The 72,089-nt window shown below is 34.8% G+C and overlaps 1 protein-coding gene across 2 annotated transcripts; it reads right to left on the minus strand.

The window, feature by feature from the left end:
* Positions 1-7,729: 7,729 nt before the first annotated feature.
* DNAJC10 (DnaJ heat shock protein family (Hsp40) member C10) lies at positions 7,730-58,776 on the minus strand. 2 transcript variants are annotated; one of them, XM_045559675.1, is made up of 23 exons: positions 58,208-58,776; positions 57,017-57,366; positions 55,158-55,320; positions 53,155-53,205; positions 43,857-43,939; positions 43,466-43,597; positions 42,795-42,888; positions 41,669-41,746; positions 39,949-39,992; positions 35,888-36,025; positions 32,297-32,386; positions 31,026-31,139; positions 29,037-29,151; positions 24,629-24,756; positions 23,862-23,978; positions 20,274-20,375; positions 18,786-18,941; positions 17,805-17,938; positions 16,761-16,814; positions 16,385-16,532; positions 12,994-13,113; positions 10,224-10,328; positions 7,730-8,304 (listed from the first exon to the last, which is right to left on the minus strand). In XM_045559675.1, exons 2-23 carry the CDS (start codon positions 57,218-57,220, stop codon positions 8,293-8,295), a joined length of 2,382 nt encoding a protein of 793 aa, XP_045415631.1. In that variant the 5' UTR covers positions 57,221-57,366; positions 58,208-58,776; the 3' UTR covers positions 7,730-8,292. The 2 variants fall into 2 exon arrangements, with proteins under 2 accessions (XP_045415631.1, XP_045415632.1); XM_045559676.1 differs by lacking the exons at positions 53,155-53,205; positions 55,158-55,320; positions 57,017-57,366; positions 58,208-58,776 and adding an exon at positions 44,731-44,749.
* Positions 58,777-72,089: the final 13,313 nt, after the last annotated feature.

The raw sequence follows: 72,089 nt of genomic DNA on the forward strand, positions 1-72,089 counted from the left end.
TCTTGAACCACCACTGCACTGTACATTTGTTAGCAGTTCCTGGGCCAAATGCATTGTTGACGTTGCGCGTTGTCTCTGCTGCTTTACAACCCATTTTGAACTCAAATAAGAAAATTGCTCAAATTTGCTTTTTGTCTAGTCTAAAATAAATATAAAATAAGTAGAAAGTAATGTCATTAACAAAAAAACATAAAGTGAGAAATGTGCATTAAAATGATGTATAACACAGCCACATGTAAGAATGTATTACAATATCCAATGGCAAATTTCAACAATATTAAAACTGCAATCACTTTTGCACCAACCTAATGCTAAGCGTAATTTTTCAACTTAAAGACACCTAACTCGTAAGATCATTCTTTGCCTATTAAATCTCATCATATAACTATACCTTCATTCCTATACCTATTTTGACTAAATTGTATCTCTTTGGTTTGCTCAACTGGTTTGAAGTTAAAACTCCTGATCAATTATGTGAGCTTTCAGCAGTGGTCTTGCACAGAAAGACCTAAATCTAGGATCTGTGGCTTTGGCAGGCACATTTTTGTCCTAACTGACGAACTGTTCGGTAATAGATGATAGGTTTGTCTGAAATTTTTGAGGACGAGAGCTTATAAACTATTCAGAATCAAAACACCAGGAGAATAGTAGATAGAGAAAATGGGCCCACATTATTTCCTCCCACAATTTCCAGACCCTTAAGAGGCCACGATGCCTAATGGGTGATGTGTACCTTGCTTGAACCTCAATCAATCTAGGGAGATTGCCAGTAGCTGAAAGAAATGGTAACACCCAGGACTGTGGACCATCTCTGGTGTTCACACGACCAGCAGAGCTGCCGTGGATTTGGATGTAAGACTTGCAGGAAATGCTAGGGATTAGGCTCAGTGAATCTGGTCTCTGGCTGATCCCAGCAGTATTTTTCTCAACAAATGAGAGATTTTTCAAGATAACTTCGTTTAGAATTGAACTTTACCATGTATATCAACTACCACCCCAGTTGTTTTGCAAAAGGGGAAAGTGATCAGTACCAAATTACCAAACAGACCTGCAAACTGGTGTCTGTCACAAAGCTCCTACTTACTCTGACCCCTTCACCCCATTTCCATTGGGGACTTTCCTCTTCTGAGTTGAGCAGCACTTTCTCATCATAGTTGCCTTAGTCTGTTCAGGCTGCTATAACAAAACACCACAAACTGGGGGGCTCATAAATAATTAGAAATTTATTTCTCACAGTTCCAGAGGCTGGGAAGTCTGAGATCAAGGTGATGGCAGATGCAGTGTCTGATGATGGCCTGTTTCCTGGGTCACAGATGGTGCTTTCTCTCTGTATCCTCACTAGGTGGAGGGGATGAGGTAGCTCTCTGGGGTCTCTTTAATAAGGGCAATAATCCCAATCAGGTGGGCTCTGCCCTCACGACCTAATCACCTCCAAAAGGTCCCACTCCCTAATACAAACACCTTGGGGATTAGGATTTCAATAGAAGAATTTGAGGAGGGAGGGGGATACAAACATTCAGACCATGGTAATAGCCCCTAAAAATATTCCCCAGACTACTGTGAAATCTGTTGAGGGAGAGAGGGGAGAGAGTGATACCAATAAGGAAAAATTCCCCTGAGAAGAGCAACTACTGATGGTTGACTATTTGAAGATGTTGTATCTGGCAAGGGCTAGGTGCTGCCGGCCACCTAGGGCTATTTTTTAGGAAACAGCAGAGGTCCCCTTAGGAAGATGGTGTACTCTGTCCCTTCAGGTAGATGCAGTTGATCTTCCTTGCAGGAGATGGTGAGGCCTCTGTGTCAGACACACCATCTAGACAATCTCTAGTCAATTCTTTCCATTTGAGAATTCAGTATTATGACCTCAGTGAGGGAACAGGATTATAATTTTCCAGTACTTTGAGAGATTGAGCCAATTTCATAGACTCTGTATGGTGAAATGGCTCTCAGATTTCAAGCTGAGAGGAAGTAATGAAAGGAAAATGAATTATACCCATTCTCTTCCAAAGTGGCCTTATGTAGTGCCAACCAATTCCATTTTTATCCTGTAACTTTCCCACCTCTAACTCAGTGAACTGATTTACTGGCAAACATGACTAAAAATTTGCCATTTGGAGTTCTGTGTACATTTCAATATTATCTTAGTTATAAAGACAATATTTTGGTTTTTTGAAATTAAGACTAAGTTATTAAAACTACTTATGGAACATTTCAAACAAAAAATAGTATAATCAACCCCTATGTATCCATTATTCAGCTTCAATACTTAGTGACATGGAGCCAATCTTGTTTCGTTTAACCACCACCTCTACTGACTGGGTTGTTACCTCCTCCCACCCCTTTTTCAGTTTTCCCCACATCCTCGTCACTCGATTATTGTAAAGCAAATCCCAGACATTGTTATTATTTAAAAAATACCATTAGCACACCTAAAAACAGAACAACCCCCCCAACAATTCTTAGTTAATATCAAATATTACATACTCCTTAAATTTTTTGAAATAAGTCAAATATTCTAATTTCCCCAATTGTTTCATACACACACACACACACACACACACACACACACACACACACACACACTTACTTTTGCAGTCCATTCAAATCAAGATGCAAATAAAGTCCACACACTGCATTTGTCTGATATGACTCAAAAGGCTTTTTCTTTTTCTCTGAATCTATAGGTTACCTTTCCTTCTATTTTTTTCTTGCCATTTTTTTTTCATTGAAGTCATGTCATTTATCCTACAAAATTTCCCACATTCTGATTTTTTTTTTTTGCCTGCACATGTATTTGCTGTTTTTAAAAAACACATTATCTCATTTTGTCTACATGACTACCTGATGGAGTAAGGGAGAGGAGGGACCTTTCCTACTTGGCAAATGAGTTAATCAGAGTACAGAGAGGTGAAGTTTAGAAAATTTTCCAAACTGAGTTAATAAGTAGATGACTACAGGAAACCCATTTCTTAGACCAAGAGCTCCTTTTACCTGGCCTCTTATTTAATAAACTACAGCAGTACTAAAAGCAGCAGAAAATGCTGAGGAGACTTGAATAAAAAAAAAAAATCATGCTATGATCAGTCCAATTTTATAAATGTCTTATGACTTCTTAAAAGTAAGCCATATATACTGTTATATAGGCACAGTTCTTCATGAATGGGAGTCTGCTGACCCTCAATATATGTATCTTTTCATGTCTACAGTAGAGTATGTGCCTACATAATTTTCATAAATTTATTCTTTCATACCATTCAGATATTTCTGTCTTATTACACAAGATTATAAGCTTTTGGATGCAAAATACAGTTTTAGTTTCTTGCAGTTTCTCACAGTCAAATGTATGTGACTGATATGATCTTTTCAGTGAAAAAACAAAGGTAAATTAAGCTGTGTTGATTCTTGTTTAGTACTAAGTTAGAAATGGCATTTTCTCAGAGTAATGAAATGTGTCTGCTTATTTTTCACTGCCATCTACTGGTGCCTTATGTTTCTGATTAAAAACTTTCTGGGAAGCCGATTATCAGAGGAACTTTTATAGAGAAAAAAGAAATGATGTCATAAAAATTCTTTGAGAAAGTTCCTTTCAAAGGAGTAGGTGCTACTTTGATAGGCAGAGCCACCTTGAGCATTGTAAGGACTACAAATTATAGATTATCAGCTATAATTTCTAAGGCATAAAATAATGAAATTACAATTCTTAATCAGCAATTCTTATCACAGATGAACTCTGGCAAATTAATTTTAAACAAATTCAATACAATACTTCTAGTTAATTATTAATTAAAATATACATTGTGCCTCTATGGGTCAATGTGCTAGGTTCTGCCAACACTGCAGGGAATAAGACAGACATGGCTGTTATCCTCAGAGACGGTGACTAAATGTGGATGAGGGGGAGAGATTGTTTATTTAGTTTTAAATTTTTTACAAAACACATCAACAAAATGAATTGTAAAATTTATGTAATGTAGTAAAATAGATTTTTCTTTTTGCATTTTGAATTTAAGTTAATATAAACTAAATTCCTAAGTCTCTTAATATGATGATTTAGATTATAGGCCTTTTCATGTATCATGTTATTGAGTCTTGACCTCTTTGGTGACTATTTGAGAGAATGAATTGCTAAGATATATATACAGGTATATATGTATACATATGACATATATGTATCACAGTATAGATGGCCTTTAAGTAATAGTCTGTTTTTGAATACTAAAACATGATATTGCTGTTCCAAGTTTTAAAAAATATAAACAAACACACATACCACATGTATAAACCATAAAAATTTTTTTCACTATGGTAACAGAACAGAAAGTAAAACAATATTTAAAAATCAAGAAAGCTATGTTAGAGACTAGTAAGGATAAATCTAAATTTTCTCAGAAACGGAGTAAAACTGGCACAGACTTTATTTAGCTTAATAATTTTCATAATTCAAGAAAGGAAGATGTTTTGTAAATTAAAGATTTTTCCTGAATAGACCAAAGCCAATAAATTGTTTTGTTACTCTCAATAGGCAGTGGCTCCATATATGTATATATTTTTTGCCTTAGTGCTATATATGTTTTACGTGATGACCTGAAACTGATAATTCAATGCATAGGTGGGGCTCTTTGCTGGTTAACTGGTTTCAGAACTGTTTTAGTTGGTGTTTTACCATTTGGTAATATAGTCAGTAAGAATTAGAGTTTTCTAAGTTTCTGAATTCATATTTTCTAAAAGCCAATTCCTATTTGTTCATTTTAAGATATTTTACTGCCTCAAATAAAATGTTTGAAATATTAGTTTAATGAAGAGTTCTCTATTAGTGGTTAATTGACAGAGACCAATTCTTCATGGAGGTTAAAAGACCTTTTTGAGGATGATTACCAACATTCAGGATTGCAGGCTACTAAGTAATGCACTCAAGTAACTAGTTAATGCAATCAAGTGTTTGATATATAGCATTTCTGGATTCACTACACGTGGGCCAGTTTGGCATCAGACTTTGGTTATAATTCTGGCTAGTTACCATTCATAAAATATATCCAGTTATTCATAAAGGGACTGGGTGACAGCACAAGAATCTAAGTGCATATCCAGTGTTAAAAAGTGACTCAAGTCCATGAATTACTAATGTTTTTATGTATGATCAATAACACGTTTATATTCAACCTGGTGGTTGGCTTAAGTTTGATTACTCTTACTGAAAACTTATTCAGTAGAATTTGGATGTAAATTTTCAGATTATGTATAAAGTAGAATATTAGAAAGGTTATTTAATCTTCAGAGTCAATTTTATCCTGTGGGTATCATTCTAGAAAACCTAGAATGTATTTTGTTAATTTAACCTTTGTGTTATTTATCAATCATAATGGAATGAATGTGCCTAACATAAGACATTTATCTGGTTTTGTTGGCAGATTTAAGAACTCAGACTAGACTAAATATTCAATAAAAATTGTTGAAATAATTCAATGCTATCTCTTTATTAGAAATTTTATTAAAACATCTTTGTAAATGTGTCCCATAGGAAACAATGTATTTTTTTAAACTATTACTTCCAAGAAAATTCCCACTTTGAGCATGGGCAGAAAATAACAAATCTAAAGAAAACTGAGAATACAAAGTTATTATGCAACCATTTCACTTTATTTATTTATTTCAGACAGGATCTTGCTCTGTCCCCTGGGCTAGAGTACACTGGCACAAGGAAAACTCACTGCAACCTTGAATTCCTGGGCTCCAGGCATCCTGCTTTCTCAGCCTCGTAGCTAGGACTACAGGTGTGTACTACCATGCCTGGCTAACTTTTTAAAATTTTTTGTAGAGATGGAGTCTTGCTATGTTGCCCAGGCTGGTTTCGAACTCCTGTGCTCAATTGATCCTCCTGCCTTGGCCTCCCAAAGTGCTGGGATTACAGGTATGAGCCACTGAGCCCAGCTTTCATTTTATTTTTCCTTTATCTTAATCATACACTTTTAAATAAAAAATACATGAAAGACCTAATTTAAATTTGAGAAATTAGGCAAGCACCATTAATGCCCAAAACACAAACTCTAAATATAGTCTCACACAGCCATATACTTTAAATGGACCTGATTTTCAAGGCTTGCTGCTGGATAAAATTGCACTGTGGTCTGCTAGAATTCATACCATATTACTACACAAGGTCAGCTGCACACAAAAATAGTGTTGCCGAGAGAAATGGTCCATTATACCTGGTGCTTATTACAGGTGCTCTACTGTATCAATGCAGCCACTGAAACCTAAATCTGCCAGCTGTTTTTGAAAGACCTAGTGACACTGATATGACTGCAGAAGAGAGCCTCCTCATCTATGTCACTTTCTGATGTTACTTACTATGACTCCCAGGGGACTCTGGCTGAAGAGCTGATTCCATGGTCACATAACTTAGGCCAAGTTACAGGACACATAGGATTTACTATTTTATTTGGTACCTAAAATGTCTCTTAACTAGTAAGTGTAGGAAACATAGGTAGTAATATAAGTACCTATAAATTTATTTATGAGTTCAGTGACAGAACTGTGAATTACACTTGGGAGATGCGGGTCCCACATCTTAGATTCCTTTTCTACACTCCTTATTGTCCAGTGCAATGGTATGCAAATAACTGGTACATTAATTTAGTAAATATTTACCAAGTAAGACTTCTTTAGACATTCCATTTTATAATTTTTGTAGATGAAACAAGCCAATTTTGAAGAATTTCTAGGCTTTAAAAATTTAATAAAAGAAAGGCTCTTGCCATTATCGATCATAATTCAGAAGTTGATGTTAAATTGAAGTTAATAACTGTTTATATGTGCCCAAATGTATAAAGCAGAATCCAAGCTAGAATTAAGAGTATATAATAGAGAAAAAGATGGCAGAGAATATGAAGAATAAGGTTAGAGTTGAAAATGAACAATGTCTATTTTATATAAATTATACATATTATAAAATAACATTTATGAGGAAATACTGGGGAGCAGGGTAAAGTGACATTTAAAAAAAAAAACCAACTCTCTTCCAAACACAATAAAGCATAATTCTAATAGGTTTTTGGAAAAATTGAAAGTGTTTTTATTCATTGTCCTCTTTTGATGGAGATTTTTACCATTCCACACACTGTATTATAACTAAACAACTACAAGTTAATCGCAATTTTGTTAGAATCACAAAATTTTTTTCTTGCCATTTTAAGAGATCCCAATCATAGATATGTATACTTGATTTTCTTATAAAAATAATTTCAGTTATTATGCCAATATTTATCTGAAAAAGACAGCCCTCTGACAGTAAACTAATAACTGGCATAACCACAGTGTCATTATGCGCTACGGTGAAACAAATGTGTAAAATTTTTCCTATTTGAATGAACAGATGGGACAGGAGTAAAAAACCAGAACTATATTAAAAAAAAACTATGTAAATATTAGAAACATACCTCAAAATCAACTATCAATCAGTGGGAAAATTTTTACAAAAGCAATTTCAGAAAATATATGAACACATAAATCTTTAAAATATAGAACTCTAAATACTTGATATATTTGGGATACTCTACAATGTTTAATTACTATAAATTTTTCTTTTTTCAGGTTTTTCTGGATGATATAGCTACCTACAGAATTTGTGCACTTACTCTTGCAAAAAAAAAAGTCTCAGTTGTGAAAAACTAAAACATTTCTTCAACTTTTAAAAAGGAAAGAAAAAATGAAGAAACTGTTCACTAAAATATAGCATTATAACAGGGTATGTTTATTTGATCACATCTTGTTTTGAAAATGCAATGTATGGTCAGAGACAGAATTTTTAGGAAAATAGGTAACTGAAAACCAAGTTACCTCTTTTCAGGCCAGCCACAAAACTTTAAGTAAAAAGTGCGCTTTATATATCTTTGACATTTACGTAGATAAAAGCAGAGCAGGCTCATGTCAGAGCCAGCAACCCAAAACATCATTTCTAGGGGTCTACAGTCTACAGCCCCGTGGCTTATTTTTGTGTGACCCTGAGTTAAGAATGGTTTTTATGTTTTTTAAAGGGTTGTTTTAAAAAAAAACACAAACAAAGAATAATATGTGACAAAGAACCATATAGGGTCTGCAAAGCTAAAAATATTTATGATCTGGCCCTTTACAGAAGTTTGCAGACCCTTTATACCATTCTGGCAGTACAATTAATTATAAATCCAAGATAATGTTCATTTATTTGCACCATGAATGTAGTAATATTCTAAAAAGGTATCTTCTGATGTCATTTGTCAGAATTGCTTTTTAAGTTTTTCTTCATCTTCAAAATCATCAAAGTTCATCCTACAATGATAATGTAAAGGTGATCAAAAGAGAAAGGAAATACAAGTTTATATTTTATTTTATCTTATTTTTAACAATACAAACTCACCAATACTTTTTCAACAATACTCAATATTTTTAATGGATCACTACCAGAAATATAGCTTACCTAACTATAACAATGGAAAAGAAAGAAAAGAATACTTCCTAGTTCTTATCTATCCACAGCGGATAGTACTAATTATAGGTTTGGTTTTTTTTTTTTTTTTTTGGTATAGCCAATCCTTACAGGCAACTAACTGTAGCTTTATATACTTTCAAAGTCATATTTGGCATGCTCTTCAACTGAATGTCAGTTATAATATTCTGGTTTATGATTAATGTTTATTTCAAATATTTAAGATTCTTGAAAACTAATACAGCAAAAACATGTTTGTTCAGTGAAACAAAAAAAATACAGATTCTTAACTATCTCCTTCCTTATTCTTTAGATTTGTATAAAATAGTCTCAAAGCTGGTTGTAAGGCTTCCTCTGTTGGGGCATGCAGTTCTGAACTGCGTTATAAGCAGAACCTGTATTCTAATATGGTGCTATAAAGCCTATTCCAGAGGCTGAACTGTTCTTTTGTCCTTCTTTCACCTCACTGGGAAAGAATCCAAGCTACCTCATATGTGATTGTATTAAATTCCATTTGGAAAGCACTCCAACAGTCATGGACTCTTTGGTCTGCCTTTAGCTATGCCCTAGAATAACAATGATTTAAAAAAGTAAAACTGCCTTCTGAAGAAACAGGAAAGAGACTGTACTGCTTCTTCACAGATTAAAAACCCAAAGAGGGGCCAAAATGAATACGGCTTTCAATACATCCTGACTGTACCAAGAACAAAAGAAAATTTGCTATCCAAAATGTGTTATAACAATTCAATAATTTTACATTTGAGCAGAATTTATGGCTATAGTGACTATTCTTTTTACAACTTTACTGAGATATTTCACATACCATAAAATTCTTACATTTAAGAGTTGTGCAACTATCATTACAACATTTTCCACACCTACAAAAGGAACTCCTTATTACTCCTTAGCAGTCACCCGTATTTCTGCTCTTTTCCACACCAGCCAACCACTAATCCATCTTCTGTCTCTATGGATTAGTCTAGTCTAATTTCACATCAATACAATTCACATAATATTGGGCCTTTTGTGACTGGCTTCATTCACTAAACGTATGTTTTTAAGGGTCACCCATGTTTTAGCATGCATCAGAACTTCATTCCTTTTTATAGTGGAAAAGGATTCCATTGTATGGACACACCACATTTTGTTTATCCATTCATCAGTTCATGGACATTTAGGTTTCCATTTTTCTTGCTGTTATGAAGGATACTACTGTGAACATTAGTGTATAATTTTGTGTGGACTAGAGTCACTAAGCATTTCAGTGTCTACAGGCTACATTTTGGTAGTCATATTTCCCAAAGTAGAAATTTTTAACTATCTTACTATGTTTTTTTTTTTTTTTTTGAGACAGAGTCTTGCTCTGTTGCCCGGGCTAGAGTGAGTGCCGTGGCATCAGCCTAGCTCACAGCAACCTCAGACTCCTGGGCTTAAGCGATCCTACTGCCTCAGCCTCTCGAGTAGCTGGGACTACAGGCATGTGCCACCATGCCCGGCTAATTTTTTGTATATATATTTTTAGTTGGCCAGATAATTTTTTCTATTTTTAGTAGAGACAGGGTCTCGCTCTTGCTCAGGCTGGTCTCGAACTCCTGAGCTCCAGCGATCCACCCGCCTCGGCCTCCCAGAGTGCTAGGATTACAGGCGTGAGCCACTGCGCCCGGCCCTTACTAGTTTTTTGAAGCTACATTTTCACCTATTGATACATGTAAAGTAAGAATAAATTCTGATAACTTCTGCCAAAGTCAGGCTTAGCCCTTACCTTATTTCTGTTTTCTTGCTTTTGGAGAGTTTCCAATTTTTCATATATTATGGCAGTAATTGCTTTTGCATCTCTGGCATTTATTTGCTCTTCCCCAAAATTTCTCTAAAATTAAGAACACTCTTGTTATTAATCAAAACATGACATTTCCACCTAAGAAATTTGATTATGCTTTAAAGTTCTTTTGTTCTGGAAATTTAAGTGTTTGAAATTCAAGTTTCTTCAAAGAAATAATGCTACAAAAGCACTGTTAGGCTATAATGTACCTAAAATAAATACTAGTGCTATGGGAATGTAAAACAATTCTTTGGCAAAAATACATTGCAGTCCTCTAGGAACATCTTTTCTTCTATAATTTAGATAATACAAAGCTTATGGAGTCAGCAATCATTCCACTCTAATGTAATCAATAACACTGACAAAACCATGACCAACAACAATAATGGAGAGCAATGTGTACCTCCTGGTTTTCATCTGCCCATGGCAGGAAGGTGGCTAAAAGCAGGGGAAGGAGCAGGTCAATATATCCAGGCCTGCTTATTTTGGATCGGGAACTCCTGGTTTCTTAATTCTGGTGTGAACTCCAACCCACATAGTATGTGCTAGAATTTTGCTTTTGTGTGTGACTGCCCATCTGGTTTACATTTCTGTCTACTCCCATCATTATTCTGCTTTGACCTTCCTGTCTGGCCTGGATTTCTGGATGACACCTCTGTTTGGACAGGTACATCTGGTCCTTAACTTTGTCCTCTGGACGCATGGTAACATCTTTCCAAACAGCTCTGTCTATGGTCCTGTTAATTCTGTGACTGCTCATCACACTGATACTCCTCCAATACCATTTTACCTGAATAAGACCCCTATTTATGTCACCAATTTCTCAACTCTTCTGAAAACTGGGGAAAATAGAGCTGTTGATGCCAAAGGAATGAAGACTCAGGATCTGGTATAGCTGCCTTACCTCTAGTGAGTTCTGCTTGCACCAGGCTGTTCTTAAGACAGAGACACCTTCTTGACAAATTAAGAACCTTCACTGAAAAATCCAGATGTGTAACAATTCTAGATTTCTGAAATTCATCACCTAATTTCTTTGGTTAGCTCTATTTCAAAATATATCTACCAATAAATATCAGATCTTAACCTGATATTCTCCCTCACAAAGCATAAAAATATTTGAAATTATTTATTTTGAACGTTTTATCAGAAAACATGAGTTCATGACAAATACTTGTTTAGTTGATAATAGTTTTTTCCCTCAAAGGAAGTAAGCTCATTACTTTGAAACTTACTCAGTAGTATAAAGCATTTTGAGTAGAAATACAGTAAGTAAACATTATTCCAGGCAGCAGTGTGTATTACAGGGTATTCTTAGTGATCTTAATAGTCACTATAATCTTTTGAGACAATATTGCTTTCACTGATTTTTTTTTTGTTCAGCTGGCCACATCACTGTTAAGACTAAATAATTGTCATCAACTGCATTCCAGGCAGAGTACCATCCATTTACTTAAGACCATTCAAGTCTGCTTTCATCATTTTAGGTTTTATTGGTCATTTATTATCATTTGTTTAGCTCTTCCATTCATGTACTTTTTCAGCTTTTACCTATTATAGTTAGGATATCTTTTCAAGTCTACTTTTAGATAGAAAATGACTATATTTTTTGGTTGGTCTTTGGCATTGAAAGGTCACTCACTCTTTCTAGGATCCTTACCAAACTGTACAATCTCCTCAGTCCCCCTTCACTTGCTCGTTTTTTCTTTTAATTGTTACAAGAAAAAATTAAATTAAAAAATGCCTGTTTTTTGCTTATTCATCATTGTCTTCTCAATCACTTTCTTACAAACTAATCAAGCATAAGAAAGTTAATGTTCAATTCTGTCTGCAAAAATACCAGTTCTTCTTGAAATCTCTTCGTACTCATTCTTTAAAATGATACCACAGTTATACTGTCAGAAAAGTCTTACTCTCTTACTTGGGAAGACAGCAAAGGTCAGGAGTATTTTCAGTTAGTAATTACACTGGCTGAACAACATAGCTTTTGTATCAATGATCATAAATAGAGGTTATCATCTCAATTTTGTTAAAACCCATTAGTAGATCTCTAGATTTTTTAATTTAAAAAACTAAGTGCCCCCCAAAAGTAATTATGACTGAACCAAGGCACTTATCTTTTGTCATCTAAACCCACTAATAAATAATCCTCAAGATAAATGCTCAAGTACTAAGGCTATGTCAAAGGCAAATTAATTTCAGAAGTACAGGTTGAGTATCCCTAATCCAAAAATCTGAAATGCTCCAAAATCCTCAACTTTTTGAGCACCAATATGTTCACTGGAGCATTTCGGATTTTCAAATTAGGAATGCTGAACAGGTAAGTTAATGCAAATGTTTCAAAATCTGAAAAATCCAAAATAGTGCTGGTCACAAACCTATGATATGTACTCATTCTATAAAAAGTAGGAAATACAAGACTTCACAAAGCAAATAATTACCTTGAATTCCACCACTCAAAGATAACCACTAATATTTTGTTATGCTTCTTTCTAGTAATTTCCATTAGTATAAAAATTTTAAGGCAACTGGGAGCTTATCAACTGTGAGACAGAAAAGCCTTTTAAGATCACTTGATATATAAGTAAAAAGAAACTCAAATCAGTAATATGCAATAATATAAAAGGAGAAACAGAAGAAAGCATTACTCAGACTGAAATCAACTTTTGAGCTTGGGGAGCTAAAGGAAGGAAGATAGAGGAAAGCCTGTACATACCTTTGTTCTTTCATAGAAATAAAATTTAACAGTTGGATAGGCTCTGATACCAGCTTTCTGGCATGTCTGGGAGTAAGCCTGACAGTCTACTTTTCCAGCTTTCACTTTTCCTTTAATCATCTGAAAAAAGAAAAATATGGTTTGTCATTTTCTCTTTGGCATAAACTATTTTGGCAATCACAAAGCAATACGATATAAAACATTTCAAATCTTATAAGGGATTTGTTAATTAAAAAAATTTGTTTTAATCCTTCCTATTTGAACGAGATTGTTTCCAAATTCTTCCTGGCCCTTTAAGCTCCTATTTACCCAGCACCACCTCTCTAATAGCAAATAAACTCTCCTTCACCTTATCAAGAGAACTGAGCAGCTTTACCCTGAACTACCCTCAACTTCTTCCTGCTATCCACACCTTGCCCATCATATCAAACATCTGTTTCTGTTTTTATCCTTTTTCCTTTCTCTGGTCTCAGGTGCTGTGGGAACATTCTTCGTCTTGCGGTGTCTGACTATTGTCCACCTCTGTTCTCCAGTCCCTCCCTGTTAGATCTCATACTCTTTTTCCAGTGAATATACACATGATCACAGAAGGATTTCTTCCTGGATTGCAATGGTTCCTCTAGCCACCAACCTGCTTCTCACTGTTTTTTTTCCTGAGCAGCAGTCTACTCTTTCATCACTTCTTCATCACCTACTTATTTGGCAACACATTTCAGTCTGGCTTTTGTTCTTACTGCTCCCTCCATAGAAACTGCTCTAAATTCAAGTGACCTCCATTTGAACAAACTGGATGGGCACCCGATGTTGCTGACCACTCCTTTCTCTTTTCTTTGTTGGCATTTTTTACTATTGGCTCTCCTGCCCTTCTGGCTCTTCCTTTTTGCAGCATGAGGACTTCTTCCTTTGCACTTAGCTGTCCCTCAAGTTATAATATCTAGTCAGAGTTCCTCCTTTGGTGAACAATCTTTTCACTGTGAATACTCTCCTAGGGTGATTTTATATATCTATATGCTGATATACCCTAATCTCCCTTTGATTGAATATTCTTGGCTTGCTTTGGGTGATTGTGTCTCATAAGCACCTCAAACACAGCATGTCTAAAATTAATCCTTTCTCCTTCACTTAGTCTTCCTCCTGTCCTATTCATTCAATTCAAGCCACAAACTAGGCTTATCCCAGACTCCTGTCTTCCTCATCTATCACAACCAAACCTTAAATCCTGTTTATTTTTATATCTTTTGTATCTGTCCCCTTTTTTCTGTCACTACTGTCCTAATCCTGGTTCAAGTTATCATCTCTCACCTCAGGACAATTAAAATATCTTTGCTGCCTCTAACCTGGTCCCAAAGGCAGGGTTCACTAATAGGCAGACTGTTAGGGCACCAACAAAGCTGCGTGCATAAGCATGTATGCAGATGGACACACTTATAATGAAGGTAAGAGAAATGTAGAGATATTATTTTAGTAAGTTTTTATGTAATTTATAAAATGTTTATATACTTGCTTATATTTTCATTACTCATGAGAGGATACCGTATTGTTTGTGGTGCTCAAACATCTTTCTCTGGCATGACTCTAACGTTCTTTCACCTATGTTCCAGTTTCATCTAATTGTACTATAACAATTATCCTGTTGTATTATACATATTTATTTGTACTTTATCTTTCTACTAGATTAAAATCTCATTAAAGATATGGAATGTCTGTCTTTTCATCTTTGTAGCCCTAGTACCTAGCATAATGCTTTTCACTTGTTGCTTAGGATTTGTTGAATTAATGATCTTTTTTATGTTTAAAAATTTCTACTAGCTATAAGATATAGCTGCATTATAAAGTTTATAACTAAGTTTTCAGTACATGAAGAATAGGGAATAAAATATTTTTTTAGAATTATTACAGGAAAAGAAAGCATAAGAAAAGATGAGAATAAGTTAGAAAGGACCTCTTATCTGAAGGACCAGTCAATAACTAAAATAATCTAAAACTAAAATATAGCATAGAGAAGCTTTGAAGTCCCTCTGCTAAAAAATTTCCATGGCTTGGGATACTAAACTTTTGTTTTGAACTGGTGCTGACTTTCTCATGCTAGTGAGTATTTTATACTGCCAATGGCAAGAGTTCCTTGAGTTATGTAGGCAAGGAAGCTATCAATCTGGATTAGATCATTATTAATAGGACTGTTATGAGAGAAAGAAGCACCAAAACTGGATTACACTGAGGGTATGTAATCAGTTTAATTTTACGTAAGTATTTAGGCACTGGGGATATAAAGACAAATAAGACATAGACCTTGCCCTCAAGAAGCTCATAGTCTTATGGAAGAGACAGCTATGTAAAGAAATAATTAATGTGCATTTTATCAGTACACTGATGGAGTATAAGTTATCACAGTGACACTGATTAACTGAGAAAGGTAGAGAGAATACAGAAGTGCCATCAGAACCAAGTTTTGTAGGAAGAAAAAATGATACAGATGACCAAGGTACAGGGCATTTTAGAGAGAGGGAGCAGCATGTAGATAAGGATACACTTAGAGAACCTGGAGTACTTCATTGTGCCTGGACTGTAAGGTGTGAGGTGGGTGACAGAGATAAAGCTTACATCAAAGACCTGATGTCAATGGATGCATATGAAGAAACTTGGTTAGTAAGCCAGGGAAGGCAATATTTTAGAGCACCAGACCAGTACTGAAAAAGGTAGATTGGCAGGATAAGACTACAGTTGACCCTTGAACAACATGGGCTCGACTTACGCAGGTCTACTTATACACAGATTTTTTTCTACCAACCAAGGACGAAAAATACAGTATTCATGAGATGTGAAACCTGCATATAAGGAGGGCCAACTTTTTGTATTCGAAGGTTCCACAGGGCCAGATGAGGGACTTATGTATACTGGATTTTGGTATACGCAGGGTGGTCCCGGAACCAATCCTGTGCATGTACTGAAGGACTTCTGTAGTTAAAAGGTAAACATAAATCTAGATAAGGTTTGACCAAAGAGGCTAGCAGTAGAGATGGATAGGAGATGACAGATTTGAAAGACATTTAGGAGACAGAACTGATAGGATCTAGTGATTGCCTGGAGGGCAGCAGAGTACTAGTGGTGGTGGGGAGGCGGAGGGGGAAGGAAATAGGAGACAAGAAGCAGAAGAGAGGTTTCTTGCTTTTATAGCTAGGTAGATGATGATGTCAACCAAAATAGAGATGTTAGCTAAAAGCTTTAATAAAGAAGGAAAAAATATACTACAAAGATTAGTCATAGAAAGAGAATAGTTTTTAAAATTCAGAGGAAACTTTTTAAGAAAAAAATTAAGAATTATATATTTATGTTTTATCTATTAAAACATGCAAGTAGCTACAACTTATTTAAGTAGATAGATAAGACTCACTCTAGCCAGGAGCTCAAACTCTGGAGCAAAATTTTGGCAAGGTCCACACCAAGGAGCATAGAAATCAATCACCCAGTGATTTTTTCCTTGTAAAACTTTTTCATTGAAAGTCTGAGGTGTTAGATCTATGGACACTTGAGGTAAAAATCTGTGGCAAGGGATCAAAATAATTTTTAATTATACAAAACCAAAGCAAACATCTAAAAGGTAATAATATTGTAAGACTCTCTAAGTTAAAAATGACTTCAAAGTACAGACCCATCTTGGTAAATATAACTCTTTACTAAGTAGTTTAGAACCTTAACCCACAGTAAACTTAACTGTTGACATAAAAGGTAAATAGCTTTGTACAATAGAACATATCTTAATTACTTACCCTAGACCCCAGATTCTTAGGGAATAAGCATCTCTATTCCAACCATTGTAACTACTGAAAGAATAAAAAATACATACATTGTAAACAGAATTTTCTATTATTGGATATATTCAGAAAATAATTTTGTAGTAATTTAAAAAATAATCAAAATATTGCAAAAAATTGCACTTCATCTAGCATCTCTCTTCTCAGATACACCTAGCTACAAATACTGGTTACATGGCTTCACAAATGTGTTTTTCTCTAGTCTTAACATCTTTTGGTGCTTCAGAAAGACTGGAATGTCCAGCTTCCTGATGGATATCTCCTGCAGACCTATGAGAACTGCAAAATTCAATGTATGAGGCTTTAGTTTTTGAATCTTTATTCAAGTTATTGTCCGTCAAATTCCCATCCACTTTTAAAGGCCCACATCAAAAGCTACCTCAAAAATGTAGCCTTCCATGTTTCCTCACAGTTGTGATCCTTTCCTCCTTTGAGACCTGTGGCTCATTTTTACTCCTTTAATAACATTCATCATATTCCATCTTACATTTATTTGAGTTTTTGACCTGAAATACCATGTGGTGGTGTAGAAACAGCACGGGCACTGAGACAAACCTGGGTTAAAAACCCCAACTTCAAATCTTAGCAGCTGTGATTTGGGAAAGTTATCTAAGGTCTGAGAATCAGAGTTTATGTCTCTATGATAGTAGGAAGGGTAATAATTCCTACTTCACAGAGTATATGTGAGGACTACTGGAGAGAATGTGAGTAAAATATCTAATACAGTACCTCAAATCAAGTAAGTACTTAATAAATGTAATAAATGTTGGTTCTTCCTCTCATCTTCTTGACTAGACTGTAAGACTGATGAATAGTGAGATTGTTTATTTCTCTCTTTTCATCTTCTGATTGAAGATGAAACTCATTAACATACTGTCTTAAACATGGTGGAGTACTAATATTTGTTGGGTTAACTTTTATGTAGTTAGGATAACTTAAATGTTAACTGTATAATTAAATGATTATAATAAATATCTTCAAATTTGAGAGAATACTTACTGATACTGATTAGCTTTGTTTGATTTTTGGGGAAAAAATCTTATCTCAGGGTATCTCCGAACATTTTCTTGGGCACAAAAAGAGTGATACTGTTGGCAGTCTATACTGCCCACATTGATCAGGCCAGTTAATGTCTATAAAAGAAAAAAAGAGATAAATATACCAAGGTGATTAGAATAAAACTACCTCCATTGCTTTTCATATAGATTTATAATAAAGAAATAGTCATTGTTAAATAGTTATATTATCAATGATTTTCACCAAATAAAAATGGGTAAGGGTTTAACATAACAGACTATTTATACTAATGAATTTGAAATCTAATTTTGTAATTAAGAACTCACTACAATTGCAGATTAAACAAATTATTTGTTATATGGTTAAAATTATATACTTCTAAAATTCATAGTGTCAGAAATCAGGAAATAATGAAACTACTGAAAAGAGCAAAAGATATATAATCTTAAATGTTAAGATACTACAAATCACTTTAACTCTTATGTTTATTTTTTATCTTAGAAATAAATTAAATATTAATTGCATTTTCCAATCCATTAACTAGTTTCTAGCCTTTCATGATTTATAACACTGTGCCTATTAATAGGAAATTTTCTAAATACAAATGCTCAAAGCTATTTTTTTGTTACTTTTAAGTCCCACAAAATTGCAAGAAAATGCTATCTTTAAAGCTCTACAAGTAAAGCAATAAAAAAAATTTACATAGAAAATGAAAGGGGATCTTTGGCTTGATGTTAGCAACAATTTAGTCAAAAGTATACCAGATGCCACACACAAAAAAAGGGTAGACTGTTCTATACTACTATGTACCAGACAGAAACAGAGTTGACATTCAAGTGGTATGATCAGAATGGCTATTAAGTAATAATCTAGTTGTGGGTTCATTCATCTCAGTGTCAAAATAACTGTTAAATAAACATTCTTACTAAATGTTAAGATTTAAAATAAACTATTTTACTTTACCCGGGCCATTCTTTTCCATTCTGGCATTAAGACTTGACAGGGATGACACCATGGAGAATAGAAATCAACCATCCAGACTTCATTGTGTTTTCTTTGTGTAACTAGTTCATTGAAAGTGGTAGGTGTAAGGGAGATCACTGAAGGATTCATAAGATCCTAAAGAGAGTGAGTATAGCTTCTATTATAATATATACACAAAAAAGAGTTGTTTGTATATTCTTGGCAAATTGTTGGTACAGGCTGAGAACCTCTTATCCAAAATGCTTGGGACTAGCCATTTGTTTTGGATTCTGGAATATTTCCACATGCATATATTTTTGCATATACATATCCTGGGGATGGAACCCAAGTGTAAAAATGAAATTCATTTATGCTTCATATACACCTATACACAGCCTGAAGGTAATTTTAGACTTAATATTTTTAAATAATTTTATGCATGAACCAAAGTTTGTGTTAAGTACTTATCTGTGGAATTTTCTACTGTGGCATCATATTGGTATTCAGTTTCAGATTTTGGATTTTTGGATTAGAGATGCTCAACCTTTAGAAAGTTCCTGTTTTTGAGAGATCAAAAGATGCTTATGGATATTTAAAGGAAATCTAGAGTAAATTATTTAAAAAAATGAAAATCGTCCCTAATTTATTTTTTATGCTTGGATTTTGCCCATCAATTTTTCAAAATCAAGGTCTATTTTTCCCTTATCTCTATGTATCACTAAAATCACTGTAGGCAGAGAAAAGAGGTGACTTTAAGATTATTAGGAGATAATATCAGAGTTTAAAGAGCTGCCCAGATCTACAGAGGCCATACAGTTCTGTTCTAGAACCAAGAATGACTGATTTGGAAATGATCCTTTAATTACTAATGGAAAACCTACTATCTCATTTTTCTGACATTCTGACTGTAGATACTGCATGATCTCTCTACAGATCACTTGTTCTAAACAACATTTTAACAAAGCTTCAGCCTGTGACAATCAGGTAATACAAAGAGGTTAGTTTCACTGGCAAAACAAAACAAAGCAAAAACATTAGTTTGGAGGAGGAGGAACCAGGTGGATAGGAAGAGTAGGATGGTCATTAAACAGACAATAATCTAGAATTTTTCATTTATCTTAGGAGGTCTTTGTATTTTAGTCAATCAATACTATTACTGAGAAAAAAGGAGATGCTGCAAATGCAGGGTGCTTCTATTTTCAGGGAAAACAGGGAAAAGGGTGGCAAGGCTTTATGTGAAAATATAATTGCATATAGTCAATAAATAGTTATATCCACTATGTACAAGGCACTATACTAGGTAACAAAACATAGACTTATTCTCAAAGTTTATGGACAAGTATATAATAAAATATTAGAAAAATTAAACATTTTATTGTCAGAAAATAGTTTTGGTACGGAAAGAATCCCATAATTAAACATTTTTATATTCATAGAGTACACATATAAACAGAAGTATTTCTAGCCATAGTCTATAATTTGAAATACCTCTATAAACTCCAAGATCTGTTCAGCAGAGTGATGTCCTTCATACTCATGAATGTTGGACTGGTTGAATACCACTGTTGTTGGATAAGCCTGAATGTTATACTGTTAGGAAGGAGAATACAAATTAAGCAAAGCTTTATTTTACCTACTTGTTTAAAATTTATAACCCGCTTGGCTTTAAGTAATAAGAACAAGATTTTAAAAACCCACTTCTAAATTGCTGTTGTCAGAAAAATTTTCACCTAGCCAAATTTAGCAAAGGAGATAGATTCATGGTGATGAATACTGACAAATACCTGACTTATTTATAGCCACTCCATTAGCCATGAAAACCACAGGCATCAAAACATTGAGAAGTGAGCATAGGTTATTACATACTTGGTTACTTTTTACTCTCCTGAACCAAGGTAAGAGGCTGTAAAGAGTAGGTTGTATCTCTAGTTTGAGTTTTTTAAAAACCATAATAAATATTCTAATTGTTCTAGAAGTAGAAGATGATCAAGGACATAAAATAGCCAAGAATAAATACATAATTAATGTGTGCCTGAGTATATTTTAAAGAATTATGAATCATGCTAAGAATGTGGTCATTTTTTATTCTTTATTCAAGATAGCCTATATAGTACAAAATGTTTAATTTCCTCAGAATTTACATGGGTACCAACATAGGAAGCATTTCTCTAAGGCTTTTATTTTTATTTTTTAAAAAGTTACAAAAAGATCCCTGTCTGGATTTGCTGTAGCTGAACTCTGCATTCTTAAAGTTAACAAGCACTCATTAGCAAACTGCAATCTTTAACTAGAATTCAAAAATAATTTTAGGAAAAACAATGGAAACATTTATCAAAGTTTTGAAAGATGTATAAATTCAAATAATTCATTAGATTAACAAAGCAATTGTAACTAAAATTTAACAAGTGCTTACTATGTGTCAGCACTATTTTAGCACTTAACATGTAGTTTCTCATTTATTCCTCACAACAAATGTATTCAGTAGCTAAAATTATAAAACCCACTTTATAAACGAGGAAACTGAGTTAATGAGAGCTAAGTGACTTGGTCAAGGTCAACCAATTGGTGAGTGGTGAATCCTGGCCTCTATTTCAGGTGAACCTGACACCATAGTTTCAAACCCTTTCGTGTACATATTTAATGAGTTGAGATAAAAACTAAAGGAATTCAAATTAAGATAGTTGCCATATTTTATATATTTGGTTGGCATTTCTTTTCAAAGTTACATATAAGACATTCAAACCCAAAGGCCTTATTTATTTCCTTTATTTTTTAAGAACTTACTTTAATGAAATTTCAAACATCGAAAGGAGAATAATCTACCAAACATCTACATATCCCTCCCTTATATTTAACAAAGATTAACTTTTGCCCATATTGGCAGATTACTGATATTCTTTTCCTTGATCCCATTTTCTTCTCTTTTTCTGTAGTACGGTCAACCATTATCTTGAAATTAGTGTGTATTCAATCCACTGATTTTTTTTTTTTTTTTGAGACAGAGTCACCCAGGCTAGAGTGCAGTGGCATAATCATAGCTCAGTGTAGCCTCAAACTCCTCAGCTCAAGCAATAAATCTTCCTGCATCAGCCTCCTGAGTAGCTGGGATTACAGGTACATGCCACCAGGGCTGGCTAATTTTTCTTATTTTTTGTAGAGATGGGGTCTCCCAACAGCTCTAGCTGGTCTTGCTGGCCTCAAATGATCCTCCTGCCTCAGCCTCCCAAAGTGCTGGGATTACAGGTGTGAGCCCCCCATTGATGTTTTTATACTTTAGCTACATGCATATTTATCCCTAAGCAGTATACTCTAACACTATAGGCAGTATATTGTTTTGAGCATTTCAAAACTTTCCATAATTTTATTATACTCTGTATGCTATTTTGTAACCCACTTTTTCGTTTTATATTTTTGAGAATTACTCATGCTGGTAAAGACATAGCTAATTTTAAATAGTCTATTGTATTCCCCCGTGTGACTGGATAATTTATTTATACACTTGTGATTATCAGATTTATATATTTTTGTTCATTTGATGGGGGAGAATATAACTTTTGTTGTAATTTGCAGTTTTTTGATGACTAGTGAAGTCAAATATGTTTCACATGTTTACTGGATTTCCTACTGTACCAAACATCTATAACGTTTCTCATTTTTTTGCTATTGAGTTTTTTAAAGTTTGCTTTATCACTGTAGCATCTCTCTGAGAATAGTTTTAACATTTAGTGCAGTCAAATTCATTAGCTTTATATCCTTATGGCATTTTTTGTGTGGAGCAAGAAATTACTCCCCCACACAGATGCCATAAAGACTTTTCCCTATACTTACTTCTATTATGGTTTTTTTTGTTTGTTTCTTAAGACACAGTCTCACTGTGCTGCCCAGGCTGCAGTGGTGCAGTGGCTATTCACAGGCACAAGCGGTGCTCCCACCTCAGCCTCCTGAGGAAGTGAGACTACAGCTTACTTCTATTATGTTCTAAAAACACAATGGCTTTCTTTTGTTTCCCTTCCTTTTCCCATTTCTTTTCTCCCTTCATCTCTTCTCTTTCCATCAATTTTTTTTTAACATTTTGGTTTTCAAGTTATTTAAAACATTCACAAAAGTAGAGAGCAAATAAACACTCATGCAGCTACAATAGTCATCCACTCATGGCTACTCCTATTTCGTCTATTCTGCTCCTACCCCAAAGACTATTTTAAAGCAAATTCCAGATGATACATCATTTCATCCATAAATATTTCAGTATATTTAAAATTTAAGGACTTTCCCTCAATATAACCACAGTATTATTTGCACATCTAAAAATTATCTGGTCAGTGTTCACATTTTTCCCAATTATCTTTTTTTTGCACTTTTTGTATGAACTTCATCCAAAGAAGGCCTAAACATGGTACTTGACTGATGTCTTTTAAGTCTCTTTAATCTCTTCTCCCCTGTTCCCTACAATATATTTGCCCAATAAGCTGGGTGTTAGTCCTGCATAGTTTTCCACATGCTGGAATTTGCAGATTACACACCTATGGTATCACTTAACATGTTCCTGTCATTGGATTTCCTATACAGTAATGGATCTGGAGGCTTGATCTATTTTAGGATTTTTTTTTTTTTTTGCCAAGAATTTATAGGCGGTATATACTTTCATCATATGGTATATAATATCTAGTTCTTTCTGAAACTGAGGAGTGAATATTTACCTGAGAAATATTTTCATGTGAACAAAGATTTTAAAAAGCTTGCTCATTAATTTCCTATTAAATAGACTAAGATGACAAGGATGAGGAAAGCCAAAGAATAAAAATTATAGAAGCATTTTATCAAGTCAACTAAATATTTGCCTGAGTTTGATAAATAAGACCTTATCTATATTCTGCCAATAGATTATCTATTCATGTTTTAATCTAATCATAATTTGATATCATTCTGTGGAAATTATTTGTTTGAATCACTTGTTAGTACTCCAAATGGAAGCTGTATATTTGAAAAAGTTATTTTATTGTTTTAATATTAGACTGACAAAATGTCTCTATTTTATAAGAACATTAATTAGAATACATTGTTTATGCTTTGACTTACCATGTTACAGAGTCCCTCATGAATTGTACAATCTAGTGTACCAAACTTAAGCTGACCATAAAGAAGATTTGATGCTCTTCGTAATTCTGGTAATAAAGCTCGACATGGTGGACACCACTAGGAAAGAAAAAATATTCGTAAGCACTAAGCCAAATGAAACAAACAAAAAAACCCATCATTTTTGCACCAAGCAATATGCTAAGTAAGTCAAACTACACTTACTGGCAAATCTTACTGGCATATACTTAATTCTTGGAGTGGTAATTACATTAACAGTCACTTAGAAGTATGATGCAATAGTGGCCAAAACTAAATGACACAGTTCTGTTTTTTTCTTTTTTTTTTTTTTTTTGAGACAGAGTCTCACTTTGTTGCCCAGGCTAGAGTGAGTGCCGTGGCGTCAGCCTAGCTCACAGCAACCTCAAACTCCTGGGCTTAAGTGATCCTACTGCCTCAGCCTCCCGAGTAGCTGGGACTACAAGCATGCGCCACCATGCCCGGCTAATTTTTTCTCTATATATTTTTAGTTGGCCAGATAATTTCTTTCTATTTTTAGTAGAGATGGGATCTCGCTCAGGCTGGTCTCGAACTCCTGACCTCGAGCGATCCACCCGCCTCGGCCTCCCAGAGGGCTAGGATTACAGGCATGAGCCACCGCGCCCGGCCAATGACACAGTTCTGGTTCAAGGTTATCTAGACAGTGTCTTTTTGCTATGACAACAAAAAATCTGACAATTATTAAAATTTGACAGATAAAAATAACTTACAGGAGCAAAAAAATCAACAAGCCATGGTTCTTTGTTATTGGCAGGAAAATTTTGAGGGCCAAGTGTGGTAACATGAGAATTAACGCTTTCTTTGGAAAAGGCAAGTATATCATACAGAATCTTCTTTCCTTTGAAATTGAATAAAAAAAAAATTAAAATCCACATTTTGCCATTTGTATCCACAGAAATATTTCAAAGTTTTTATATTCAAAATATTAAAGGAAGGTGAACTTACAAACTAATTTTAGTAAGGTTTTAGTGTTTGGTATACCATACACAGGTTTGCTCTGCCAAAAGTACCCATTCCTTGCACGTTCTTCTGTTTCTTGGACTAGTTAAAATGTCAAGATCTCTTTGAAATGTTGCTTTATCTTCAGAGGTAAAATAATCACTTATTTAATAGTGTTCTTTGAATTCTTTATGCTTACCTCAGCTATTACTATAGGCCTAATCCCTGAATCTTTTTCTTCAACCTAGACCTCTTATGAATTCAAAATCCACATTACCAATTGCCCAGGGGAAAATCATAGTTGGATATCACATAAACATTTCAAACACAATATAGTTATGTGCCACATAATGACATTTTGGTCAATGAGGGACTGCATATACAATGGTGGTCCCGTAATATTATAATGGAGCTGAAAATTCCTATCGCCTAACGTTATAGCATAATGCATTACTTTTTCTATGTTTAGGTATGTTTAGAGGCACAAATACTTATGACTGTGTTACAGCTGCAGACAGTATTCAGTACAGTAAGATGCTGTACAGGTTTGTAGCCTAGGAGCAATAGGCTATACCATACAGCTTACGTGTGTAGTAGGCTACACATCCAGGTTTGTGTAAGTACACTCTATGATGCTTGTATGGCGATAAAATCACCTAATGATGCATTTCTCAGAATGCATCCCAGTCAAATGATGCATGACTGTGTATCCAAATCGAAGCTGAGTTATTTTCCCCCAAACTCACTCCTTTTCTCACCCTCCCTATCTTGGTATGAGCAGAATCATCCACTAGGTGCCTAAATATTATTCCCTAGAGTGAACCTTGTCTTCTTTCTCTGCCCTCGTGTCATAATTCTATCCATTCTATTGCTTACCATCTCTGCCCCCATTGCTACTGCCTGAATTCAGTCTGGCCTACTGCAGTAACCTAGCTGGTGTTTCTTCCTCCAGTCTTCCTTAACTAATCCATTTTCTACACTGCTACCACAGTGAACTTACATGGAATGGTACAATTATTCAAGTGCCAATTCACCAAGTCAGAAACATGGGTATCATCCTTGATTCTTTCCTTTCTTGTCCCTCCACAGCTCAACAATCACCAAATTGTATTGATTTTGTACTCTTGGTCTTTTAAAAATCTGTCTAGTTCTCCTCATTCACATCACCATCATATCATTAAGACAGCCATCTCCTCTTAATAAATGACTTTATCAGGCTTCTGCCTGTTCCCCCTTCCTCCATTCTTGCTTCCATCCATTCTAGGCAGCCAGTCATGTTTCAAAAATTAAAACTAGTTAAATCGTACCTTTGCTTACATCCCTGAATGTCTCTACTTTGCCCTCAGGATAAAGTCCAACTTCCTTTAACTGGCAGATTTGACACATAATCTGGACCCCTCCTGCCTTCTCCAGCTTCAAGTCTCATTCCTTTCCCAACACTCAACATTCCAGCTATCCTGAAATTCTTGCTTGTCTAAGATCAATGAGGCTCTCTCTCTTATGTCAGAGTCTAAGAAACATCTGTTGATTCTGGTGCTTGGAATGTGTTTACCACCTCTTCATTGGGGTAATCTTTACTCATACCTCAGATCTCAGCCTAAAGACTGCTCTCTTTAAGCCCAGAAGATTGTTTCTCCTGAGTTTCTTCCTAAATGCAACCCATCCTTATCCCTTGTGGTAGCCAGTTTCTAAGATAGCTTCCAAAGACCCCTGCCTCATGAACTTCTAACATTGTGTTGTGCCAGGGTTGGTGTATGCGACCAATAGAATATGGGAAAATGATAGTTTGTCTTGTCTGAGATCAGGTTATAAAAGACATGTTGCTTCAGTCTTGGTCTCTCTCTTTCTCAGATTTCTTGTTCTGGGAGAAGCCAGCTACCATATTGTGAATAGCCCTACAGAGAGGTCCACATGGTAAGGAACTGAGGCCTCTGCCAACAACCAGTGAGGAACCTAGGCCTCCTGACTGTTCCATGAGTCAGCCTGGAACCAGATCCTATAGCTATAGTCTAGCCTTCAGATGACCACAGCCCCTGCCTACTTTGACTGCAACCTCATGAGAAAACCTGAGTCCAGAACCACCCAGCTAAGCTGTTCTCAGATTCCTGATCACTAAAAACTGTGAATTAATAAATGTTTGCTGTTTTAAGCCACTAAGTATTGGGCTCAGTAATAGATAACTAATATTCCCCACTTCAAACTTGTTTTTTTTTTTAATTTGCCCATTTACTTGTCTGTTTTCCCTACTAGTCCACAATAGTCTTTGAGGTAGAGATTAAGCATAATTCACAGTTTTTCCTATTCAACAGTACTGTACCTGGTGCATACAGATGCTCGATATCAACTTAAATCCAAAGAAAAAATGTAAGACGTTATAAAGCAGTAAGAACACATACAAGGAAGTGCTTAGGGATTCACACTGTATCTCCCAAGGGAGAAACTGCTTTAAGTTTTGAAGGGTGATTTGGAGTTTGCTAAATATTTTGAGGAGCAGGGAGGAATGATTATAATGTAGGAGAAAAAAATCATCTGTGAAGACATGTGGCATTTTCAAGGACCCAAAAGTAGATGGAGCTAAGATTATTTGGGGGGAAGAGGTGGGAGATAAGGCTGGAAAACTTGGCAGAGGCAGATTGTGAATGTATCCCATTCATTTAACAAACATTTACTGAGATCCTACTATGTGCCAGGCACCATTCTATTAATAGCTGCTAGAGATAGAGCATTGAGCACAATAGTCAGAGCTACTATGCTAAGGAAGCTGAAGTTTATTCTACAAGAAATCAGGAGAGTCAAGGCAGAAAAGTGACACGAGAATGGGTAATAACTCTGCAAACAAAATAAGCAATCAATTGTATATAGGAAAGGCTAGGAGATAAGCAATCCTCTAGGAGGACGGTATTACAACAGATGAAGGAGAGGATGGGCCTGAAACAAGGCAGCAAGCATAGGGAAGAGGGGGAATCTGAGAAATATGTCAGAGGTAAAAAAGAATATAACTGCATTATTAAAACTTGGTCACTTCTAGCATTTTTAGGACATGGCATAGTTTAGTGGTCATAAACCTAAGTTTTGGAGTCAGACACATTTGGATTCAAAATCTACCTTGACCAGCTTCTAGTTGATTGTCACAGGGCAGGCAAGTTACTGAACCTTTCTGAGTCTGGATTTTCTCCTTCACTGGGTTGTTATGAAGATAAAAATGGATCATGTATGCAAGGCTCTTAGCAAAATGTCTGACTTGTATAAAGTACTTAATAAACAGTAGTTAGGGTTATCTTGCCAAGCCTTTGCTCACACAGTTCCTCCATCTTAGAGGTCTCACTTCCTTTTCCTCTATATTTGCTGTGGGAAATTGAGCATTTTATCCTCAATTCAAAGGTTACCTCCTGACCTATACTATGCAGATATATTTATTTGATCTTGCTGTAATTTATACATAATGGCCACTGAAATATTTTTCACATTTTCTTATGTATCTCCCTCCTCCTGTCCCTAATAAACTGTATTTTAAACTTGAGAGTATTTGTTTTACAACTTTGTATCCCTAAGACCTAAAGCAGTGTTTGTCACCTAACAGGCATTTCATCAGTATCATTCACTTAACTGTATTATAGTTGGTAGTTTGTGTGTCTCTTTTGTTACACCCCTTTCAGGACAGGGACTCTGATGTATCCCAAACTCTTGGAATTGGAACTGTATTTACATGCATGCAGACATAAAGTCTCAAATAAGCTGAAATGGAGAAATGTAATTATAAATGCAAGAGAGAGAACGAGACAGTTAATGGAGAAGTTTGAAAGTTCAGTGGTGGAAAAATCCAAAAGAATATCTGGAAATTGCCTATAATGGCTGAGATGCTACATGTGGCACACTGTCATGTTAACTGCAGGTGTTGCTTACTTTGGGCAACAAGCAGGACTTAAACTCTTCACTAGCCTGACCTATCACCAGAAACACTGATCAAAATATTGAATAGAAAAGAGATATTTTTTGTAAAAAGAAGAGTAAAGAGAATAAAATAACTATGTGTAATTCAAAATATCCTTCCTCATATTTACTAAGAGCAAAGTTATTTACAATAAGCATGGTGGTACAAAACAAGGTTAAAAAAAACACAATTAGAAAATTTCTATTTAAAAATGAAGATTAATTTGTATCATTTTTTTCTATACTTACCATGATGAATTTCATATTCTTTGGTTCCCTGTCCTTTAAATACTGCTAGACTTGGCTGAAAAACATAGAGATTACTACAGATGTCTGGTGCAGAGGAACAGTCAAACCTGCCAACCTAAAGTAGAAACAGAAGGTTAAATTTAATAAAAAACATACAATCTTACATGTTCAATTTTTAAATATTCATAAAGGCAATCCAAAAATAACACTGCTGTAATGATAGTTTTTAAATAGAAAATAATGGGCTATGAAAATAAGATAGAAATAATTTATTTATATTTAAAGAAAAATGCTCCCTAAAGAGTTCAAAAACCTGACAGAAAATTCCTAAGAAAATATGAAGTTATTTAAGAAACCTACCCTTCTAAAAATGTACAGAACGTTTATATAATCTTGGGGTAGAAGAGAGATAGCTTTCTAAGTAAGACATCAGAAGCAGAAATAAGAAAGAGGCTGATGTTCTCATACAGTGTGAAAGAGAACAGCATGTGGTAAAAAAAGAAAAAAAATTTGCAGCATTTAAGACAGAAGATTCATTAGGAAACAACAAGATGGACAAATACCCTATCAGAAAAAAGAAAATGGGCTAGGGATATAAAGAGACAACAAACTAGAAAAGAATTATGACTTATTAATACATGGAAAAATCTTTCCCCAACCACTAGAAAGCAAATAAATGAAAGCATATTTTGTTAACACATTACTTTTCACCTATCAGAATAGTAAAGATTATAAAGAATGATAATACCATGGTTGGCATAAGTGTGGAGAAACGGTCATTCACATGCTGTCAATAAGATTATAAATTGATATAAACTTTCTGGAGGACTTTAGTAATGAAAATAAAAACATTTCAAAATATATAACCTTAAGTCAAAAATTCCTCATACTAAGGAAATAACTGGACAAGTCCTACATCATTTGATATAAAAAATAACAGAAATGACTTAACTAGTCCATAAGCGAGGATTTGTTAAACAATTATGGTATAACCATATAGTAAAATACTACTTAGCCTTTAAAGAATGATGAGGTTATACACAGATATATAGATTTCATATATATGTAAATATATGTATTTTTACAGGCCTGTGAAGAAGTTTGATATTGTTGAAGAAAAAAGTTTAAAAAACGTTTGGGAGGCTGAGGTGGGAGGATTTCCTGAGGCCAGGAGTTCGAGACCAGCCTGAGCAAAAGCAAGACTCTGCTGTCTCTACAAAAAAATAGAAAAATTAACCAGGTGTGGTGGCATGCGCTTGGAGCCTCAGCTACTTGGGAGGCTGAGGCAGGAGAATTGCTTGAGTCTAGGAGTTCAAAGTTGCTACAAACCATTATGACACCACTGTACTCTAGCCCGTGACAGAGCAATATCTTTCCTCATAAAAAAAAAAAGACCAAAAAAACCAAAAACCAAACAAACCAAAAGCTAAAAAAAAAAGTACATATTAACAGTAAATCCATTTTGATTAAAAAGTATACATATGAATTTATATGTGTATCTCTATTACAATGGTCATTACAATATGTATGCATATGTACACACATATATATGCCCATAAACACATACAAGCACTCTCAAAATGTTTAAAAGGTTATTCAGTAAATCTTAGCAGGGTTATCAACAATACTGAGCATATAGGTGATTTTTTAGATAATTATTTAAATTTTTGTGCTTATTTGTAATGAGAAAAAATTACTTATATAAAGAAATAAGAATTTTTAAAAGGGAAAGATAATATTCTATAGTATGCATTCTCAAAAAATTTACGATATGCCAAAAGAAATGAAAATTAACCACTTTCAGATTTCATATCAATTTCTTATAGAAGAAAGGAAAAAGAAAACATAAACCAAGACCAAAAACACTTATGGGCTTCTTAACCCAGAATTTCAAACAAACATTTTTATGTTATTTAAAATTTCATTACATGTATTAAATTAATAAGAAAGTACACCAGCAGAAGGCTAGGCAGAGTAGATTTCTCTTACTTGAATATGATCATTTTTAAGTAGATTTCTCAGTTTTTTCAACTCAGGATCATTTGAATTGTCATTTTTTCCAAACTGAAAAAATAACAGCCACCGATGATGAGCCAAACGATCCTTAAACATGATAAAGAAAAACAAATGTCACTGACAGGAAATTCTAAGGGTTCTAATCTTTATTTCTTTGACTTGAAGTTATTTTAGCTATCTTACCCATTATTTCAAAATATTATCTAAAATTTATACCTATTCATTCTCTTACTTTGGATTTCACATAGAATAATGTTATGTAAATCAATCATATATTATTACAGGAGGGTAAGTCACTAAATTATAAAATCTTAAAGTAGATGACTATGCAAAAAAATACGGTTTTAACAACACATAGCTAAAATGTTGGGAGGTGGGAAAGTCAGCTTTTTTAGGTTTAACAAAAGATTTGGTAGGGATACAGACTTAGAAAGTTCTGTGGTCAATGAGTGAACAGAATAATGATTCTACCACAAACTGAATATTTCTAAGCATTCTATTCACAAACTGAATGCTTTTTAATTCTCAGTGAACAATATAAATGGTTCTGTAAGCAAGAACAGTTCCAAATCAAATCCAAAGTTGCTTTGTGATTAAAATCTTGCCTTTTCTGATGTTCCTTTTGAAGCCCACATTCAGGACTAGGGAGGTTTTCCAAAACTACAGATCCACTCTAAATTATCAACACCAGAACTCCAATTAGAATTTAACCTTGGCCGGGTGCGGTGGCTCATGCCTGTAATCCTAGCACTCTGGGAGGCCGAGGCGGGTGGATCTCTCGAGGTCAGGAGTTCATGACCAGCCTGAGCAAGAGTGAGACCCCGTCTCTACTAAAAATAGAAATAAATTATCTGGCCAACTAAAAAAAAAATATATATATATATATACAAAAAATTAGCCGGGCATGGTGGCGCACATCTGTAGTCCCAGCTACTCGGGAGGCTGAGGCAGTAGGATCGCTTAAGCCCAGGAGTTTGAGGTTGCTGTGAGCTAGGCTGACGTCATGGCACTCACTCTAGCCTGGGCAACAGAGTGAGACTCTGTCTCAAAAAAAAAAAAAAAACACACAAAAAAAACCAAACAAAAAAAGAATTTAACCTAGAACTGAATAATATATAATCCCTTGAAACTGCTACTTTCAATTCTCTCTAGAGATGAACAAAACAAATGCTGATTTTAAAATGTTAAGACGTGAAATATTACCAATGCTTATTACTACTTATTATTATTTATAAAAACATTACCTCTAGCGTGTTTGCAGAAAGTAGTTCAAAATCTGGAAGATTTTGTATTATTTCGAAATATATTTCTTTAGCATCCAATGAATTAAGAAACTAGAATAAGAAAACCATATTGTAATCTGTTTGAATAAACATTCATTTATATTTGGTGTCTGTTTTTATTCAGTTTCCAAAGTAGTACTTTTAAGAAAACAATTATAGAAGTTAAATAGTTTTTCAAACGATTCCAAATGTTGTCTTTTTTCAAAAAAAAAAAAATCATATTTTGGCAACTATTAATAATATTATATAACTGGCTATTTCTTAAAAATAGTGATGTACAATAAATTCCATTATTAGGTGTTTCATTAACTGGAATTTCCTATTAACTATGCTGTATATTCTATGGAAATCTTTATAATAACCTGGAGTGACCTCTAAATCATCAGGAAAAAACTAACATTATGTTCAGTTTAATTTTAATGCTAATCATGTTTTACAGAATGCCAATGTTCTTTACCCATTCATTTAAAAATTTTTATAACACTAGAATATCTGATGATCTGAGACACTGTATATTCCAACTGAGTAATCAAGATAAGACCTTATAACTGGAAAATTGGAATGGATACTGTTGCTCATTTTAGAGGTTTTCAGAACATCCAAAAACTAATATAATTAGGAGTTGGTAGAGTAAAAAAAAACTGACAAAAATCTTAAACATATTTTAGACCCAGTTCTTACTTAAAACACAACTAAAAAAAGGCTCTTTCAAAAATTTCCTTAATCCTGTCTATGTTTTATCCTCTGCATATTTTTTTCACAGAACCTGCCCTGCTGGTCTAATTCTCAATGAAGCAGCTGTTTATTATAAAGAATGCAGCAATGCTTACATCAAGAAAAATGTATGAGGGTTGACAAAACAGAGTTTAATATGTATCTTTGATTATGAACTATCTATGTTTAACAATTCAAATATAACTTGTAAGATCTAAAACTCCATTGAAAACTTATAAGAACTATCACGGAATCCAGAGTTTAACAGTACTAGATATCAGAACGAACATATGGATAAAAACAATGGGTATAACATAAAAATAGAACACTCAGTTTTTTTTCTAAGTTTCTTAACACTTACTTTTTGTATTTTAAAAATTTGTTGAATAAACATTTCTAAAGACTTATATAAAATAATTCCTGCTACCAAAGAGCTTAAAATGCCCAAACAGAAATCTTCTGTGCCTCAGTTCTACAGCTTATTCACTTTAGTCACGTTCGTTATGAAGATTCTACTAAAAATACTCCTATAACAGCTTATATAAATGTGTAGGTGATTAATCTACAAGAACTTCATTATAAACCTGTTTGTCTTACAGTAGAATTTGCTTGTTATACCTACAAAGGATATAATCTTGTCTAGCCTCTGAATTTTACCTTTCAGATGTATTTAACTGGCATAGTGTTGTACATTTTTAAAACCTGAATGCGTTTAGGAGGGACAAAGAGTGTTTAATTCACCACTCTCTGTTATTACATTTCCACTGTCACTCATTTCTGTTTTCTAAGATAGCATCTGACCTTGCAATTTATTATCATAAAGCCCAGAGATTATAATACTGAAGACAAGAGGCTATTTTAAGTGATGGCCAGGGTGGAGGCAATCCTTGGGAACGAATGGCACAGTGTAAACTAATACAGCTTTTCTGGAGGGCAATATGGCAATAAGGATTAAATATAAAATTGCCAGTTATTCCATTCTAAACAGATAACTGAAGAAGTACACAAAGATAAACATACAAGATTCTCATTACAACATTATTTTTAATCATTAAAAAGTAAAAATAAATATCAAGAAAGGACAGATTAAACTAAGTATGTCACATTTAGTCAGTGGATTACTAACGGACTGTTAATTACTAAAAGGATAATGTATACATATATAATATTTATAAAATAAGTATATAAATAAAATATATTTTTAATATATATACGTTAATATAGTCATTGAAAAAAATTTTCCTGAACACTAAGTGAAGAAACTATAAGATAGAAGCTACTATATAATCCCATTTATGAAAAATTACATATCCATATCCATCCATCTATTTCACGTGTAAGCAAACATTTTAAAGATAGAGCCATGGATTTTCCTGAAGAACTGGTTATAAGGTATGAGAAAAAGAGGAATCAAGAATGAATCCAGGCCGGGCGCGGTGGCTCACGCCTGTAATCCTAGCTCTGGGAGGCCGGGGCGGGTGGATCGCTCGAGGTCAGGAGTTCGAGACCAGCCTGAGCAAGAGTGAGACCCCGTCTCTACTAAAAATAGAAAGAAATTATCTGGCCAACTAAAAATATATATACAAAAAAAAAAATTAGCCGGGCATGGTGGCTCATGCCTGTAGTCCCAGCTACTCGGGAGGCTGAGGCAGTAGGATCGCTTAAGCCCAGGAGTCTGAGGTTGCTGTGAGCTAGGCTGATGCCACGGCACTCACTCTAGCCCGGGCAACAAAGTGAGACTCTGTCTCAAAAAAAAAAAAAAAAAAAAAAAGAATGAATCCAGAACATTTGGCTTGAATAATAAAGGATAGAGTTTTCACCAATTGAGATGGGGAAAACTGGGTGAAGCAGATTCATATGGGAATATTAGGAATATAGTTATAGGCATTTAAATTTGAAATACTAACTAACATCCCAGGGGAGATATTTAATAGACAATGGTGTGTGTGTGCGTGTCTGAAGTGAAGGACAGAGGTTTGAGCCACAGATATATACTAGAGAATTGTCAGCACAAAGTCAAAATTGCACCTATTTGTAAGTAGAGATCTGGAAGAATATTTACCAAGATTTGACAGTGGCTGTTTATTGTTTTGAAAGAATTTTGTATCTTTCTTTACACAATTCTGTACCACATATGAATTTCTGATATGAGTATGTGTTATCTTTATGTACATCCAAAAAAGCAGAATTAAAATACAGAAAGGAAAACCAAAGGAGGTTTGTTTTTATTAGAGTCCTTCATTTTCTTTTGGGATTCCCTAGGGACCTATCTGATATCCCAATATGTATTCTCAACTCTGTGACAACTAGCTTAAGCCTGAATTTCCTTATTATAAACTTAGGGAGTAAACATGAGTAGATCTCCAAACTAAATTTACATCAGCATTCCACAGCGTGCTTTAAAAAAATAGGTACCTGGGCCCCAATCCAAACTACCACAGATCTATATTTTTAACGTTAGAAAATATACAATTAAATAGAAAACAATAAAAACTCATGGCATGGTATAAATGTTCTTTCATTTAACCTAAGAATGTATTCCATACCTTTGGGGTGTAATGGTTTTCAATGTAATACAATTTTAAATGTAATGTAAAAGTATAGGTTTTAAATGTACTATAAATGCCAGTTTAAAATTAATTCTTATAACAAACTTTACAAACTGATGTATGTATTACACAGAATTCCAGAAACTAAATATTTGTTCTAAATAAAATGTTCCAGAATCAGAAAATATAAACTGACTAATTTCCTTGCTCCATGCTTAAAAAATAATGTACTACTTTTGAATGTATATGTACCTTTTATGTAAAGAAATTACATTAAAATGATTCATACCAAAATACTGCTTTTCTCTTTATTATTTAAAGTGGCTCCAGGAGGAAAATAAGCAGTGGCACTTGTTGTAATATCCAAACTTTTACAAAGGTTGTCCTGGGTAGCACAATCCATCCATCCTACATTAACAAGACCATCCTAAAATAGAAAGAAACAAAAAATAGGTCATGCTGTAAATGGAAAAAAATTAAAAGAATTTATCCTCTACTTAGCTAAAAACACAATTTTTCTATTATAAAATTAAAATTTTTTGTTAATAGCACTCAATAGCACTCATTAACTTGAGATAATGAGTTAACTTTTTTCCTGATATTAAAGATCTATTTTTTATAATTCTTTTTACAAATTTACAAAAAACTACATTTATAATTTTTTTTTTTTGAGACAGACTCTCACTCTGTTGCCCGGGCTACAGTGCCATGGCGTCAGCCTAGCTCACAGCAAGCTCAAACTTCTGGGCTCAAGCAATCCTTCTGCCTCAGCCTCCCAAGTAGCTGGGACTACAGGCATGCGCCACCATGCCCAGCTAATTTTTTATATATATATATATATATATATGTATATATATATATATATATATACATTTTTAGTTGTCCATATAATTTCTTTCTATTTTTAGTAGAGACGGGGTCTCACTCTTGCTCATGCTGGTCTTAAACTCCTGAACTCAAACAATCCACCCGCCTTGGCCTTCCAGAGTGCTAGGATTACAGGCGTGAGTCACTGCGCCCGGCCCATTTATAATTTTTTATAGAAAGCAAGCTGTTCAATAATCTCTTTCAGGCTAAAAAAATCAAACTGACTATTGTTTAAGACTTTCCTTTACGACTACCCTTTCAATAATTATTACATAGTTTATCAGACATTCTCTGTGTGTGAGTCTACAATGTGCATTTAAATTAGTACCTTCCCAGTTTTCAGCTATTATGGCTGAGCTCCTTTAATGAGTTCCAAAATCCTATTATGAAAAGTGTATTTTTCAGAACCTCAAGTTACTGAAAAATTTTTTTGGACTGGACAAGTTGGTAAACAAATAGAGGTCTAACATACTTCAACTGGGATCTCAGAAAGATGAGAGAGAGAGAGAAAGAGAGAGGGAGGGAAATGGGACAGAAACAGTAATTGAAATAACAGTTGAGAAGTTTCCACAACCAATAAAAGATATTAACCTGTGGATTCAAGAAGTCCAATAAATCTCAAGCACAATAAATATGAAATTCACACTTACGCATAACAAAACTTCAAAAAATCAAAGACAATTAAAAGCAGAAAGAATAGATCTTGATCTAGGCGGTTTTAATGGGAGCATGCATATATACCAATCAAGCTGTACACTTAAGATGTATTTATTTTATTCCACGTAAGATATAACCCAAAAAAAGTAAAGAAAAAAGAAAAAGAAAAACATATAGGATTAAAATATATGACAGCAAAGTTGAAGAGGTAGTGAAAGAATTTGTGTTCTAGGGCTCTTTCCTTGTCTAGGAAATGAATGTCAGGGATTGATATTGTAATCTCTAGGGTATCCACCAAAAGAACAGTAAAAGAATGGGTAAAGAAAGAGCTAGCAGACAGTGGAAATGGAACTTAAAAACAAAAAACAAAAAACTACTCCATTAATCCAAAGGAAGGGAACAAGCCAAATATATTGAGAATAATATTAAGTATAAATGGATTAAGACCAAGAATAACACCTAGGTAAAACACGAAACCTAACTATGTGCTGACTGCAGGACAATACACTTTAAGTATAAGGGTACAGTAAGGTTGACAGGAAAGAATGGAAAAGACATACCATGCCAACATTAACCAAAAGAAAGCTGGTATAGCTATACTAATATCAGCTGAGAGAGACTTGAAGGCAAGAGGAACTACAGGACATAAAGGTTATTTCATCAGGTTAGAGATTCAAATCACCAAGAAGATGTAACAATTCTAAATTAGTATCCATCTAATAACAAAGGCTCAAAATATGGACAAAACTAAAGGAAAATCTACAACAGTGGAAGATATTAAAATATTTCTCTCAGTTATTGACTGAACAGGCAGACAGACCATAAAACTATAAAGATCTAGAAGATTTGATTAATGTAACTAACAAATTAGGCCCAATTGATTTGATATTAATAGTAGATGTACCTGTAAACTACAGAATTCACTTTTTCAAGTGCACATGAAACATTTATAAAAATTTACCATATGTTGGGCCGTGAAGCAAGGCTCAACAACTTTCAAAAAATGGAAACTGTGTTCACTACTTACGGTAGAATTAACCTGGTCATAAAAAAAATCCCATCTATGTTTGGAAACTAAATACAGCACTAAATAATCTGTGATTCAAAGAAAAAATAAAAATGGAAGATCAAAAAACATTTTGAACTGATTCATAATGAAAATACTACCTATCAAAATATAGGATGTAGCTAAAGCTGTAGTCACTGATTTATAGCCTGAATTCATATATAAGAAGGGAAAGCCTGAAGATCAATGACCCAATCATCCATCTCAACAATTTAGAAAAAGAACAGCAAATTAAATCCTAAAAAGAAGGAAGGAAATAAAGTACGCAGCAAATCAATGAAACAGAAATCAAAAGTACAATAGAAAAAAAATCAATAAGGCTAAATGTTGCGACTTTGAAAAGACTTGTAAAGCTTGATAAACTCTCTTGAGACTGATCAAGAAAAAAATAGAGATGGTATACACACCAAAAAAAAACTTTATCAGAAAGTAAAAAAGAATATCACTGCAGATCCTACAGATATTAAAAACAAATCATAGGACATTATGTACAACTTTATACATTTAGAAATTTAGTTGAAAGGACAAAATCTTAGAAAAACAGAATTTACCAAACAGAAGTAGAAAATCTGAATAATCTAATGTATATAAAAGGAGATTGGAGAAAAATCTTTAAATATGGATTTAAACAAAACTCCAGGCCCAGATGGCTCCCTGATGAATTTTACAAAAAAAAAAAAAAATTGAGGAAGAAATAACACCAATTATATATAAAATGTTTCCAAAAAAGAGAAAAAGAGAGATGATCTTCGAACACATTTACAAGGCCAGGAGGATATCCTTGATGTTAAAGACATACAAAGACTTTACTGGAAAGGAAAAATACAGGGCAATTGTTCTGACTGCCAAAGATTTAAAAAAAAAAGCTGATCCTCAGACTTCACCCTCAAATATTCTGATTTTAATTGATCTGGGGAAGATGTGGTTTGAGTTTTTTAATCATTTTGAAAGCTCCTCACTTGAGTCTACTGTGTAGTCCTGAAAAACCAATGGCCTAGGCCATGGGGTGAAATAAGGGAAGGGAATGAACAAAAGTGTACTAAATGATTTTAACATCAAATAAAACAAAACTCACGTAAAAAAAATTCATAATGCAGAAAGGCACCAAAAAAAAAAAAACAAAAAAAAAACGATCATGAACATATTGCCACCAAAAACATAACATCAAAATATAAGGAATAACTGACAGAAAGAAAAGAAGAAATAGATAAACCAAAATTTGTAGATAGAAGTTTTAGTATGCCCCTCTCCTATAGATCAAGTAATCCAAAAATAAATGATGCAGACTGGAATAATATGATTAATAATTATCTTATTAATATTGATCTGACAGATATAAAAATTAAACCTAACCTACATAGAAGATATATTATTTTTGAGCTTACATAGAACTCACAATTTTCACAACTAACAAACTGCCAGGTCACAAAGGGAGCTTCAACAGTGTTAAAGAATCAAGATCATACAGACTATATTCCCCAACCATAAAACGATGAGAGCCAAGTATTAAGAGAAAGTATTATAGAACACTTACAAGTGAATGACAATGAAAGCACCACATATCAAAATTTACTGAACACAGCTAATTATTAACACTTAGAAAGAAACTTACAGCTACAAATACATTTATCAGAAAATAGAAAAGATTACAAATAAGTGAGTTAAGTGTTCAAGAAACTATGAAAGAAAATATTTGGAATAAATTTCTAAATGTGTTTCTTTACATGGTGATATAGTTTTACAAAATGATTGATGCTTACCAACATGCCACTGAGCCTGAGTCGTGTCTGTGAAGTCAAACAATCTGGAGAGAAAAAAACCTTTATGAGGCAGTTTTAGCTTTATTAAGCCTACTGAAAATACCTTCATTTGCCTTTCTCCCATGTTACCGTGATCATTCTAAGGCAATTAATTGGGCTCTGCTGATAAATACTGAAAACTTTCTATACATGCATAGCACACACTCTTTCTTTCATTCTCTCTTCTTAATTTCTCAGGATTTCTAGCTACAGAGAAAAAGAGTCATTTTCTCTCAAGCATCTTTTTAGGATCTTACTCTCAAATCTCTCCTCCTATGAACAATCCCCTTTATGCAAGAGATCTCATAATTTGGGGGAAATAAACTGTAACGGGCCTATTTGATAAAGGTATGTAAAAGACCCTAAAAATACAATAAAATCTGAAAATATCTTCACTATTTTTATTAAAGTCCCAGAAGTATGAACACTAGAATACAGTAAGATTTAGAAGAAAGGGAGCTACAGCATCATAGAACCTATAAAAATGTATAAAAGCAATTTACCTGAGCTAAAAAATAAAAGAATGTCAAAGAGTTTAAAAAGTCATATGTGGATGAACAGAAATCTGGGCATTAAGCCAAAATGAGACAAAACCCCTTGGTGATAGACTAAGTTTAAGGCTGACTTATAGGATGGGGGGACTGGTTGATTTTAGTTAGAAGGCAATATCATCTTTTTTTTTTTTTTTTTTTTTTTTGAGACAGAGTCTCACTCTGTTGCCCGGGCTAGAGTGCCATGGCATCAGCCTAGGTCACAGCAACCTCAAACTCCTGGGCTCAAGCAATCCTTCTGCTTTAGCCTCCTGAGTAGCTGGGACTACAGGCATGTGTCACCATGCCCAGCTAGTTTTTTCTATATATTTTTAGTTGTTCAGCTAATTTCTTTCTATTTTTAGTAGAGTCGGGGTCTCATTCTTGCTCAGGCTGGTCTCAAACTCCTGAGATCAAATGATCCTCCCGCCTTGGCCTCCCAGAGTGCTAGGATTACAGGCGTGACCTACCGCGCCCGGCCCCTAGAAGGCAATATCATCTTAACATAGCACCATAAACGCTGAAAGATGAAGTGTGGGGAAAAGACCCATGTTAGGATTAAACATATGAAAATACATTAATAAATCAGGACATTTCATTATACTGGGACCAAATTTTAACCAATGTTAGTTTTTGAATACAGTTTACAGTTTGTGGTTTGATATGTAAGGTACTGCATTTTTTACTTAAATTATTGAAGGAAAGGTTCCTAGATAATGGCAAACTGTCACCTTCAAATACATAATTTTATGAGGCAAATGTATAAATTTTTGATAAATATAAGTGTGAAGCAAAGTCCATATTTCCAAAAATTATTTCGGGAGGGGTGATAGCTGTAAACAACCAATTATTTTTGCAAACTGCAAAATACATCTGTGGCTACCTGAAAGTACAATTTATCATGAGTATATATAAACTGAAAAACTCATCCACTAAACATAAAAACATAAGGATACATTAAAAAATTAATCATTTGATAGTCTCATATGTAAAATAATGAAAAAGATAAATATTCATTAAGTAAAAATAGTAATCTTGGGTATAAATTGTTGTTTCAAGTACTTAATCATCAATTATAGTAGCATACATAAAACTGTCACCTAAAATTTAAATGTTATGGTCTCTTCATCGTAACAAAATAATAAAATTACCTCCTCCTTTGGAACAAAAAGTGATCAGCCAGCCAATACCAGCAGCAAAAGCAGTTTGTATGGCGTTAACAAAATTTCCTTAAAAGAAAATAAAGCAGATTTTTAATAACTTATCCCATGATAATGGAAACAGCCTTCTAAATGATTTTCTCTTTCTAATGTTACCCTCTTCCAATTCACTCTGAGAATTACCAGTTATCTTTCTAAAAATTTTCCTGAGTATGTCAAATGCTCTCAATGATGCTCCAATTTTTTCATCACATAAAACCTAAATTCATTATTTCATTAAGAAAAAAACTCATATTGGCAAGTACAGTCCCTTGTGATCTGAGCTTTGTTACCCATTCAGCCAGCTATATTTCTCCCCATACCACCTGATCCAATTATCCATCTTTTTGTCACATTCATTAAGTATTGCCAGTTCCCCAAATACACAGCGCTCTCTTAAGGTTCCCAATTTGTTTTCATGACAGATAGGATATAAGCTCTTTCAAGAAGAATTTTCTCAACTTGGTTGTTTTGTATATTTTACGCTTTCCTAAGTTTACCTCTATTGTAATAGTTACTACATTGCATTCTAATTGCTTACTAATGTCTTCCTCACATTTTACTACTGTAGCCCTAGTCTTTAACAGTTTCTGACACATAATTGGTATTCAATGAATGAAACAAACATTCCTTTAGCCACAAATACTATCATTTCATGGATAGTTCAGAGTAAATAACCTGCCTAAAATCACTTATTAAATTAAAATCCTAAGAATAAAAGAGTTTTTAAACTTTGAAATTAAACTCAATAGGCATGAATTTACTGCCTAATATAGTATACTTACGAAAGCAGTAAAATGCTTGTATTACTAAACAGTTGCACTACAAAAGATGTCTTTTTACCTAGCCCCACCTCATACATTTCCCATATCTTAATTATTTTAGTTTCTGTACAAATATAACTAGTTTGTTAAATACTTTTCAGCAGATATCAGAGTAAATGACACAATTCCGTCCTAAGAAGAATGGAAAAGATACTTTAAAATTTCAATATTATGACCAAAATGTTAATATTGCCATTAAAAAACTTACAATACCAATTTCAAAGTATCCTTGAAAATTAAGAAAATCAAATTACCTGTCCATAGTTCTGTCACTGTACTTTTAACGTGCTGCATTGCAAAATTCACTAAACTCTCCTTTGATCTGTCTCCATAATATTTCACTGTAGCCTATTGGTTTTTATAAAAAGAGAAATATCTTTTATTTTTCTTTTTAAATCTCACCAAAAATAATATCAAATACATGTGATTTTATACTATTTTGAATAATGCAATAAAATTCTGTTTCTCAACAGTAGTGTATTTTCAAATGATACCTTGACAATCTTGATAGTACAGAGTCTATGGAAGATATTTTAATAATATGATTTATAAGAGTTTAAGTTTCAGTTTCATCACTGGAAATGCAGGGAAAATATCAGAGCTTTATATTCAATGACACAATATCTGTAAAATACTTTGTAAACTACAAAGTACAATACGAATATTGAATAAATTATGTTTCTTAAGACAGAAACTGAAACTGGCAAATATTTAATTTTGAAATACAGCAAAGTCAAAGTAATGGCATCTAAAAATATTCATAAAATAATCCAAAATGTTCATTATTACTTGAGCTTAGTTAGATGGCACCTAAAATACGACTTCAAATCAAAACACTCTACAAGTTCACATACTGTGTTTTCCCTAGCATGTCACTTTTTATAAAGTTTCACAAATTTAAAACAGTGCTAACTTTATCCCTTACCATTCCAGACTTAAAAATGAAGAGGCTGGGATAGCTGTTGACTCCTTTCATTCGGCAAAGCATTCTATCATCACCACAGTTGACAGCTCCAATTCGAAGCAATCCATCCACTTCTTTAGCAAACTCTCTCCACTATGAGAGAAAAAGAACACGTAAGTATTTCTCCGATAAGCTCATTTTTCTTGCCTTGACCACACTTTAAGCTATACATTTTTAAAGGAGAAAATTTTTATCAAACAAAACCATAGATATTTGAAAGTATTTGATAATTATTTCCAATAGCTCTAATTACTATTAATAGAAAAAATTCCAACACATAAAAAAAAGAAAAATGCAAAAATAGCAGATCAATCAGAAATAAAACACTAATCAGCATGTGAAAAATACGTACCGTGGGAGCTAAATCATGGCAGTGTGAACAGCCTGGAGAGTAAAAGTTTACAAACCACAGTTCTCCAGAATTAACAGCAGCATCTACAAGTACATAAAATGGAAACAACTTAGAATTATTTACTAAAGGTTCAAGCATATTTTAGTTAAAAAAATTTTTTGTTGAGAACAGAATGGAAAAAAACACCACAGGGAGTCCAAATCTTTCATACTGCCTTTATCATTTTCTGTACATTTTTTTCCTATAAAAGAAAATATATTTCAAATGTCAAACCAACAATAATTTTTAACTCTCCTAATCACATACTTGAATAAGAAGCAGTCTTAAACTGCAAGATAAATACAGCCATGAAGCTATAAGAGATGGCACAAGAAAACAACAGCCAAACCTCATGTAAGAGTTTGTGTGAATGAGAGAAATAAAGAATAGTGAGAGTGACTGAGATTTAAGTTCTCCTGTTTTCTGAAGCATGGGTTAAATAATATGGTCAGTCAATTCTGACAGCTACTTCAAATTCTGAAAGAATCAAATAAGAGACCTATGCAATATCAGGATTCAGTTTAATCTTAGCCCTAAGTATGATCTTAATTTGGAAAATCATGTTGCTTGAAAAGTATAATAAGATCAAGGTTTTTAAAAGTTCAAAACATTAATACATATTTGCTAAAATAATGTTAGGTCATTAAATATGAGATGTCCAATTTCAAATCAAAAGTGTAGTTTATTATATCTCAAACAAGAAGCAGTACAATTAGTTAAAGTATGTGCCTAAACTATCGACAGTTTTGCCACCATAACGGTAGCTTGTTTGTGCCAGCAGCAAAGAAGCCTGGAGAGCGAGTGTTGATGAAATCGTGAAAGGCATTTTCCACACCTTGTAGAGAATTGAATATTTTTCCTTGCAAGAAGTAGTCTGAAGCCTGGAAGAAGTGGTAGTTGGTGCAAGGTCTGGTGAATACCGTGGATGACAGAGAGTTTCCAAGTTCAGCTTCTGTTGTTTGAGCAGCATTATTAGTGCAACTTGTGGTCGAGTCTTGTTTTGCAAGAGGATTGGCCTGTCTCTATTGACAAATCTTGGCTGCTTAATTGCAAGCATCCTCTTCATTTTGTCCAACTGGTTGCAGTGGACATCCCCTGTAATCAGCTGATGGGATTTCATGAAGCTGTAGTGGATAACACAAATGCTGGAACGCCAAACAGACACTATTAGCTTTTTTTTGATGACTGTTCAGTTTTGGACTGTGTTTCCGCAATTCATCTTTATCCAACCATTGTGCTGAACACCTGTGATTATCAAAAAGAATCCAGTTTTCATCACATGTAACAATATGGTATAGAAATGGTTTGCCTTTATGTCATGACAGCAAAGAAAGGCAAGCTTGGAGATGATTTCTCTTGTGATGCTCGTTTAATTCATGCAGAACCCATCTATCCAGCTTCTTTACCTTGCCAATTTGTTTCAAATGGTCTAATATTATTGGAATAGTAATGTCAAACCTTGCTGCTAATTCACATGTTCATTAGATGGATTCACTTCCACTACAGCTTTCAGATCATTATTAACCACCTTGGTCTCAGGTTGCCCACGATTTTTAAGATTAAAATCACGAGAACAAACCACTGAGGTACTGTGCATTCATCAGGTACATACTTCCCAAACACTTTGTCGATACTTCGAGCTGTCTGCACCACATTGGTTCCACGATGAACTCATATTAGAAAATAACACGAATTTTTGACTCACCCACGGTTTCACAAAAATTGCTCTAAAAAAAATTTGAAAGATAATCATAAGCCAAAACATGTGTCTGAAAGACTGAGGACGTACCTTCTCAATAAAAATAAAACAAGAAGTGTCAAAGTGAAATGTCAGAGATATCAACTGTCAAATTTAGTACTTATGGAAACTGGACATTTCCTACTTAATAACCTAGTAGATTTGAATACCATATGATGGCTACAAAACAGTATGTTATATATTACAATCTTAAAATGACTTGGTAAAAGTAAACAAATTTTACTAATTAAAAAAATTTAAAATTATAAGCACGTGTTCTGACATTCAAGATAAAAAGGTAAAAGCAATTTGCTTTTGGTTAAAGAGTTTCCATATAATTCCTTATCAAAATCAGTCATCAATAATTTTTAACTAAAAATTTCAGAAATTATAGTAAGATATCAAATCATACATGCTATTCTAAATATGTGAAATTAATTCAGGTCACTTAGAAACATGTGCAGGACTCAATGTTTACTTACATTACAATTACAAGACAGATCTGTGGGAAAACAGTTAATCTGTACATTACAAGCAAAGGGATTTTATCAGCTGTTCTTTGGTAATATTTAGAAAATCTGACAAACAGATCATTCTATCTAGGTAGCCAAAATAATTGCCATGTTGGTTTACATCAGCGTACCCAACCGTTTTGGCACCAGGGACCGGTTTCAGGGACCAGTTTCCTGGAAGACAATTTTTCCATGGACCTGGGGTGGAGGCAGGGGGGATGGATTTGGGATGATTCAAGTGTGCTACATTTATTGTATACTTTATTTCTATTATTATTATATTATAATATAATGAAATAATCATACAACTCACCACAGTGGTGAATCAGTGGGAGCCCTGAGCTTGTTTTCATGCAGCTAGACAGTCCCATTTGGGGATGATGGGAGACAGTAACACCTGAAGTGTGTTGCTTATGTCCAGTCTACTCCATAATCTCATTTTGGTTGGTTGCTGTCACTGCAGAAAACCCTGCTTCACAAAGACAGGATGTTAGAAATGGAAGCAGGCCTTTCAGTGCTTTTGTGGCAATCTCACTATATTCTGCCTTAACTTTAATCCAGAATATATGGAGATTGGAAGTCCCAAATATACTTTTGAGGCCACCATCATTTGTGACCTTAAGCGGTTGGTTGATCCTCTTCTAGCACGCACAAAGTAGATTGACCTGACTTATTCACAAATGGGTCGCAGATCCATTTCTTCCCAGTTCAGGGGTCTTTTATGGTTGGGAAGTAATGCTCAAACTCTTGAAAGCGGAGATAGGTGCTCATGCACCAGCTGGGAGAAAGAAGGCCCTGGCTTAGTCTCTTTCAAAATCTCTGCTAATGTTTGAAACACATAAAAAATCCTAATGTTCACTCATTGCCCCCATAATTCCAGTTTGGCTTTGAATGCAGCCACTTTATCTGCTGATTTGAACACAGTTGTCATTCTCCCCTGAAGTGACAGATTGAGTTTGTTGAGCAGGTTAAACATGTCACACAAGTAAGCAAGTTTTACCACCCATTCTGTGTCACTGAAATGTGTTGCCAGTGGTGACTGCTTTTCTAAAAGAAATCTCTGGAGTGGCTCTCATAACTCAAAAACTCTGGCCAGTGACCTACCTTTAGAAAGCCATCTCACTTCTGTGTGTAAGAGATGTGTGTGTGCTGTGTCCACCTCCTCACAGAGCTGCATGAACAGACGTGAGTTAAAGGCATGTACTTTAATGTGGTTGATAATTTCAATTACATCTGCAAAACGTTGTTTAGTTCAGGTGACACTTTTTGGCTAGCCAGCATTTCTCTATGAATGACAGTGTATAGACACATTCAGAAGCAACTTCCTTGATCCGAGTAGTGAAACCAAAAAGCCATCTAGTCATGGCAGCCACTCTGTCTGTGTATATACTGAGATAAAATGACCAATTCAGTTTTCCTGATACGTAATCATTCAAAGACTTGAATAGTTCTGCAGCTGTGGTGTTGGTTGGCAACAAAAGTGCATGTAACATATCCTCATGCACATCCTCCTGAAACCTATGTTGCACAAAAACAAGCATTGTTGCCTTGTTGACAACATTGTTAGACTTGTCAATGTGGATTGGGTACCAGGCTGACTCATTAATCCTCTCTAACAATTGTGCCTCAATATTCTCTGTTATTTCATCAACTTGTCTAGTTATGGTGCCAGCTGAAAGAGGAACACATGCCACGTTTTGAACTGCAGCCTCTCCTAAAAGTTCACAGCAAACATCCTTAGTAGCAGGCAGGATCAACTCTTTACCAATAGTAAAGGGCTTCTTAGCTTTAGCAATGCAATTAGCCACTAAGAATGATGCTCTCAGTGCAGACACATTTGATGCAGTCGTGGCCTTCAATAATTGCTTCTGTTCTTCATATTCATATTTTTTTCTTCTGAAAAACTCAAAAGCCCTGTCTTTTAATGCAGGGTGCTTGGTCTCCATGTGAAGCAGTTTTGAAGGTTTCATGGCTTCATTGGATAGCCCATCACCACATATTATACAAAGTGGGATTGGAGAATGTCAATCACCTATTGCAATGAACCTGTAATTTAAGTAGGACTCTTGGTATTTTCGTTTAAATGCAGCTTTCATTTTGTTGGCAGTCTTAAGAGTCTTCCGCTGTCTCATCATTGGGTCTTCCCCCCTTTTCAAAGCAGCTCTTGTTTTTTTTACGACGTTTGTTTTTACTCATTTTTGCTAGGGTTAGCTTATAGGCTTATCAAAACTGTGACTGAGACTAGTGTGCAGTGTGGGAAAGAGGCGTACATGGAAGCGGTAAATAAAACAATTGACAGGCCATATGCAGACCAAAATAAGTGTCGGATTCTGACTTAAAGCCCGCCACCAGATGCAGATGTACAATTGAAGTACATCAACTCACTTGCCACTATAAACCCTGCCACCAGATGCAGCTTAATTGTCACTTGCCACTCACTGATAGGGTTTTGATATGAGTCTGCAAGCAACTGATTTATTATGGTCTCTGTGCAAACCTCTCTGCTAATCTGTATTTGCAGCCACTCCCCAGAGCTAGCATTACCACCTCAGCTCCACTTCAGATCATCAGGCCATTAGAATCTCATTAGGAGAGTGCAACCTAGATCCCTTGCGTGCACAGCTTACAGCAGGGTTCGAGCTCCTATGAGAATCTAATGCCACTGCTGGTTGGACAGGAGGTGGAGCTCAAGCAGTAAGCAAATGATGGGGAGCAGCCGTAAATACAGATGAAGCTTCCCTCATTTGCCCACCACTCACGTCCTACTGTGTGGCCCCATTCCTAACAGACCACAGACCAGTACTGGTCTGCGGCCTTGGGGTTGGGGACTGCAGGTTTAGATCACCAACTGGTACAAACTGAGGTAAAAATCCTAACAATTAATGCATATTTTAACAGAAAAAGGGAATATCTTATCAGCTATCAATAAGTAATGAGGTGGTTATTTATATATAAAAAGAGAATGCAATAAATAGACAAGGTGTTACTGTTCAAAAGTCTTAAACAAAAATATGATGTAAAACAAATTTGAATGGCATTTAACTTGACACAAAACTCTGTTTACTGTGAAAACATCTATCTTGGTACAGGTATACCTTGGAGGTATTGTGGGTTCAGCTCCAGATCACAGTAATACAGAAAATACCACAATAAAGTCGCACAAATTTTTTGGTTTCTCAGTGCATGTAAAATTTATGTTTACACTATATTGTAGTCTATGAAATTGTGCAACATTACATCTAAAAAGACAATGTACATGCCTTAAAAATATCTTATTGCTAAAAAATGCTAATGATCATTTGAGCCTTTCACCAAGTCATAATCTTTTTGCTGGTGGAAGGTCTTGCATGTATGTTGATGGATCAGGGTGGCTGCCGACAGTTGGGGTGGGGCTGTGGCAATTTCTTAAAATAAGACAACAATGAAGTTGGACATATTGACTTTTCCTTTAATGGAAGATTTCTCTATAGCATATGATGCCGTTTGATAGCACCTGACCCAGAGAACTTCTTAAAAAACTGAAGTCAACCCTCTCAAACTCTGTTGATGCTTTATCAACTAAGTTTATGTACTGTTCTAAATCCTTTCTTGCCATTTCAACAATGTTCACAGTACCTTCAACAGAAGTAGATTCCATCTCAGGAAACCACTATCTTTGGTCATCTATAAGAAGCAACTCCTCATCTGTTAAAGTTTTATCATGAGATAGCAGCAATTCAGTCACATCTTCAGGTTCTATTTCTAATTCTAGTTCTCTTGCTACTGCTATTACATTAGCAGTTACTTCTTCCACTGAAGTCTTGAACCCCTCAAAGTCATCCATGAGGGTTGGAATAAGCATCTTCCTGTTGATGTTGATATTCTGACTTTAACAAATCACAAGTGTCCGTAATGGCACCTAGAAGGGTGAATCCTTTGCAAAAGGTTTTCAATTTAATTTGCCCAGATCTATCCAAGGAATCATTATCTATGGCAGCTGTAGCCTTAAAAAATGTATTTTTTAAAGACTTGAAAGTCAAAATTACTCCTTCATTCATGGGCTGCAGAATGGATATTGTCAGCAAGTACGAAAATAACATTAATCTCCTTCTACATCTCTATTAGAGCTCTTGGGTGACCAGGTACATTGTCAATGAGCAATATTTTAAAAATAATCTTTTTTTTCTGAGTAGGAGGTCTCAGCAGTGGGCTTATGATATTTAGTAAACCTTGCTGTAAAAACAGATGTGCTGTCCTCCAGGCTTTGTTGTTCCATCTATAGAGCACAGGCAGAGTAGATTTAGCATAATTTTTAAGGGTTCTAGGATTTTTAGAATGGTAAATGAGCACTGGCCTCAACTTAAAATCATCAGCTGCACTGGTCTCTAATCTGAAGTTTGAAGCTAGACTTTGACTTCTCTTTTCTAGGTACGAAAGTCCTAAATAGTATCCTCTGCCAATAGAAGGCTATTTCATCTACATTGAAAATTTGTTGTTTAGTGTAGATGTCTTTATCAATGATCTTAGCTAGATCTTCTAGATAACTTGCCGCAGCTTCTAAAACAGCATTTGCTGCTTCACTATGCACTTTTATGTTATGAAGATGGGTTATTTCCTTTACCCTCATGAACAAACCTCTGACAGCCTCCAACTTTTCTTCTGCAGTTTCCTCACCTTTCTCAGCCTTCATAAAATCGAACAGAGTTAGGGCCTTTCTCTGGATTAGACTTTGGCTTAGCGGAATGTTGTGGCTGCTTTGATCTTCTACCCAGACCACTCAAACCTTCTCCACATCAGCAATATGGCTATTTTGCTTTCTTATCATTAGTATGTTCATTGAAGCTGCACTTTTAATTTCCTTCAAGAACTTTTCCTTTGCATTCACAACTTCGCTGTTTGGCACAAGATACCTTTTGGCATGCTTTCCACACTAAGCTTAATCATTTCTAGCTTTTGATTTAAAGTGAAAGACATGCAATTATTCCTTTCACTTGAACACTTAGAGACTATGTAGGGTTATTAGTTGACTCAGTTTTAATATTGTTGTGTCTCAGGGAATAGGTAGGCCTGAGGAAGGGGAGAGAAACAGGGAAAGACCAGGTGGTAGAGCAGTCAGAACACCTACAACATTTATCAATTAAGTTTGCCATCTTATAGGCAGAATTCATGGTGCCCCCTAAACAATTACCATAGTAATATCAAAGATCACTGATGACTGTAACAGATACAATAATGAAAAAGTCTGAAATATTGCAAAGAATTACAAAAATGTGACAGAGAAACAAAGTGAGCATATCCTGTTAGAAAAATGGCACTGGGAGGCTTGCTTGATGCAAAGTTGTCACAAACCTTCAATTTGTAAAAAACTACAGTATCTGTGAAGTGCAGTATAGCAAAATGCAATAAAATGATATATGCCTGTATTTTGTTTTCATAGAGCACTTCTAACATATTTGCTCTGTTCCCCTTGATTGCTGAACAATTATTTCTACAAAAGATAAGACTATGTAACTCAAACCAAACAACTGGTAATAGAAAGAGACCCACAACCAAGCAGGCTAATAGAATATTTACGTAACCACAAATTGATACTACTATACATGTTTGCCATTTTCCTTCTGCTTCTTCAACTAAAACTTCAGGATCTTCTTGTCTTAGCCCAGTAATATGAAGAGTAATATCAGAGATGAGAGAGAATGGTGGCAAATAGGTATTAAACCTATCCATATTAGTTAATTATCTCTGAATTATCTCTAAAGTTTTGTGGATATAATTTATCTTAAACTGCCATTTTGGGTTCTATATGAACTATTAGCAGTTCTTAACCTTTTCTTCACAGTGACATCTGAAAAAGTTTCCACCCATATACAATATAACTATTAGTACTGTCTCATTCTAGGTGGACTCACGGGTTAGTCAGTATGCAGGTTTTGTTTCGTTCTTCCAGTTCTATTTATAATTCCAAAGATTTCTGCCCCACGGGTCCATGAAATACTCACTGATATGTTAGGAGAGGGAGACACTAACAACCATACAGGAAAAGCTATAGGTTCATATAACCCATGCAGTAAAGTTATGATTCTACCAGCTTGTGACATGGGCATTAGTTCTATCTACCAACAGTCTAAATGAATCAAATTTTCTTCTGTTTCCTTAAGTAGGGAAGATATATTTTCTATTCACTTTGAACTTGCACAAGTGTTCACATACAAAACTTCTAACAAAGTAACAGAAAAAGACCCATGACCAAGCAGGCTAATAGAATATTTACATATTGAACAGCTATTTTGCATGCCTGAGCTTATCAACATGATGTGTAAAATAAGCATAAAATGCAACCCTTGCTTAGAAGGAACAAACTATACAAAATCAAGTGGCTGTAATAAATCTTTAATGATGCTAATATATGAGAAATATTTTTATATACATATATTGCAACTGATATGCTATTTTAGTTTTTGAAATAAGATTGTAACAGAGCAAAATAAAACTGAAATGTGATCTGACATACAAAATTTGCTTTCAAGTAGAAAAGAAAGAATAAACCTATTTTATTATCACTGTACAAAGGCTGAAAGTATAAGAATCTAACCTAGTATTTATAATTTTCTAAAATGCAATGGAAAATGCAGAACTGTATTTTTATATCCATTTTCATGCAAGTCACAGATCAAATAAAATCTGCTTCCAAAATAGCCAGCCACATCCTTATCCAAAACTTTGAAATCAAAAAGCTCTGAAACTACAAGTTATTTTGCAAGTTTGCAGCAAGCTTACCTGGGATCCAAATCTGAATAAAAATGAGGCTATCTGTTATTTTCACTTCTTTTATTTGGTAAATATACTTACACATTTTGCTGCAGAAATATTAATGTTTTTATTGTGGTCCACTTCCCCACATTCTTCTAGGAATATTAATTAATATACAGTATACACTAAATGTCTAAAATCCAAACAATTTCTAAATCCAAACAAGAGTTTTGGATCAGATTGGACTTGTAAAAACAAAATCATATGCCCAAAAACTTACCAAATTCTCTTCTTTCCAATGTTATGATTTCAGGATCATCATCATAAATACCTAATTTTAAAAGTACATAAGAATTATAAAATAAAAACTACACCATAAATATAAATGAACACATAAAAATATACTACTTATTTTTGTTTTAATCAAAAAATCAGCTTATACTAAATGCCAAACTTGAAGAATATACAACAAACTAAGAAAAAAAGGTAAATAATATTATTGGTGATATATAAAGAGTGATCTAAAGCTATGAGAACCTTGATATGGACTATTATAGGTGTGGGAGGATTCCTAATATTTATATAATTTCATCTCCACAAAAAATTTCTATTATATATTTTTAAACTTTTTATTCAAAAATAATTATAGACTCAAGAATTTGCAAAAATGGTACAGATTCTCATGTACTCTTCACCCACCTTCCCCTTATACTGACATGTTATGTAGCTATAGTATAATATCAAAACTGGGGAATTGAGAGTGGTACACTGTTAACTAGACGGTAGACCTCATCCAATTTTCAGATTATATGGTTTTTAATAAGTCGTACCACTTTAAAATACCTTCTGCTAAAAATCTTATAATTAGAATATCTGCAGAGGTTGAAACATTCAGTAAATATAAATTTTGCTTACAATAATTAAGACCAATGTGAGAAAATTTCTCATTACTATATAAAATATCAAAATAATAATTTAGATGGCTATAGACCAGGGGTCAGCAAACTTTTTCTGCAGAGGCCATTAGTAAATATTCAGGCTTTATAGGATATATGGTTTCTGTCACAACCACTCAAATACGCTAAGTGTGAAAGAAGTCATAGATAATATGTAAACAAATGAGCATAACTGTATTCCAATAAAACTTTATTTATAAAAGCTGGTGGCAAACCAGATTTGGCCTATAAAATGTAGTTTGCCAACTGCTGATACAGACTATGAAGCTGTTGGGAATATACTTGAAAACACTATTTTGAAAAGAAAAATCAGTCTTGAGAAGCAAACCCTACAGATAAAAATTTAAAATATTTTATTTAGTCTAATATAAAAACACACTTCAGTTCCTAGCCTGCATCTGCAGCTAGTTAATGACTAGGAGAAATATGCGATATCTGAATTCACCTTCCTGCCTTGATATCTGTGTTTACTTTCCTTTTCCTTAGTTCCTTTAACTTGTTTCCTTCTTCTGCTCTGCCCTTATTTCTTTCTTATTTCTGCCAACACCTTAAAGCATTATCAATAAGGGTTCTATATGAGAAGGACAGCATTTCTATTGAAGTGACCACTATTAAACTTAAAGGAAAGTTTAGCCTTTCTTGGAAAATACGATGTTCGAAAATATATTGAAAGAAATTAATATTAATTCAATATTAGAAATATTGAAAGAAATATTTAATAACTGCTAATGGTAATACATACAATCATTCATCACCTAATAACGGGGATATGTTCTGAGAGATGTGTTGTTAGGCAATTTTGTTATTGTGTTTATATCACAGGGTGTACATACACAAACCAAGATGGTATAGCCTACTACACACCTAGGCTATGTGGTATAGCCTATTGCTCCAAGGCTACAAACCTGCAGAGCATGCTACTGGATTGAATACTATAGGCAACTGTAACACGATGCTAAGTATTTGTGTATCTAAACATAGAAAAGATAAAGTAAAAATGTTATAATCTTATGGGACAACTGTCATATATGCATATGTGGTCTGCTGTTGATTGAAATGTTGATACACAGCCCATGACTGTGTATTTTTTTGTTACATAGTAATCCTTATTTTAAAAGTATTTGACAAGATCTGATCAATACACTTTTATATCTGTTCAGATAATCTCTGTATACCAACTTATTTTCCTTTTGAATTTCACTCCAATGGTAAATTTTAAAAAGCTAGTCAAAATGACACATATTAAATACATAGGTAGTGAAACAAAATTAACTTTTCTTTTACTCAGATAAAAAGCAATTTCATAAGTAGTATCATATCACCTTACCAAAATCATAACGATAATAGTTCCAGCTTTCATACTGGCCTCCTTGATTATCCTCAAGTCCCTTTTCTCCATATTTGTCATACTTTTTTCGTAGATCTTCATCTTTGAGTACTTCATATGCTCTATTTATTTTTAAAAAATCACCATGTGCATTTGGGTTATTCTGTTAAAAATTATTAGATATAATAAAGTCATTTCAAATACACAATCCAAGTCTCTTTGGAACCTTTATGTAGATTCAATTAATCCAGAAATTTCTGGGAGACTAGATACCAACATAAGGAGGGGTAATGTAATGTAATATGAGCTATCATAGGTTGAAATAAAGAAGTATTTTCTAAGGAACTACAATCTTCAAAAAAAAAATAACAGAAATAAGAACTGACTCTTCAAAAGGTCGACAGATAATGATCATACAATGTAAGTCACTCCTTTTAAGAAACGCGCTGAGAAAAAACTGATAAACCCTTTGAAACTCTTAATTTTGTAAATAATATTTGTTTACTCCTAAAACAATTATGAATAGATATGTAGGTTATTTTTCTATTTGAAGTAAAATCTACATATTAACTAAAAAAAGTATGTCCTCAATTTACTACCAGATGATTAAATAAGAACTCATGGCAGAATAACAATCCAAAAGTGGATTGGAAAAGTTTCTCGCTTCGTTACTTTTTTTTTTTGGAGACAGAGTGTCCCTTTGTTGCCCCAGCTGGAGTGCAGTGTCATCACAGCTCACTGCAACCTCAAATTGCTGGCCTCAAGCAATCCTGCTGCCTCAGCCCCCTGAGCAGCTGGGACTACAGGTGCATGCCATCATGCCAGCTAATTTTTCTGTTTTTAGTAGAGATGGGGTCTTGTTCTTGCTCAGGCTGGTCTTGAACTCCTGAGCTCAAGCAATCCTTTTGCCACAGCCTCCCAGAGAGTTAGGATTACAGGTGTGAGCCACCAGACCTGGCCTCCTTTCTTTGTTATTAGGTTTCATAGAATTGGTTTTTGAAGAATGCTTTCAGGTAACTAATACTTGGATGTAAATCCACCATCGTTTATAACTTAAAAATCATATTTTAAAATTTTAAAGAAAAAACTGAAAAAATAAAAATCCTAAATACAATAGAATGTAGATGTCAAAGAAAGATAATAAGAGTTTTAAAGAAATATTGTTTCTATTGCTCAGCTTCACGCAATTGAAATAAAATAATCCTATTTTCAAAATTCTACCTAGAAAGAGAAAATTATAGCTTAATCATGTCTTTCTCCTTGTTAATAATGCTGGCCAAATCTCATTAAAAAAGAATTTGGTAAATTATAAAAATACCATAAAAATTAAAACTAGTTTTGAAAGATAACAGTCTTTAACACTGTTATATTTCAAATATTTGACTGCAATTATATTTAGCTGCCGTCAAGTTTTAATTTATAACTTTCTAATTCTGGTCTGTGGAAAAGCATACTATCATTAGCTACTACTGCCATTTTTAGTATGTTGTACCCTCTGAGTTTTAAAGCAATATTTTTTCTCCTATTGTCCTAAAATATTTAATCTTAACCTACTTTACTAAGAAAACTACTTCAACTACTTCACAGATATTATTGCTTTTGGGGGAATTAATGTCTGCAATAGAACTGCTGGAAATTAGTTTACAAATTAAGAGGGAACTGTATTTTTGGTATTAATAATCCTTCACACTATATTCTAAACTGGAACATTTTGTTTTTTCTGTTTCTAGCATACAAGTTGAATTGTAATTTTGACATGTGATTGTTCTTAAGCATTTTGAACACTTACCTAAAATAATTTAAATATCAAAACATACCAAAATGCAATCAGATATTTTCAAAAACAAATTTTTACCTACCGGGTTTTTATCAGGATGTAACTTCAATGCCAATTTCTTGAAAGCTTGCCTTATTTCTCTACTGCTTGCAGTTTTAGATACTCCAAGTAAACTGTAAAAATCCTGATCTGTGCCCACTAAAATGGCCATATACACTATTAGAAAACAGAGAATAATTCTTTTCAAGTCTCTGATATAGTCATCCTTATTTAACCAGACTCCCATTCTTTTTGTTATATAAGTTCTGGTTCAAGTGAACATTAGGATACACTGCTGGTTCCAGTGGATACGATATGTGAATCTGAGAATTTCTGTCCACATTACTTCAAGGGTGAATCAAGCATCACAAAATTGTCTCCAAAAATGTTAATCTAAAGAGAGGAAACCTGGCAGTTAAAATATATTTCAAACTAAACAATAACACAATTTATCAAATAACACGGTCAGCGATACACACTCCATTAAATAAATGGCAGATCAGTGGGAATGCAGGCTCTATTCTTTGGGGGCCCCCTTCACTGCTTCCATATCCAGGTAGCCAGATTTGTGAAATCACTAGAGATAGCAGATAAAAGGTAGTGATAGTGGTAACTAGCTAGAATGCTTACATACATACTCAGCAATTTATACAATGAGAAAAGGCCTCTAATCAGCGTCAGAACACAAGGGTGGGAATAACTTTTATTTCCTTCCTCTTTCTACCCGTTGTCCTTTTTAACACTTACTTTTTAGCTACTTTACGCTCTCAGGCTGTCTAGTTTCCATTTTAATCAGACTTTACTTACAGGAAATGGACCTTTACTTTCCATATAACCTTGCCAAAAATGGCAATGAATTATATTGTTATAACAGACAACCTACACGGCAGTCCATCTTTTTCCCTGAATTGTCTCAGAAGGTGCTTAAATTGAATTTAAGAAGAGAATAATAGTAGAATAATAATTGTAAGTTAACAGTGTAATTTTACTGCAAAGATCATGTTTGGTATAAACAGAAACAAGAAAAGAAACCTAAAAGGAGAAGGCAATGGTTATTAAACATGCTCACTTATGCAGGGTAAAAACAATCATTACTTCAACATACCACATTTAAACTCGTGTATGTTAGTTCCAAAAGTATCATAATGCTTGGAAGTCTAACTTTCATAGCACCCTCAGTTTCTCCTTTCTTCATTTAATCCTAAATGTCTATTTAAAAAAATGTTCTCCTTACCTGTAACTGGTGGTCTTCAGCTCATTTCTAATACTTCCTTTTCATCCCACAAAAGTATACCTTTGTAAAATATAATGATGGAGATTAACAAATATCCAGACTACAAAACAAGTGCAAGAAAAAAGAGAGAGAATAAGTTCCCAATCACTGCTCCGGGATAAGACGTTCCCTGCCTAGGGCCAGGCAGCGCGGGTGTGGCCGAACTGCCCTGGGCCCGAGCTGCGGGACAGGTGGAAGCTGTGGGAAAACGCAAGGCGGAAGGTTTCGCGTTTCATCACTCCAGAGTAGAAGAAGGGAAAGATGGAGACACAGGGGGAATGGGGCTGTCAAGTGTTGCTGGTGTCTGAAGTCTCAGGCCGGACTAAGGAAGAAGGGGGCCTGAGTAACTGAAGGGGAACCGCTGAGAGGAAGGGTGGCGCGGGTGCGGAGGCAGACGGCGGGGAGTGAGAGCATAATGCCGGTCTCAGCAGCGCAGAGGAGGGGCGGTTCAGGCTCGCAGGCGCCGCTCTCCTTCCCTCGCGGAGGGCCCAGGCCACCGCCCGCTCCGGCAAAGCCTAGGCTGGCCCGCGGCCCATGCCCACCTTGGTGTCGCTTCCTGCAGCTACTCCCCCATCCTCGAGCCCCGGCGGCAGACCCCGCCTGTCCGACCCCAAGCTGTGAGTGCGGGACGGAAGCTCGCACTCCGCAACAGCCCGGCCGCCGAGCGCTGGACTGGGGAGGACCAGCCGCTCCGGCAGAGTCGGACGCGCCGCCGGCCCGGGTGGGCGCCTCGCGCTTCGGTCTCCACGGCGAGCCGGGGCGGGGCCTGGCGCGGGGCATTGTGGGAAAGGCGTGGAGACCGCGGCCTAGGAGACCCGCAGCTGGCCTGGCAGGCGCGGCGCGGCGGCGGCGGCGGATGAGGAGGGTGGTGTACTTTTAGGTTGACGTGGCCATCTGCGCGGGATCCGGCTCCGGCTCCAACCCGGAGCTGAGGGACGGCCTGTGACCAGCGCTGCCCGCGCCGGCCGCGGGCAGGAACGATGGACAGCGAGCCCCGCCCCTTCCTGGTTCCGTTGCCAGGGTGACGGGGACACCCGGAGGGCGGATTTGGGGAGCGATTTCGCCGTGACTGTTCTTAAAGGGAAGACCCGGCTGTAGAGGATTTTTGTGGTTGATGTGTGGGTGAGGCCGAAAGGGGAAATTTGGCAGAAAAAGGAGAGCTTGCCTGATGTGACATTGATTTAGGCAGTAGGAAACTTGGAGGAAATAAAACTTTACAACTCTGTGTGAGCGTGTGTATCAACAAACGTTTGAGCCTTCTTAAGTTTATCTCCTGGCTTTCTAGTCATCCACGGTAAAAGTGGAGGTTATCCGTACTCCTCTCTCACCTTCACATCTAAATGATGTGGTACAGAAACTGCAGTTTGACCCACGGCAATATAATTGTAACAATTGAAGTAGCGATATTTACAACTTCTAAAAGAGGTTGCTGAAGAGGATACCTGCTTATAATACCAACCCTTACGTGAAATAAGTTGTAATTGGTAACAATTGCATGGGTAGTCAATCAAATTTCAGCTTATGAACACCTGAAGACTATACAGAGTCCATGGCTAATATATGGCCGGAAAGAAGAGGAAGTAGAGTGAACAAAGGCAGAAATATTAGAAGTAGCCTGATGTAATATTAACAGTAGCTAATAGGTATCAGGAACTGGTGTAAGCACACATGGTTTAACTCATTTAGTCCTCTATATAATCTTACAAAATAGCGTCTATTGTTATGATCGTTTCCCAGTTGAGGAAACTGAGGTAAATATGTGACAGTGCTGGGTGTCACACCTAAGCAGCCTGGCTCCACAGACCATGACGTTAATCACTATGCCACACTGTGAACCAACAAAATCGTATAGTAAATTGAAAAGCAAACAGAAAATTGGAGAATTAAGCAAGGGCAGATCACAGAGGAGTTTTTATGCCATGATGAAGATATAGATTTTATCTTGTAAGTAATGAGAAAATTTTTTAAAGCTTTTAAGTAAGGGACGGAGATTGTATTTTAGATCATTCTGCAAGCTATTGAAGAGAAAATATAAAGGGTGCAAGACTGGAGAAAGAGCAGTTAGGAGAATGTTAGAGAAATAAGATAAATGTGGCAAGTGATGGTGATTGGATGGATATGGTAGATAAAGGAGAGGAAAGATTCAAGGTTAATTTCTGATTTAGGTAGCTGAGTAGCACTCACTGAATGAGTACCTGTTTAGGGAAGAGACAAAGGGTTCTGATTTGGACATATTCAGCTCAAGATTCCTAGACTATGTCCAAGTGAAGATCCAGCATAAAACTCATGTGAAATGTGTAGGTTGGAGAAAAAAATTAGCGAGTCCATTAACTAATCTATGGTAGTTGGACCCATGAGAATGAATGAGAACGCTTAGGGAAAGTGTGAAGAATAAGAAAAGCTGGAGACCAAGGATTAAAATCTTGGGGAATTCTAATATCACGAATGTAAGCTCCATGAAGACAGAGATTTTCGTTTATTTTATTTATTGTTATATCCCCAGTTATTCCTGGTACATGGTAGGTACTAAATAAACACTTTGTGAATTAAAAAAGTTAATTTGAGAATTAGACTAAAAAAGAAGAACCCGTACAGGAGTCAAAAAGAAATGATCAGAGTTATACAAAAAGAACTAAACATCAAGGAAGTTAATAGTGATTCAAGTAAGATACTAAAACTTGTTAATTGGATCTGGCAGTTAGGGTATCACAGGAACTTTAGCAAGCACAGTTTGGTGATGGTAAGGCTGGAAGCTAGATTGCAGTGGACTGAAGATTGGATGGGAGCTGAGGAAATAGAAATAGCAAGCATATACTCTTGAAAGTTAGGATGAGAAGAGAAGCAGAAAAACTGTAGTGTAATTAGAAGAGGCTGTGGATTCAAGAAAGGAAATGCTTTAGGCTTGGAAAGACTTGAACAAGTTTATAAGCTGATTAGGAGCCAAAAAAGAGAAAGCTGCAGATATAGGTGAGAAGGATGGAGTCAGGAGTACAGGTGGATTGATTGACCTTAAAACAGTTCATTTATTCATTTTAAAATTGTTTACTGTTCTCTGGCCTAGGTCATTAAGGGTATGATTTCTATGTTTTTGGATTTGTTGAGACATGTTTTGTGTCCTAAAATATGATCAATCTTGGAGAATGTTCAATGTGCTGATAAGAAGAATGTATATTCAGTAGCTTTTGGGTAGAATGTTCTGTAAATGTCTGTTATACCCATTTGTTCTAGAGTCCCATTTAAGTCCAGTGTTTATTTATTTATTTTCTGCTTAGATGATCTGTCCAGATCTGTCAGTGGCATGTTGAGGTCCCTGGCAATTATGATGCTGCTGGTTATCTCTTTGCTTAGATCTAGTAGGGTTTGTTTTATGAATCTGGGTGCTCCTGTGTTACATGCATAAATATTTAGGATTGTTATGTCATCTTGGTGAATTGTTCCTTTTACCATTACATAATGACTACCTGTGTCTTTCTTTACTATTGTTGATTTAAAGTCCATTTTATCTGATAGGAGAATGGCTGCACCTACTTTCTTTTGGTTTCCATTTGCGTGGAATATTTTTTTCCATCCCTTCACCTTGAGTCTGTATGAATCCTTGTGGGTTAGATGTGTTTCCTGGAGACAGCAGATAGATAATTGGTTTGCATTTTTTCATCCATTTGGTGAGCTTGTGTCTCTTGAGTGGAGAATTCAGACCATTCATGTTGATTGATAGAATTGCTATGTGTGGTGCTGTTCTGTTCATCCTGTTGGGTAGTACCTTATTGCTTTATTTTACCTCTTGTGCTGTTGTTTTATACGAGCTCTGAGCTTTAGCTTTTGGGTGGTTTTCCTCTGGTGGGTGTCTATTGTGCTGATCTATACATAATGCGGTTCTGAGTATTTCTTGCAGGGCTGGGCTGGTCTTTACAAATTCCCTCAATGTTTGCTTGTCTGGAAAAGTATTTCTCCTTCATATATGACACTTAGTTTTGCAGGATACAAAATTCTAGGCTGGCAGTTGTTCTGTTTAAGAAGACTGAAGATGGAGCCTCAATCCCTTTTGGCTTGTAAGGTCTCAGCTGAGAAATCTGCGGTTAGCCTGATGGGTTTCCTGGGTAGTCTGAATTTAGAGTCCACAAAGAACACCACAATCAGTTAATTGAAATATTTTTGACAGCATTTATTTAAGCTAGAGGAGGTACTATTTTCACAGATTTTTTTCATAATAATAATAATCTATCATAAGTGCTTGATTTGGGAGGGTTAGTAATAATACTGTATTAGATCAGACCTAATTTGTAAAGACATTAAAAAGCATTGGTTGACATCATGAAATCACCTATAGCACCTACTAATGGAGTTGACATTCAATGTATGTGTTGAATTCACTTGAATTTGCAGGGTTGCTTATATTTCTATAACTGTAATTTCATATTTTTCATCTTCAATAAACAGCCCTTCCTTGAACTGTAACTAACCTTGCTTTATGCTTATTTCCCTACATCCTGGTTATTTTGACACTACAGTTTTTAGGGTTAAAAATGTTATGTGGTAATTAAACACTTAATCTAACAAAAATCAAACTCGAGCAGGCATAGGAATATATACGTACATATATACATATTTATGTATACATACACGAGTAGGTATGTCTTGTATACTTTGGCTTTTCTTGGGACTAATACCTAAGTAAATACTTGCTAAACTGAATTGAAAGCAAACAAAGCACAAGTATAGGTTGATAGTCCTAGTGAAATATATTTTCTTTCCATTGTATCAAATAAACAATAGGAGGACAGGAGATCAGGTTATAGACTGATAAAATGTGCCTGCCTACCTATCCACACCCTGAATCTCTAGAGATGACATAGAGGTTTATCTTTTAAAACATAAACACACATCATCACTGCAGGAAAAGAAATGCCCTCACTGGGCCAGAAATTTTGAGGAATCCTTGAAATATGGAAGACAGGAGGTGTTGAATTGATAGAAGAAATCACTGAGCAAAACACAAATGAGAAGAATATTTCAAAATGTGAGAATGGCTCTGGATGTTCCTTCTAGTGAAGAAGAGACTGACGTGGGCATTGGGGAAATTGGAGATGATGGTTGGTTGTGGCACTGCATTTAGGGTAGCTATGATGATTGACCCTTATGTTGAGTATTCTCAAGAACACCCCCAAGTTTGATGATAACACACAGGACTAGGAATATAGTTGTTCTTATGGCTAATATTTATTACAAAGAAAGAAGACAACGCAAAATTAGCAAAGAAAAAAGGTATATGGGCAAAGGCTGGAGGAAACTGGGTGCAAGCTTCCAATGTCTTCTCCCAGTGGAGATGCACAGAATGCACAACTCCAGCAATGAGTTGTGACAACATGTTCAAAATGTTGTGTACAGGGAAATTCATTAGAGGCTAAGTGCCTAAGGTTTTTATTGGGAGGTGGACATGTAGACATCCCCTGCTTAGACTCTTAGAAGGAAAGTATACGTTCAGCATGAACCACATTGTTTATAGAGTTCAGACACAGTGAACCACTCTTAGCTTTTAAGGAAAGTCTTATATGAGTATAGGAGGTTGTTTACCAGCTAGGTTCCCAGACACCAGCCAAGGGCCAACCTTTCAAGCAGGACTTTCTAAGGATAGCAGTCTCAGACTTGCTATATTAACTCTTTTCTGCACAATTCCTATAACCACCACCTCTCCTCCATACACAACCAATCAAGTAGTATACAGTGGAGGCATCTGCTGCCAGACAGGTACAGTGAGGATATAAGACTTTTCTGAGTTATCAAGGAAGGGTTCTGGTTTGCTAGGAGGGAGGAGAAGATGCCATACTTAGAAAATTAATGATTGGCACAATTTCTCAGCTGCACATTTCCTCCTGCCTTCATGAACACCAAGGAGAGCCTATAGTACATAGGAACAGCTTATATGTCTAAGCTATAGTGTATATATACTTAAATTTTTTTTCAACATTTGATTGTTCATTACAAGTATATGGCAACAAAATTATTTTTATATGTTTAATCTTGTATCCTGCAACATCACTAAATTAACTGACTATAGTAGCTTTTTTTGTAGATTCCATTGGATTTTCTACAAAAATGATCATAGTATCTGTGAATAAAGACAATTTTACTTATTTCTAACTTCTGCTTTTTATGTCTTTTTCTTATCTTATTGCACTGAATAGAACTTCCAGTACAATGTTGAGTACAAATATTGAATAGATTGTTTCTAATTTTAAGGAGAAAGCATTCAGTGTTTCACCATTAAGTATGATGTTAGCTATAGTTTTTTTGGAGATGCCCTTTATCAAATTGAGAAAGTTTCTTCTCTTCCTAGTTTGCTGAGTGATTTTATTAGGACTAGATATTGAATTTTCTCATATGACTTGTTTCTGTTTATTGATATGATCACTTTTTTGTACTGTTTTATTTTTTCTAGTTAGTTAATATGATAAATTAAGTTGATTGATTTTTGAATGTTAAACTAAGCTTTCATTCCTTGGATAAACTACCAAGTCGTGATATATTCTTTTTTATATATTATAAATTTTGTATATATAAATTATAAAATTTTATATATAAATTATAAAATTTAATAAAATTTTCAAATATTATATTGCAAAAATTTGTTTAGGATTTTTGCCTCTCTGTTTATTGGGGATATTGCTCTATAGTTTTCTGTTCTTGTAATGTCTTTGGTCTTGGTATCAGCATAATGCTGGGCTCATAAAATGAGTTAGGATGTATTCACTCCTTTTTCATTTTCTGCAAGAATCTGTGTAGAACTGGTATTACTTCTTCCTTAAATATTAATATTTGGTAATTCACCAGTGAAACTATCTGGGGCTAAGATTTTATTTGTGGGAAGGTTTTAAACTTCAAATTCAATTAAAAAATAGATGTAGGGCTATTAAGTCTATTTCTTTTTGTTTAACTTTTTATTTTAAAATAATTATACTTTCACAGGAAGTTGAAAAAAATAGTATGGAGAGGTCCTGTGAAGACTTCACTCAATTTCCTCAATGATTACATTTTGTAGAACTATAGTACAATATTGAAACAGGAAATTGACATTGGTATGTTTGTACAGTTCTATGCCATTTTATCACACGTGTAGATTGATGTAAACACACCTACAATGATACAGAACTATTCTGTGACCACGGAGCTACCCTTTATGCTACTTCTTTAGTCACAGATTACCTCCACATGCCCCATCATCCCTAACTCCTGACAACTGATATTGTTTTTCCATCTTTATAATTTTGCCATTTTGAGAATGCTATGTAAACTAGTACCTTTTGAGATCTGCTTTTTTCACCCAGCACAATACCTTTGAGATCCATCCAAGTTTTTACAGGTGTCCACAATTAATTCCATTTGTTTTATTTTGGAATAATAGTCCATGGTGTATATGTACCACGGTTTAACTTTTCACCTATTGGAGAATATCTTGGTTGTTTACAGTTTGGGGCTATTGCAAATAAAGCTGTTATGAATATTTGTGTGTATTTTTGTGTGTGTGCATGTAAGTTTTTATTTCTCTGGAATAAATGCCTATGAGTATTGTATGGTAAGTGAATGTTTGCTTTTTAAAGAAACTGAACAATGGTTTTCAGAGTGACTGTACCATTTTGCATTTCTACCAGCAATGAACGATAATTCCTTTTGGTAGAACAATGATCTCATCACAAAACCAAAAGATGGGATTGCACTGCCTGCTCAAGAACAACTTTATTTGCGTTCTGTCTAGGATAGTAAATGAACTGCCTAATTTTTAGTATTAATGCCAGCAGAGTTAAATGAGTAATATTGGGAAGAGGAAATACTCCACATTCTGAAGCAGGACTTAGAATTGTGCCCTCCAAGTATGATAAGACCCCTGGGAGGTGCTAATCTACCAACCTAAGACAAGTTCTGGGGCACATAGAAGTTTGAAATAGTACTAGAAGAAGGGACAAACATGGGAGAAAACTTCCAGGAAGATGAGCTCTCATAAAGAATTGTAAATCTCATGCTTGTTTAAATAAGAGGTCAGCTATAAGATATAAATGAGAAATAGGCTCATTTCTACTAAAAGACCTGAGGGAACATAATTCAAAGTATGAGGTGAAGAAGGGATAAATGAAAAAAGCTAACATTATTGTACGTCATAATATGGTAGAGTTATTCCATTGTGAGAAAGATAACTGTACTAGTTAGGACTCCTCAGAGAGACAGAACTAATAGGAGATAGATAGATAGATAGATAGATAGATAGATAGATGGATGAGAGAGGATTTATTAGGGAATTTAGGTCATGAGATTATGGAGCCTGAGAAGTCCCACAACAGGCTGTCTGTAAGCTGGAGACCCTGGGATGCTGGTAGCATGTCTCAGCCCAAGTCCTAAAGCTTCACAACCTGGGAAGCTGATGGTGTAACTCACAGTCTGAGATCAAAGGCCTAAGAACCTGGCTGCGGGTGGGAGGTGCTAGTATAAGTCCTGGAGTCCAAAAGCTGGAACTTTGATGTCCAAGGTCAGGCGAAGAAGAGTATATCCCAGCTCCAAAAGGGAGAGAGCCAAAATCCTCTGTCTTTTTGTTCTATCTGGGTTCTCAGCTGATAGGATGGTACCTGCCATATTAAAGGCGGATCTTCCTTGCTCCGTCCACTGACTCAAATGCCAATTTCCTCTGAAAACACCCTCACAGATACACCCAAAAATAATACCTTACCAGTTCTCTGAGTATTTTTCAATCCAGTCAAGTTGACACCTAAAATTAACCATCGCAATAATCTTAGAAATTTTGATACAGTTAGGAACCTTTTTTTCCCTATGAGAGCCACCAGATCCAAAATTTCTCTCTGTAGATGGAAGTTTAAGTTACTAATTTGAGACATTTCTTCTTTTCTGGTATAAACATTTAAAGCTATAAATTTCTTTCTAATTACTGTTTTAGTAGCATCCCATAAATTTTAATACTTTGTGTTTCCATTCTTATTCAGTTCATAACATTTTCTACTTTTCCTTGTAATTCTTCTTTGGGTAATTTAGATGTAACAGGGAATAAACCAGTACCTACCTCAAAGATTACTATGGGGCACAATGAACAATGGACTATTATGGAAGTGAAGTGCTTTGGAACAGTGCTTGACAATAATTGCTTTGCATCAGCTATTATTTTCATTGCCAAATTTACCTTTGGGTTTCCTCATTCTGTTTCAAAGAGAAGTCTGAATTTTCTCTTATCTCTGTTGTTATAAACCCTGGGACATGGTTAAATTACTGCTTAATCTTTCATACTTCATTGTTACTATCAGTGTGACATCAGAATGCTTGGAGAGCCCAGGCTTCTTCATATTGCTAGCATGTAATTGGCCTCTTTGATTAACCAGACTCTGTGGAACCAGAACTATTTGTTTTTTGCAACTTCTGCTTGCTTTTTGTACTTCTGCCAGTGCCTTTTTAAATTTTGTAGCCAAAACAAGAAAACAAAGAAAGAACAAGGGTGGCATGTTAAACACAAAACAATACAAAATAACTTGTTGCTTTCGTGATTGTCTTTTTCAATCAGAAAAGTTTACCTTAGTCAGCTTGAGATATATCACTCATTTCAACCAGCTTCAAGTTAGATAATTCCCTCCTTCTTGTTGAATCTATTTTATATCTAAAGAAATTTCTTTATTAATTCTTTATTAAATGCTGTTTCCAGGGGCTTTTTTCTCCCCAACATTTTAAAACATTGAATGTGTCTTTGCCCAGATTAATATAATCAAAGCTAAGATTAAATAAAAATTTCAAATTTCAGGCGCAGACTAATATACTGATAATCATACTCAATGTTGAATGGAGATGCTAAATAAATAGGACAAGTGTTCTCTATCCCTAAAGGAGGGAATAGGATTTCAGGGAAAGGAGGACACACTGAAAGGCTCTTTGAGATTGAAAAACACTGAACCACTGTTGCTGTCTGTCTAGACACAAATGCCTGACCTGATGACAGCTTCTTTTGGATTTGTCATATCTAATAGTCAACCTCTTACATTTTGCTATAGGCTTCTATCTTGTTCTCTATTTAAAGGTTTTAATTCCCATGATAGTCAATTTAGATTTAACAATTCTGTTGACATAACCAACCACAAAATCTGATAGGTTTCCTGTCTCTAGCAGTGAATTCTTTAATGCATTTATTCCATTTGTAAGAAAGTTTTATAGCATAATAATGAAATCAATAATATTCTGCAGTTAAATATATCTGTTTAATTCTATTGTTATGAACTTTTCCTTGAAAGACTTAGCCTTATACAGATTAATTTATATCCCAGAGACCTAATCTACTGTTTGCAAAAATGTTCTCATCAATGCCTTTTCTTTTTTTAATTAGCAATATTGACCTTTTTAAAGTTTTAAATAACTTTTTTTGTTATTACAAAAAGCTAAAAGGCAGATAGCCACCAAATTGATGACAGCAAACATATTGTCACTATGCATGTCTCCTTGTGTCCTTGCTATAATTGTTTTTGTTCAATTCATAAAAATGCCACTGAGCCAGCAGAAGGTTCCACCCACTATCAATTAGGCCACATGAGCTGCCAAAGTATATGGTGGAAGAAAAGTGGCTTTCCATTGAGAAGGCTTCATCTCATATAGAATTTTTGTTTAAAAAATTATCATACATGATGTTTGGTCCTTCAGGATACCTGGAGGTTTTCACATTGTTCTGTATTTTCAAAGTAAAACATTAAAACTTTGATTTGATTTTGTTTTTACTTTATCAATTTGACAGTGGCAGAAGCAAGAGAACTACAAGTTGCAGCATGCCACATTTTCCAGGATATATCTAAGAATTGAAAAAATTGCAGTCTTTAAGTACGTCAATCAATCATTGGGACAAAGGTGTGTATATCTAATCCAGGGGTTCAGGAATTATGATCTGGGGACTCTTGGGAACCCCCAAACTCTTTCCAAGGGTCAGTGAGATCAAAACTATTTTCAGGATAATTCTTTTACTCATTCTCATACTTAAACAGGTGTACAATGAAGTTTTCCACAAGCTACATGATGTGTAATAACACATTAGATTGAATGTAGAAACAGATAGGAAAATTTAGTTCCCTTTTACAAAGCCAAACATTAAAGAGATTTGCAGAAATGTAAGACACTACCATTATACTCATTAATTTTGGGGAAAATTTTTCACAAATATGTATGTTAATATGTAAGGGATTTATTATTTTAAATAAATTAGTAAATATGTTAAATTTCTCAGTTTTAATTTGTAATACAATAAATATCTGTAGTCACTGCACATAAACAAAGATTGCCAAGATATACATTTACTGTTATACCCCAAGAATTGTATACCTGAATTTTTGCCTAACTTCCTTACACATTTTAACAACCTTAACTCCATTTTTAGTTCATGAATTTTATGAACTACAGATTCACCACCCTCCAGCAACAGCTTCACTGGCAGATCAATTGCCTTGAATCCTAAACTTACAAAGTCCTGAATAGCTACAGCAACTTGGCAACTTAAGGACCGAAATTACTTAGAGAGGTAAGAGAAGATAAGAGTAGGAACAGTGAGCTTTAAAGAACTGAAGTTTTATAAATAATATATCTCCTATAATTCCACATTCATGTAACCAAGGCAATAAGAATTGACCAGAGCTACCTCTTTATCATTTATTGATTGTCTATAATATGTCCAACATCCTAATAGGTACTTTATGTCTTTTATTTTTAATCCTCATGATTTCTCTGCAGGTGTGCATAATTGACCCATTTCATGGACAAGGAACCTAGGTTTGGAGAAGTGAAATGATTTGTATAAGACAACACAGTAGAGTTGGGCTTCCCAGCCTGATTTGATTAGTTCCCGGGCTACCTGAGCAGGAGTTGCCTTTCAATTCCTTTTGTGACATTTTTTTTCCCTTTAGATTTTGCTTTGGGAGGGTCAGGACCATAATACATGTTTAATAAATATATTTTTGTAGAATGGAGGCATAAATTTGATCCATCCCAGAGCTGCTTAGCTGCTTTAGGTTTCTTCCTCTTTTCTCTTATGTCATTCAGCAACCTGATGAGAATCAGAATTTCTAAGCATTCCCTTCACTCACAAATGTTCTACATTGTAATCAGAGATCTTTTAGCCTGAAGAGTCACTGACCTTTCAAGGGCTGTGGATATTAATGGGTAAAGATAGGCCTGTTTCTTCTAAAATGTAAATTGGAATTAGTCTAACAGAAACTTAAAAATAACTTGCCACTAAGGATTGAAGAGTTATTAGAAATAAAGATCAAGCCCTAAGTAGGAATTTTTATGTAACATAAAATATACTTGATATCTTGATATACTTCCCCATAACCCTCCTGAAAAATCTATCCTGCTTTCATTAGGCTGTCCAGAACAATTTGGTTGGTTCAGTTCCATTTTAATGATCACCTTAAGTACATGAACAGATTCATATCACTAAATTTCATCTCTGTGTGCCATAACAACCTGAAGTCTTAGAAAGTAATGGTTATTCTTTCAGAAAGTACATTGTGTGATTTTCCCATCTGAAAGATCACAGGGAAGACAGTGAATAATTTGCACAAATCCAAACTAATATATTTTAACTGTCACCTATTTATTCATTTTATTTCTAACAAGAAAAGCCTTGAATTTAACCCAATCATATCAATGGTGGAGAGGGAGTAATGCCAGCCACTTTTCTCATAAAGAGTTTAGATTGACTCAGAGCAAAAATCATTAAGATAGTGTATGACAATATGAAGAGAATTCCAAATAATTAAGAAATAGCTTTTAAAAGTATGACTCTGATTTACTATTAATTATTTATATATTTTCCTAGGCAGAAATATCTTTTCTCATAGCTTTTATAATTATGAAAAATAAGACAATGTGTCTGTATTTTCTCTGACCCCCTATATTAATGCATTGCACATATTTTGTGATCTGCACCACATACTACCTTCTGTGTACATTTCTCCTCTCCCTCACTAGAATGCATGCTCATAAGGACAGAGAACCTATCATTCATCTTTGTGTCCCTCACTAAAAGTAGCACAGTGCTTTGCATATTGTGTATCCAACAAATAATCATGTGAATAAAGTATTACTGTTTACTCATGTTAAAGACTTTCTCATAATTTTAATTTTAATTCCATATTGGTCTTTTTAGGAGGAACCTAGAATGAAGAGCCCAACATTTAGTTGAGTCTTCCTTAGAATTTGTTTCTTTATTATTTGTCTTCTTGAAATGAGTGTTAACATAAAATGCAGGAATCACCTAGACAATGATTAAAATTGGTCTCGTGAGCATTTCTTGGTCAGTTTATTTTGCTGGAATAAACGCTCTGTTCTTTGATCACAGGCTCTGGAGACCACATCTCCTCTGTCATATCTTTGAAAACTGCCTAGAATCACAAGAGAGTGGTAGTGAAGAAGTGGTTTGGCACAAATCTAGTACTATAATCATTTGGACACAGGCTTAAAAGATAAACAAAGCTTAACATTTAGGATAAGATAAAATATGGCTAAAACAGAGGGTCAGGAAGTAAACAGAATATTCATGTCAGGAAAGGGATATTTTCTTTAATGAAAACTAATTAGGATATGCATTCCATGAATTACATTTTTTTAAATGATAAAATTCCCTAAAACTAATTTGCTGTATGCAATATTTTGGATGTCTAGTGTGAAGCCACTAGAGTAAGGTGTCCTCACAAGATGGCCAACCTGAGAGTAATCCACTAGTTTTTCTTTTGGAAAAGGTGACCTACTATAAAAGTACTTGTGTTAAAGTCAGGAAGAGTGATGTAATGACAGAGGCAATGAGAAAGTGGTTTTCCTTATG

The sequence above is a fragment of the Lemur catta genome, chromosome 8 (assembly GCF_020740605.2).
Source record: "Lemur catta isolate mLemCat1 chromosome 8, mLemCat1.pri, whole genome shotgun sequence".
Taxonomy (NCBI): domain Eukaryota; kingdom Metazoa; phylum Chordata; class Mammalia; order Primates; family Lemuridae; genus Lemur; species Lemur catta.

Excerpts from the sequence above, each read along its gene's own strand:
- DNAJC10 (XM_045559675.1), bottom strand. The coding sequence starts at position 57,220 with ATGGGAGTCTGGTTAAATAAGGATGACTATATCAGAGACTTGAAAAGA. Across the intron at positions 39,993-41,668 it reads TTTTTGTTCCAAAGGAGGAG|ATTGTTTGACTTCACAGACA; the intron begins GTAATTTTATTA and ends TTTTCTCTCCAG. Across the intron at positions 20,376-23,861 it reads ATGAGGGACTCTGTAACATG|TATAACATTCAGGCTTATCC; the intron begins GTAAGTCAAAGC and ends CCTTCCTAACAG.